Raw genomic sequence first — 57047 nt, 5'->3', positions numbered from 1 at the left:
AAGTCTTACAAAAAACAGATTAAGTCTTACAAAATAACAGATTTAGTAAGTCTTACAAAATAACAGATTAAGTAAGTCTTACAAAAAAAAACAGATTAAGTCTTACAAAATAACAGATTTAGTAAGTCTTACAAAATAACAGATTTAGTAATTCTTACAAAAAAACAGATTAAGTCTTACAAAATAACAGATTAAGTAAGTCTTACAAAATAACAGATTAAGTCTTACAAAATAACATATTTAGTAAGTCTTACAAAATAACAGATTAAGTCTTACAAATTATCAGATAAAGTAAGTCTTAGAAAATAACAGATTAAGTAACTCTTACAAAATAACAGATAAAAGGGAAAGATGTTAAAACTCAATTAAAGGTATAGAGATCATTCTGGCAAGATTCGTGCACACCAACATCTATTTTTGAAAAGAACTCTAGGCTCTCATGAATATTCCACTGAAAGGTCAAATGGTCATATTGTACTTGTTGAACTATACATCGGGCCATGTAAAACAAGGGCCATAACTTTGAAAATCATGGCCCAAAAAATACTGAATATTCAGATGGTGCTAATTACAAATACATGTGTATCACATATAATTTTAATAAATCAATTTATCCTAAACTTGGGGTGGGGTGGGGTGGTCTTTCAAAAATCAAGAACCAAGTAATCTAGGGCAAAAATGATGAAATCCTGACCTGAAAATATATTACAAGCCCAAATTTTATTATAAATCTCTACACTAAATTTTATCTAAGTGTGCAAAGCTTGCCTGAAATGGTAATGAAGAATCAGAAGAAACATGTATACATACAAATATTGGAATAGATTGCTGTTGTTGTTGTTCTAGGGTTTAACACCATTTTCAGCACAAGATAGGCTATACATGGTGGCCAGTATAACTGGTGGAGGAAGAACCCTGTAAAACCCAGGGAAGAACCACCGACCCATGAGAAGCTACTGGCATGCTTTCCCACGTACCCACGCTAGCCGAGCCTTGGACTTGAACCCATGCAGACAGAGGTGAGATGGCAGTGATCCGGAACGGTGAGCGCTTTAGACCACTCGGCCACTCGGTGCCCCGGTGGAATAGATATTTGGAAATGACCAACATATGGATGCAAGGATGAGTGTTGCACAATAGGATCCTCCATGAATGTCACCTGGCATTAAAATCACTTTCTGTCAATTTATTTATTTTCAAGGGTATTGATTTGTTGTGGCTGTACAAAAATCACCTTTTTTTGTTAGTATATAAATACACGGATCAGTGAAGCCGTCTTATTGTTTCCGCAGAACTATCATTGTTCACTAGGTTTTTGAATTCAGTTTGTAGCAAACACAAAATATACAAAAACTGGTGCCCTATGAGAAATAATCAATTCACACTATCTCTTATATTTAAAGAATTACAATAAACATACACTGTATAGAAAAATATATTCTTGTATGATACACACTTTATGTAACATTAACTTCAAGCAATAGAATTTACAATTTGTCCATTGTTATTTATTTTATTCTTACGACATGAGCAAGTTATTTTTGTGTGGAAGACATTAAAAAATAAAATAAATACATTCAGAGATGGAAATAATGTTGATTGTATTGGATATTATGTTTAGTCTGCAAACATGTGCAGTATCATACGCGAGTTACTAAAACAATAAGAGGCAGTTTTAAGATAATTGACAATCTCCTCTCCAAGAGAAAAGGAATTCTGTGTTCCCTCATAAAAATACTATTCAGGAAAGACAGACAAGAGGATTGGTTTAAACCTTACATAATTATAACCTTGCTTCTCCCCATCACACTCCTATCCCATAATGGACATGAATCTATAATAACTCTTCTCAAAACAGTACAATGATTTTTCAACATGCATATATTGTGTGTGTGTGTATATGATTTGGATTTTTAATGTAGCTTTAACAATTTTTCAGCCATATCGCTACGATGTCTGCAGTGTGACAGTTTATAATGATGTCTAGCACTAGGGCATCATGCCACAGACATGTAGCATAATGCCCCACCCAGTCACATTATCCTGACACAAGGCCAACCAATCCTAACACTAACCTCTTAATGCTGAGCACCAAGCGAGGCAGCTGTTAGTAACATTTTTGTATGTCTTTGATATGACTCGGCTGGGGATCGAACCCATGAACTCCCGCATCTGAGGCGGACGATCTAACCACTAGGCCACCAAAACGGTCTGCATATATTGTGATGATGACAATAACATGTATTAAGTTCTAATGCAATCCATTAAAAACAGCAAAAGTAGTTGCATTACAAATTTCTGTCACACACTGCATCAAAGTATAAGTAAAAAAGGGCAATAACTCTTACACAATCATGGGAGTACAAAGATGTGTCAACATGTGCAGTTTAAATCTGTACCATTTATAACATCAATGCATTAAACTTTAAGGATAGTTGTACTAACAAAATTCTGTCACAGACTGGATTTAGTTGCAAGTAAAAAATCATGGAAGCACAAAGATGTGTTGATATGTGCACCTTTAAATGGTGACAGCAGTTCATTAAAAAAACATTGCAGAACTAGTAGTGCTAACAAGACTGTCGTATGCTACAGCTAGAAAAACAAAGGATAATAACAAAAATGTGGGAACAAACTGATTAGTTAATAGGCACATCATCTGGTGATGACCATAATATTTACCATGCTGAATAACAATCCATCAAAAATTGGGACTAGATGCAAAAATTATATTGTTTTTGCATTAGGCTAGAAGACAAAAATATTGCAGTAACACATAAACAAAAGCAAAGTAAAAATATTTGTTGATACGCTCATCTTTGGGTGATGACGATAATATTTATTAACTTTCATGGCAATCCATCAAAACTGTAGGTCTGAGTAGTTGCATTAATGAGCTTGTCATAAACTATATTAAACTACAAAACAAACAGAGCAGCATTGTATTAAACTACAAGACATACAGAATGGTAGCCCTAATAATTCCAAAGAGATTTGTCCAAGTGCCCATCTTCAGGTCATGACTATAACCAAGTTTCATGCCTATGCATTCAAAACCATGACTAGCTGCACCAACAAGATTGTATCATACACTGTTACAAGATAAAAAGGGCAATAACAAAAACCGTGAGAGCAAAGTGGTGTGCATGTGTGTGTGTGTGTGTGTGTGAAACCTTGATCATGACCATAATTAGGTTCTTTGTTTTGAAATCAAATGTTTATTATAAGCTGACTTGTTTTGGAGTAAGCAATAAAAGTAATACTTTCAGTGAATCAGTCTGAAGTAATTTTCAAGCTTTTTCTGGCAATGTCACATTATTTTAATGCATTTATTCAAATATTTAAAACAATAAAGACCTCTCTGTGGTTAGAAGGTCCACCTCGGATGTGGGATGTTGTGGGTTCGAACCCCCCCCGAGTCATACCAAAGACATATAAACTGGTACTAACAGCTGCCTCACTTGGCGCTCAGCATTAAGAGGAGGTTAGTTTTAGGACTGGTCAGCCTGGTGTCAAGATAATTTGATTGGGTGGGACATCACTATAAACTGTCATACTGCAGACATCATAGTAATGTGACCAAAAAATTGTTAAAGCTATGTTAAAAATCCAACACACACCCATATACAACACTACATTTTTCCATCATACTGATATTTTACTGATTTTGTTCAAAGGAATGAAGACAAAGATTTGTAAGCTTTATATCAATGTTTATTGCATAATATAACTTGTAGACACAGAAAATGCTGTACATCAGTTTGTCTGGAACAGGCATAATACCAAAGTGTAGGGTTGCAGCTAGGATGTACAATCCTTGCAAATTTTGAATATATGCCATGAAACTGAATTATTCAAAATTGCACATAAAAAATGCATTGCTTGCAAACGATATAAAAATCCTAGGCATAAATTTCTGGTAGCACACGAGTCTTTGCTGGCTGTTTTAAACAACCAATACACCAGTCTATGACATAATTGTCTGATGCTGAATTCTGACTGGCTGACTTAACTATTCGTGCCCCTAAGACTGAAACATTTACCAAAATTTCTAAACGAGTACATGTTTAACAATAACTGCAATGATGCCATTCAATCAAAACAATAAAAAACACATTAACCCCCACTCCCAATCTACAAATTCGGCTTACTAGAAACCTGACAACTATTATAATGTTCATGCTATACTTGCTCAATTTTCAAATGTTTCATTTACTATACATCTTTTACCTCTTATTATGAAAGAATTCAGTTTGTAAGACATGCCTTTGTTGAATATAGTAACAATATCAGTAAAACATCAATAGTATCATTTTTTAATGCTAAATACAGGTACATGAAGAAAAATTGATAATGCAACTTTGTTCTGCCTTGGCATGCAGATCATGTTTTTGTAGGATCTATGGTGAATAAGAAATTATGCAGTGGCCTACAAACTTGAAAAACCATTTCTCACAATAAAATGTTCCCTTTACATTCAAAGGTTGTTGTTGTTGTTGTTGTGGGGTTTAATGCCATTTTTCAGCACACAATAGGCTATACATGGCGGCCAGTATTAGTGGTGGAGGAAGAACCCAGGAAAACCCTGGAAAGAACCACCGACCCATGAGAAGCTACTGGCAAACTTTCTCACATACCCACATTGGCTGAATGCGAGACTCGAACCCACACAGACAGAGGTGAGATGGCAGTGATCCGTAACGGAGAGCGCTTTAGACCACTCGGCCACTCGGGGCCCCTATTCAAAGGTAAATACTGAAGTTTAAAGACATTTGATCAACTTTTTCCAAAAATCAACCTGATACATAATGTTGTGTGATGTGCACTGCAACCTATTCTCATCAACATCTTCATCCTAGCGATGCCACATTCGATGTGATAGTCATACAGATGTTAAGATAAAAATGAACAGAAAAATCTAAATAATCTTCTTAAGCAGACGTGTGGAAATATATAATTTAATTGGAAGGGCTAGTGCCTGCATCACTGACACAACAATACATGTTCATTTACATGTTGACTGATTTTGTAATGTTTACTGGTAAAACACCAAAATAAGCCTTTACATGTGCAAGTGTAGCAGTCTTACATGCCTCATGCATCTGACATACTGAATAACAGAATGGAGAAACAGTCTAAACATGCCTCATGTAACAGACTTCCATGCAACAAAATGGAGAAACAGTCTAAACATCATACACTTTTGAAAGAGTAATTCCAGAGAAAAGATTGAAAGCACTGAGAATGAACAAGAGGAAATATCAACAAAGTGAAGAAGTTACTTTCACAGTGACAACAAAAAAACATCCCAGCAACAGTGAACTGTATGAAGAGAAAACTCTCAAAAAATTCATGAAGATTATCATAAAGGGCACCTAGCAGGCAGCCTTAGTTTAGTAAAGCTGAGTGCAGAGGAAGAAGAGCAGGAGAATCCCCAATAATTTTTTTTACTGTATCTGACGCACTACTCATGATAATCCCATAAATACAAATGTGTTCATATGATGTGGACATTCACTGCACTGTGCTTCAAAAATACTGTTGATACCGATATGAAAATACTATAAAAGAATTCTTTATTTAAATATTTTTGAGCACATGACAGATTTATCCCAGTAACTTGACATTAGGAGTATGACAAAAAGAAAAGTCACTTTGGAGTGTTGAGTTTTTATTCTATTTAACATCCAACATGTACTCAGTTATATGTTGACTCCAAATGCAAAAAGCATAGACGCTGATCTACCACTGCATAATATGCAGTTCAGGGCCTAGGCTGTTTGTTCTTCTGATTGTTTGAAACAAACTGCATAGACCAGATTCTGCAGATCCTGGTCTTTGCAGTTTACAGTTGGACCTGACGTGTAAGCATACATGTGTGTGGGTGTGTGATTTGGATTTTTAATGTAGCTTTAACAATTTTTCAGTCATATCGCTACAATATCTGCAGTGTGACTGGGGCATTATGCCGCAGACATGTAACATTATGTCCCACCCAGTCACATTATCCTGACACCAGGCCGACCAGTCCTAACACTAACCTCTTAATGCTGAGAGCCAAGTGAGGCAGCTGTGATCACCATTTTTAGAAGTCTTTGGTTTGACTCGGCCGGGGAACATGTAAGTCAGTATATGGTTAGGCTTAAAAGTTGTTATGATGATAGCCATACATAATATTAAAATATACAAGTATTGTCTACATCTAACAACCTAATGACTTATTTTTCTAAATAAAATATTCTTTTCTAGTTAAGTATTTCATAATTCATGAAGTGAGGGGGCACATGGTGTAGATTTTTCAAACATTAGATACAACTTTGAAAGAGTAATGTAAAATCTCACTACACAAGCCTGTGGTTTCCTCTATGTGTAACACACACACGACTATCAATATATTCATGACCACAAGATGAGTAACTACCGAGCACTTAGCTATAATACTATTATTACGATTTCCATTTTATAAGTTCAAATAAGTACATAAATTTCCAGTTAAATTTCCACAATAACATTTTTATCCATGCAAGAAACTAAGTCATTCAGGTTTTGTCATCTGCACATTCTCACTTGTAACATGCTCCAAAATGGCAAGTGGCTGATATGCCATAAGGATAACTGCAGGTGAAAAATCAATATTTCAATTTTTGAAAAACAGATGCATATTAAGGAATCAAAACTAAACAACACAAATAAATTAAAAGTCTACTGTTAGAAAGGGTCAGTAAATGTCACGTGTCACACTTTCAGCTGATATATTTTCACACGTTGCCGTTATTCAACACACCATGTTGTATGGAGTTGCACCCCCTCTTAAACATTCTCAGATATACCATTGTCCTAACTACTATAAGCCAAATTGATAATTTAAACCGGTCTCTTATCCTAGAACAGAGCAATGTTGAACACATTTACCAAACAGTGCAAAGTTTTGTGCCAGTTTTCTTAGAGTCATTATTGTTATGCAAAGGAAAATTGGTCCATTTTTTAAAACTAATAAACACAATATAAAATCTGGTCTTTCTGGATTCAGTCTATAATCCAAGTAATGAAACACCTTATGGTTTGAAATAAGTATCCTTTTGACTATCGTGAACATACATTTATAAGTAATCCAAATATTTTTCAACGATTTCTTTCTTTATGCAGATCTAGTGAATTTACAACAACATTTCAAACATTGTAATGTGATTTCCTTCTAAAAGCAGTTTCTACTATTAAGTAATAAACCTCAGTGGAACAATATCCAGGGGAGATTACTTTTCTCACAACTTATTATTTACCAAAATCTGAGTTGCCTGCTTTGAAATACAGAACTGATATGAAAGACCAATATACTTTGTTACTAATTTTCGCAACACCACAAGATTTGTCACTGTCACTATTTTAGCAACACAAACTATATTTGGTAAAAAGGAATGGGCACTATGTCATGAGCATAGAGGAAATTTAATCCCTCCAAGCCAATAAATCATTGGATAGAGAACCTATTATGTCTCATAGGTCAAAGGTGGAGCACACTTAACCTTTTCTGTCACTGGAAGCATCAAAAATCTCATACACTATGAAAACTGTGTATTGTTTACAAAATGCCAATATCCTCATTAAACACATCGACTAAGCATTCAATCCAGCAACTCAATCATCATGGTGACTTCTTTTTGACCCGAATATATCCTAGTGCCAATGTTTATTGCTTCTGTATTAATTGTCTGATCACAACCTGAAGCTGTTGTGCTATGATATCTTGCTAAGATTAAAATGTGACCGAGTTCTCCTTTGAAATATAGCATTTTCTTCTATTCTAAAGCACCTTACTGTATCATATCCAACATAATATTTCCCAGAAGCAAAAGGTGTTCAAATAAGACAGTAGAATGTATTTTTGTAGACTGGTTCACCTGCCTTAGATTACACATCTATATCTTGTCCATACAAAGAACACCAACCCTCAATGAACAACATTCACAAATTAATTTTCTTTATTTACAAATATGTTGGTTTAAGACAATGGTTTGGTTCCTTAAGTGTCCTTTATACACAGGATTTGTCAACTGGTCAGTATGCTTTAAGACAACTGTCTTTTATAAATAGGATTTATCAACTGGTCAGCATGCTTTAAGACAAGTGTCCTTTATACATAGGATTTATCAAATGGCCAGCATGCTTTAAGACAACTGTCCTTTATACATAGGATTTATCAAATGGTCAGCATGCTTTAAGACAACTGTCCTTTATACACAGGATTTATCAACTGGTCAGCATGCTTTAAGATAAGTGTCCTATGAACACAGGACTTGTCAACTGTTCAGCACATTTTCAAATAGATATTTAGATCCCTTTTCATTCTGTGGCAGTGGTGAGCTCAGTGTTCACTAGATTCATCAAAAAACTTCCTAGCACTTCATCCTGAAAAGAAAAAAACATGGTGGCTGTTGATGTTCCTACTAAAATAAATCGTAAAAACAGGGCTTTATACTACGAATGCAGAACTGGGAACTTTAAAAGAATTCCTGTGATTAAAATTTTTAAATATATCATGCAGGACAGCTATATTTACTCCATACAAATCAAAATAATTGTAAATTAATGGAAGAATTTGTGTACATGATGACATCAAAAGTTTTTAAAGTTGTGATATAACTTATCGCATCTGTTAAGTCTACATGAGATGAACAAAATGTAATTTTCCTTTCAGATTTTTAAGAAAAGTACCCGACAAAGATCATGATATATAATTTATGATTAAATGTTTAAAGATTGTAATATATGATATAATGGAATGTTTTAAAGTCATGATATGTGACATAATGGAATGTGTTAAGGCCATGACATATGATATAATGGAATGTGTTAAGGCCATGATATATATGTTTCAAGACCATGAAATATAATATATTGGAATTTTTAAGGCCATGATATATCATATAATGGAATGTTTTAAGGCCATGTTATATGATATAATGGAATGTCTCAAGGCCTTGATATGTGATATTTAAGGTCATGATATATGGTATAAATGGTTTGTTTTAAGGCAATGATATAAAGGACTGTTTCAAGGCCATGATATATGATATCAAGAAATGTTTTAAGGCCATGATATATGATATCAAGGAACATTTTAAGGCCATGTACAAATGTTTGTACAAAAACACCCTAAAACAATCTATCTTGTCAAGAGGTAATCTGTGTATGATTTTAAAAGGATATATGTAGCCATTTTACATTTTTTTAAATTTAAAATCTTAGAATACTATTATACGGTCAAGGTTATATACCAAGACAATACCAACTTAAAAAGCAGGCAACCTGGTTCAGACATCTGACAACTAAGTGAGACAATACTGCCTGGTCATTTTCTTTTTTTAAATCCAACAATTACCTTGAATTTTGACCTTAAAAATAGTGTCTGATGTGACCATGAAACCTGTGAGCTAGAGACAACAGACTTTACTTCTGAAAAGTCTCTTCTCACTGAATGAGAGGAAAACTTCACCCCAATCAGCCCAATCTAACCTAATCTCCAGCCGAAAACAGGATGGAAATGGTTTTTGTTACTTCCCTATCTTTTCCCTGGTACAGGGAGTAAAACACCTGGTACTTAAGTAGAACTTAAGGTTAGAAATTCTTCTATTTGATTCAAATATGCCCTTGACAGCTGACCACAAAACAATACCAGATGGAATGAAGTCCGAAGGTTTCAAAACATTTTCATGCTCAAAACCAAGGCCAACTCTAAATAATACTAAAGTATCTAATCAAACAGTGGATCTTTGAGTTCAACATGCATTTGAGTTTGAGAACGTTTCATAACTTCACAGCCATGACACATATTTTGTCATGTCATCTTTCTCCATAGGGACATTAATTGGAAAATCTGACACATAAATAAAATAATACAACCAGTACCACATAGAAACTATCAACATGACCTTTGCCCCCACCCCAAAACAGTACCTGATGAGACCAAGATACCAGTACAGACTTGGTCTTATCATCTTCCTCCCCAGATACACTGATTAGGACATCGGATACTGATATTGAACCATCTGATGAATACTGTGTGGGCTGGTCCTTGCACTTACTGGAAAAGAATATCAGCCAGTTTAAGATTTTAATCTGAAATCCTTAGTACAAAAAAATAATGATTTCATTACACTGGACCTGATCAAAAACACTGAATGTCACTCTGTCATAGATATATTTATATCATGAAAGATCTGGACATTTTTATTTAAATTTTTAAAAAAGCCAGAAAAATTGGGTAAAAACTTTGACCGATCACGTATTTTGACTTCTATCTTCAGGCTTAAAGGAAATAATAGGAGAAATACTGCAAACATTACTGGAATTATTAGCTATTTGTCACCAGATATGAGACAGAAACTGTTTGAGAAATAAAAAACACAACAGACTGGTTGTTTTATAGTCACACTTTCAATACATTACTTATTCTATCACGCCAAAGAAATGGGAGCTAAATGCAAAACACATATTGAGGCAGCTGATTCAGGCTGCCCTGGACAGGGATCAAACCTGTGTCTCTCTGGTTATGGGTCAAATTCTCTACCAAATGATCTACCACAACTCTTCAAAGTAGAACATTTTTTTCCTTGCATATAATTTGGATTCATACAGATTTTGAGAAACAAAATTCATCAACTTTTCATGAAATTCAAGTGAAAATTTGTACAAACTTCATGACCTGTTATGTAAATTACAAGTCAACAGATAATATAGTAATTAGCATAGGTAAACACTCCTCTGTGTATACCAAGTGAAAGTCACTTTGGGGTACCTTAGCACAGTCATTATCAAAATATATTTAAATGTCATAACTACTGTTTGAGTATCTCGCACTGTTCTGTATGACTTTGTTGATAATTTGTAATTTAAAGTGCGATATAATGCCAAAGTCAGCAAAGTATGCAGTTTTTACTATCAAGGAACATCAAGTGAAAAATATTGTTTTCCTCGCAAGATTTGAAACTGTAATGATTATTCACAATGTTTAAAGTCCACAGGATTTCAGCTTTAATAACATCACTTTAGTGTTGCATATGAACTTCAATGTTGGTTGATATTGGTTGCTTGACTGTCTTTCTGATGAAATTGCTGCAAACAATGAAGTAATATGCTCCATATACAAACAGGGTGTAGTTTTACTAAAGAAAGTTCAAAGTGACACTGCTAGCTGTGACTGTTGTAGTAAATCCTTGTAGGATATTCTGGCCTTTTCCATGACGGAAATGGCTTGCTCTCCAACTGCAGCTAATTCAAAGCTTATCTTATTGACAGAGCAAAATGCTTTCCATTGGGATCTTCTTTTAATCACAATCTGAAGTCTGACTTCTCAAGCCATTTGGTTTGAAAAGAGTACTTTCCAAGCATTGCTTGAGTGGAAGAAGTCCAAATGATTTAACAAAGTGTTGAACTGCATATCTGTGGATCAATTCTGCTCCAATAAACTCTGAAGACAGTGATATAATCTTTGCAGAAAAAGATGGAAGATGAATTGAACATGCATGTGCAATCCTAAAAATGTATGGTTCGTGAGTTACAGAGAAGACAAATGTAGGTGCAGACAAACTCTGCCATTTAAATAAAAAAAATATAATGGAATGAAAATAAACATGACAAAGCAAACAACAAAACTCCAATTTTCAACAAATTCACAAACTTTCACAAACCTTTTAACAAAAAGTCATTTTTCATGAACAGGAAATGGGCACCTAAAATTTCATGGTCTCTGCAAAATCTGATATTAGACTGAAGCTTAAATATATACTAATAAATCTGCCAGGCCCATTTTCCTCCTGATTAATCACTTTGTTTTAACATACAATTTTTACTTGTTTCCCAGATAATGGTTTTGAGTGAGCTCCAGTGTATATAAAGAAAATGCAAGAGCTTAGCCAATATCAGCATTTTTGTGCAATAATTTTGTTTCTATGTTGATAAAATAAATAAGTGATCAATAAGATATACCTTAATGACAATAGTTTCCATTTTCTATTATTCAAGTAATAACTTTCTGATGCTTGATTTTGTTCAATAAAACAGTCTTTGACAGTCTCAACAAGATTTACATTACAAATGGTCACCAATTATGCTTTGTGATGGACTGGTTGTTAATTCCCATTCACTTCACAACAAGATTCAAAGATTCCAATCTATCAGTATGTATGGAACCAGTCAAAAGGAATGACAATGCAAAATTTTTGAGCAACTGCCACTGTAAAACCTCTAATTTAAATAGCTCTAAAAATTGCATCTACAAGGTTTTACTTCATGAAAAGAAAAGGGTAACCTATCTGTTTCATGAATGTCTTTCTTTATTAATTGATTAAATAGGTTTGGAAAAATGCCTGTATTAATTAATCTTAAGCATAATGTAGACCTCATTTTAACCTTTTGACAAGCTGATAGATGTTCTCTGCCACTTTGCTTGGAGGTCCCTCCTCTTCAACGTACAAGGTTGAGGTAAATCTCAGGTGATGTTCTGCCAGTCCCAGGTCCATCAGTGCTTGCCTGGGTTCAATCAACTGCAACTTCTGTAAAATAATCAGAATAAAATGTTTAAAAATAATATCAAAGCAGAGTGTAAATTAGGAATATCATTAAGCTGACAAATTTAAAATGTATGAGGCAAGAATCATACAAGCGTTGTTACATGCAATTGTTTGCTAGAACACTAGTGTTGGAGCATGGGTATTCAAAATCCTTCCCAAGTGTTCTGGTAAATATTTCAACACAGTACATGAACAATTACTTATTAATTACATATAATTAACTACAAACTGCAGCATTTCTGAACATGAGACAATCTGTACTCAAGCAGTACAATGCAATTCTACTGTCCAAGTACAGCTGATGTGATACAATCATACCACTAAAACTAGGTAAAACCAGTTTGATCAAGTAAAAATAAACGAGTCTTAAAGACAAACTCAGAGGAGATAATCATGTTAACAAAAATGTGCAACATACATTTTATATACAATAAATTACAGAATTGCAATAAGGAAGATTTAATATATACTTTGTAAGAAAAGGAACACGGCAAGTTCAAGAGTATTTTGTACAGTCCTCTCTATTTCTCCATTCACACAACTATCCTTATTCAGTCATTTTTTTTGTTGTTGTTGTTTTAGGGTTTAATGCTATTTTTCAGCACATGATAGGCTATACATGGCGGCTAGTAATAATGGTGGAGGAAGAACCCGGGAAAACCCTGGAAAGAACCACTGACCCATGAGAAGCTACTGGCAAGCTTTCTCACATACCCTCATTAGCCGAATCCGAGACTCGAACCCACGCAGAGAGAGGTGATATGGCAGTGATCCATAACGGAAAGCACTTTAGACCACTCGGCCAACCTATTCAGTCATTACATATATTCCAAGTCAGCAAGTGACAATAATAACATTTTCACTAATTTACAAATTTGGATCTTTCTGTGGAGGTTACTCATGAAATAGAGTCTGCCTCAAATGCATTGTACATGATAATGATGATTTCCAATATATATGATGATTTCCAATATATATCAGGCTGACTCCAGCATTAACACATATTGTGGGACTGATTCTAGATTAAGTTCAATCTGTGATAGGCTGATCACAGCATATCTGGGTTGATCGCAGATAGAGTAGAATTGTCCTAGACTGACCCCAGAATGAAGAAAGTATTCTGTTTTCAAATGTATAAAACTAAACTAATCTGGAAATGAAAATACTATGGTACAAGGCTACAGTGTGACTTGAGTTGATACCTGTCTAAAGACTTGTATTGTCTGCGTTGATCCTAGTCTACAAGACTTGTATAGTCTAGGTTGATCCCAGTTTATAAGATTTGTATAGTCTAGGTTGATCCCAGTCTACAAGACTTGTATAGTCTAGGTTGATCCCAGTATAAAAGACTTGTATTGTCTAGGTTGATTCCAGTCCACAAGTCTTGTATAGTCTAGTTGATCCCAGTCTACAAGACTTATATGGTCTAGGTTGATCCTAGTCTACAAGACTTGTATAGTCAAGGCCAGTCACAGTTTACAAGACTTGCAAAGTCTAGGCCAATCCTAGTCTACAAGACTTGTATAGTCTAGGTTGATCCCAGTCTACAAGACTTGTAAAGTCTAGGCCAATCCCAGTCTACAATACTTGTATAGTGTAGGTTGATCCCAGTCTACAACAACTGTATAGTCTAGGCTGATCCCAGTCTACAAGACTTGTATTGTCTAGGTTGATCCCAGTATAAAAGACTTGTACTGTCTAGGTTGATCCCAGTCCACAAGACTTGGATAGTCTAGCTGATCCCTGTCTACAAGACTTGTATGGTCCAGGTTGATCCCAGTCTACAAGACTTGTATAGTCTAGGCCAATCCCAGTCTACAAGACTTGTAAAGTCTAGTTTGATCCCAGTCTACAAGACTTGTACAATCTTAGCTGATCCCAAAATTCATTCTCATAATGAAAAGATGGGGGAATGATCTCACAGGTCGTTAAAGCACTACAAAAGAGTTTCTTAACTCATTAACCCTTGGCGCAAAGTTTATGTGGCAGGAGGTAGTAGCCTACTGCCGAGCTCTGAAGCTTTAAGGTCATGTATGATACACTAAAGTGAGTGGTATTATAGTAAGGTAGATAGACGTAACTCTACCATAATACCAAATAATCTGGGAGTTCTAGTTGTACTACAAGTTACAGAGAGGAAAACCTCATTTTTTGGACCCCAATTTTTTCCACCCAAAATTTGTTACAGGTGAGTGCCAATTAGCAGTACAAATATGACAAATGAAAAAACATAATTATACAAATGTCAAGTAGAAACTATTACATATCAGACTACCATTCAATCCATAATAATTTCAGCAAGAGTGTTAATTACATCATACTATAAATTACAAGCCAGCGTACAATATGTAATGCGATGTAAAGGATGGGTGTAAAATACACGGCATTACTGATAAATAAGAAAATAATTGACAAGCACAGAATATGTAAAATGCATGATAGTAATGGCAATTGACAAGTACAAAATATATACATGATAATACTGGTAACATAGTGCAAAATACATGATAGTACTGACAACTGGCAAGTAGAAATGTGTAAATACATGACAGTACTGGTAACTGGCAAGATGAAATGTGTACAACACATGATAGTAATGGTAACTGGAAAGTAGAGATGTGTAAATACATGATAGTACTGACAATTGGCAAGATGAAATGTGTACAACACATGATAGTAATGGAAACTGGCAAGTTGAAATGTGTAAAATACATGATAGTACTGGTAACTGGCAAGTAGAAATGTGTAAAATACATGACAGTACTGGTAATTGGCAAGTTGAAATTATAAAATACATGATAGTACTAGTAATTGGCAAGTTGGAACGTGTAAGATACATGACAGTACTGCCAACTGGCAAGATGAAATGTGTAAAACACAGTAGTGGTAACCAGCAGGTTGAAATGTGTAAAATACATGATAGTACTAGTAATTGGCAAGTAGAAATGTGTCAAATACATGATAGTACTGGTAATTGGCAAGTGGAAATGTGTAAAATACATGACATTACTGGTAACTGGCAAGTAGAAATGTGTCAAACATATTACAGTACTGGTAATTTGGCAAGCTGAAATGTGTAGAACACATGATAGTACAGGTAATTGGCAAGTAGAAATGTGTAAAACATCTTAAAGTACTGGTAATTGGCAAGTTCAACTGTGTAAAACACATGATAGTACTTGTAATTGGAAGTTGAAATGTGTAAAACACATGATAGTAATGGTAATTGGCAAGGTGAAATGTGTAAAATACAGGATAATACCGGTAACTGACAAGTTGAAAGGTGTAAAACACATGACAGTACTGGTAATTGGCAAGTTGTTGTGGTTGTTGTTGTAGGGTTTAATGCTATTTTTTAGCACATGATAGGCTATACATGGCAGCCAGTATTAATGGTGGAGGAAGAACCCAGGAAATCCCAGGAAAGAACAACCAACCCTCGAGAAGCTACTGGCAAGCTTTCTCAAATACCCACATTGGCCGAATCCAAGACTCGAACCCACGCAGACAAAGGTGAGATGGCAGCGATCCATAACAGAGAGCACTTTAGACCACTTGGGGCCCCTTCCTTAATTGACAAGTAGAAATGTGTAAAACATGATAGTACTTGTAATTGGCAAGTAGAAATGTGTAAAATACATAACAGTACTGGTAACTGGCAAGTAGAAATATGTAAAACACATGACAGTACTGGTAACTGGCAAGATGAAATGTGTAAAATACATAATAGTACTGGTAACTGGCAGGTTGAAATGTGTAAAATACATGACATTACTGGTAATTGGCAAGTAGGAATGTGTTAAACACATGATAGTACTGGTAATTTGCAAGTGGAAATGGGTAAAACACATGATAGTACTGGTAACTAGCAAGTTGAAATGTGTAAAACACATTATAGTACTGGTAATTGGCAAGTTGTAATGTGTAAAGATATGATAGTACTGGTAACTAACTGGCAAGTTGAAATGTGTAAAGATATGATAGTACTGTTAACTGGCAAGTTGAAATGTGTAAAGATATAAAAGTACTGATAACTGGCAAGATGAAATGTGTAAAACATATGACAGTACTGGTAAATGACAACTGTTTAGTACATAATAACATAATGTATTTGTATAAAATGTATCATGATGAAATTGACAAGCAGAAAATGCATCTGCATGGTATGTAATGAATACACTGTATGGAAATACATGTTAATGCAGAATTTATATATGCATATGAAAATCCTACAAACTTAATTAGCATAGGTGGTGGTGTGGTGGTGAATCTTCTGCAAACAATTTTAAGTTTTTTCTCCAATAAAAGTAAATATCCAAACAGTGCCAAAAAACCCCAGACTCTAAGTCCAAAAATAGAAAGATAAAACCAGAAAAGGTTAGATTTTTTTAAAAGGAAAAACAGATGCCCCCCCTCCTACATTCTGTTACAGACTAATGAAATTTTTAGTCTTCATCAAAACGGCTACGTCATTAATTTAAATAGCACGTAAAAGAATTAAGTTTTGCACAAGTCATGGTAAGTCTGAAGATTTGGGCTAGCAGGCTGAAATAGTAGAAAAATTGGAAAAATGTGAAGAACTGTTATAATGGCCTGTAAATCTAACCAAGTCAGCTTCATAGGCCTATCAACATGATGCCAAGTTTTAGTTGTCTATAAGTTGTTTTGGATACAATGTGTTAAGATGGTTTTCATCAGAAAGTCCACAAAATTAAAAATTTTGTACAAAATGGAAAAATTGCCTAACTGGCCTAAATATCTAATCTGGATAAATATATATATATATATATATATATATATATATATACCAAATTTCATTAGTTTATCTCAAGTGAGTTTTGCTTAATCATGCTAACAAAAGTTTTAGCATAAAGATCCAAGTCCAAAAAGTTAAAAAGGGTGTAAGAAACTGCAAAACTGGCCTGAAGCACTAACAAAATATACCAAACAGTAATACAAATATGCTCACTAAATTTCACCCATTGGCATAAAGTAGCTTTCACTTAATATGCTTATATGGTAAATATTAATTCTGAGCCCAAAAATTTTAAAACTGTAAATTTTTTAAAATAAGATCAGTCACCAAAACCTACATGGCATTGGGACCCATTCAAAGTACATAAGAACTTTGATTATCTGTCGGGGTGCGGGACCAAGACCATGATGGATATGAGAATAGACAGATAACAGAATATGTACATTAAAAGTATTATACAACAGACCAGGTCATCAAAAATCATACAATGTACATATACCTGATTTTAATATTTTGACGTACCGTACAGTGCCATGATGGTTAATACTGACTGATGGTTAATTGGGTGCCAGATAATCGAAGTTCTACTGGATATACATATACATATATATATATATATATATATATATATATATATATATATATATATATATAATTGGCCTATTAGCTCAATAGTTTCTGAGATGTTATTGCTTGAAAAAAGGGGGGAAAAAATTGATACTTTAATAGACAGGACAAAAATCAATATATATCCCTTTGGAAGGTAGTCTCCAATAATTAATCAAATGGCATTAAACTGAAATAAAGTTAATTACTTCAGATAGAAAGCATGTCTATCAAATATAATCTATCAAACATAATTTGTCTATGTCAAGTGGCTTTCTATAATTATGCCATGGATTGACATATTCAGATTGCATTAGCTGTGCAAGAATAACAAGGATAAAGAAATAAAGCAGCAAAGAAAAAAATGACATTTAATGAAGCATAGAAAGAAAAAGTAATGGAACTTACATTGCCCCTCATGACAAGAGCTCCATGTAACATTCTGGGTGTCTTTGGATCTGGCAAACCTGGATCAAATAAATATATAATTGTGTGCAATTTCAATAAACAAAATGGAGATAATTTTGACAAACCTGTATGATATAGTCATTTATTGTGACAAATTTCTTTATACGAGTTATTAGGGAAGCTGCCTAACGCAGACAGCTAATCAAAATCTATGTTCCGATGTGACTGAGAAATGACCTTGAACTAAATCAGTACAATAACTTTTGCAATAATTAAAATCGCAAAGATATTTTGATAGAAAAGACAATATTAACTTCTGAAAGTGCCATAAATGGTCTATTATATATAAAAAAGCAAGTAAAAAGCTTTTGCCAATTTTGACCTCCTTCAAAAAAAGTCTAGTAACTGAAAAAGAATAAGTGGAGCTAGCAGTCTTCTGAGAGGTGCACATCTGAAGTAAGGCCAAGATGTAGACACTGTAACCCATATTTCACCCATCAATCATAATCCAAAAGAAAGGAATTTGAAAATTCAAGGTTCACCTTACATACTATTTTAATGTTCATCTTACATATGACTTCAATGTTCATCTTACATGACTTCAATGTTCAACTTACACAACTTCAATGTTCATCTTACATGACTTCAATGTTCGTCTTACATGACTTCAATGTTTGTCTTACATAACTTCAATGTTAGTCTTACATGACTTTAATGTTCAACTTACATGACTTTAATGTTCATCTTACATGACTTCAATGTTCATCTTTCATGACTTCAATGTTCATCTTACATGACTTCAATGTTCATCATTTGACAGTGATGAAATTATGGTACATCTCAATACCTATCTGTACACAGCTTGGTGTGAGATATTTGCAAATTGGTACTAATTTCTCAAAAGTAAAGATAAATTTAAAATAGTAAAATTGCCAATAATGGTTCTAAATTTTCCGAATAAAGTCATTTAACCTTGATTTAAACTCACCTGCTGCAGAAGCCTCTCTTTTCAAAAGTTTGAGGGAGACATCAACAGGAATGTTGTGTTGTGTCTGTATGCATACTGTCTCTCCATTGGCCGGCATGTAACATTCAATCCCTGATATTAGAAAAATGGAGTTCAAAAACTAAAATAGCATCAAGAAAAATCCATTAACTTGATCTAAATTTTAACTTCTCTTTATTTAGACAAATGCTCCTATAAACCAAATCATATACAAAAATTGGCTAGAATACAGAGTTGTTTCAGTGCTCACAAAGGCTGCCTGCTGGGTGGCTTAAGAAAAGCAGAAATCAGAAGACCAGTGGCCTGAAACCAGCAATTTTCAAAGGAGATGAGAAATGTTTTAAATTTCTTTCACTCTATACTGACCCAAAGTCAACAGGTTCTGTTGTTGTTGTTGTGGGGTTTAACGCCATTTTTCAACACACAATAGGCTATACATGGCGACCAGTATTAATGGTGGCCGAAGAACCCGGGAAAACTCCGGAAAGAACCACCAACCCACGAGAAGCTACTGACAAGCTTTCTCACACACCCACATTGGCTGAATTCGAGACTCGAACCAACGTAGACAGAGGTGAGATGGCAGTGATCCGTAATGGAGAGTGCTTTAGACCACTCGGCCACTCGGGGCCCCCAACAGGTTCTTAAAGTTAACTGCAATACTGATTGTTTCAAAAATTTTGCCATATTTTTTATTAGCCATCAGAACTATATTCCACGACCAACCTCAATTAAGTTGGATCTTTAAAATTCTAGTACCACTCAACACATGTAAAAACAACCTCTAATGGTTGCATAATCTTTTGTTTTTTCTGTAACAAAAAACCTGGACACCACAAGCCAGTTATCCTTGTGGTAATTTTTGACACTACCTGTACCAGCATCTAAGATTTATGTTGCTATATAATTTCATACTGCTGGGAGATTAATGAAAAAAGAATATTTTTCAAGCACTAAAATTACAGGAATTACAAGTTATAATTTTTTATTATGATAAAGGATGGGGACAATACAGAACCTTAATTTAATATGAAGGGCCTAAGAAATTTTTTTATTTAAAAACTTACCAAACTCCTGCTGTATTTTCTTTTTGAGGAATTCCATCTTTGCAGCCTCTCCATGTACAAGAAGGACACTGCGTGGTTCGCACCACGAAATAAGCTGCATGATTCCTTTTGCATCAGCATGTGCACTGAATGACATGTACTCTACCTTCAGCTTTACTTCAAGCTAATCAATGAGAAAACAAAACTAGAAGAATGGTTAGCAAATTATTCACATAAATATAAGCCCATCTCACCTGATCTCACTCCTACCTCAATGATGAATTAAACCGATTGTAAAAAAAATTACATTACTGTTCTGAAAACTGTGAATACTATAGTACAAGTCACATGAGTCATATATGTGCATTTATTCATTTTAAATTAAATATAAATTATTCTTTTAAAATTTAACACTGATTTTCTTTAACCAAAGTCTATTCAATCCTGATCATTGAATTCTGTACACCTTAACTGTCACCAAGAAACTTCTAGACAAGTATTATCTATTGCTATGGACTTTTACAATGGTGGCCAAGTACTACACTTGGATCCAAATAAAAGTGTGTAGAGTGGAACTGTCACAATTGAAAGTAGTAGAAATTTGTTTTTCATTGTGACATCACCAAGCACGACATTCAATCCGGATTGTACTGGATCACACCTTTGGGTTCATTTCATCCAACAATCTCTACGTACTGTAACATTGATTTTGTTGTATGTACCTATCAGGGCATCTAAATAATGACTTTCTATAGGAATGTGGATGTATACGAATCCAAATGAAGTGAATATTTGCCACTTAAAGGTATGTAGAATCAAATTCTAAAAAATGACACCCATCTCTGAAAGAGTGCTGAATGCCTACATGACCCATGTGACTTGTAGTATAGGATTGATCAATGTGCAAATCTTTAAATATTATTTATATCTTCAAAGATTCAAGTAATCTCATGAAAAGTTGAAAAGGTCCGTCATATATCGCTTTCAGATACATGACTGCAAGGGCAATAACTCTTCTACAAAATCACAAAGCATGAAGGCTTGATAGTAAATGCATCTTTAAATGATGACTATAATATTTATCAAGTTTTACACAGATCCATAATCTTTATATTGTTTTCAGCTGGAGGATGAAAAAGGCAATAAATTATTTAAAAATTGTAACAGCAGTCATTAATACGCACATCTTCACATTCTTTCTGATCATGTCATACACAAATCTTCAGATTATCACCACGACATGTACAAATCATAATGTCGATCCATTTAAAACTGAGACTTATTCAAATGATTCTACCATACATCAGGCTTCAAATCAAAAGGGGCAATAGCTCTATTAAAAATCAAAGGAATGCAATATGCATATCTTTAGATAATGATCACATCATTTCCCCAGTGTCCAGGTGATCAACTATAATGTGAAACTAGTTGCATTTACAAGATTCTGTCAAACACTACATCCAGCTGCAAGTCACTTAGATTACAAATGCATACACATATGGACTGGCACATAATACCCTCCATGACTCAAAAAGCGCAAGGATAATTACATACCAAATACTGGCATATAATACCCTCCATGACTCACAGAGAACAGGGATAATTACATACCAAATACTGGCATATAATACCCTCCATGACTCACAGAGAACAGGGATAATTACATACCAAATACTGGCACATAATACCCTCCATGACTCAAAGAGCACAGGGATAATTACATACCAAATACTGGCACATAATACCCTCCTTTACTCACAGAGAACAGCGATAATTACATACCAAATAATGGCATATAATACCCTCCTTTACTCACAGAGAACAGGGATAATTATATACCAAATACTGGCATATAGTACCCTCCTTTACTCACAGAGGACAGGGATAATTACATACCAAATACTGGCATATAATACCCTCCCTGACTCAAAGAGCACAGGAATAATTACATACCAAATACTGGTACATAATACCCTCCTTTATTCAAAGAGCACAGGAATAATTACATAATAAATACTGGAGCCAAAGTTTAATAATATAACCAAATCAAATATGCAATCAGTCTACAAGTTTTAATTACTGTTCATTATTTTATGGCATTTAAAGAACTGTTTTCCTAAAATACTAACTTAAAAGAGTTATGTGATCACGTTAAACATTTGGTCTACATACGGTGTAAATAATTATATCTGCATATGATGTTCCCCAGAAATAGATTAAAAATGACATTTCCAAGGCCTATACATAAGATTATTGCTACCAAATGTTTCTTAAACATAGTTAAAGCTTGAGCCTGCATTGTTCTTCTGCTTCAACCAAGGCAACTCAAAATATTATCATCTGACAATTAGGTTAAATTAGCCAACTGGATATCAGAATTTAAAGCCAAGTTTGAATCTAAACAAAGAATTTTTGGAAAGGTTCATAGTTTTGGAAGTATACACTTGAAAGAATCATTTTTAACTTTCCAGGATGCATGGAATGCTTTTCAAGAACCTAACTGATGATAGATCAAGAGACAAAATTGAGTTGTTTCTTTGTTTTTAATAGAATTTCCTTATGTTTAATCTATATGATAACAAATTATGGATCAATTTACAACCCGTTTACATTGACAACACTCTAGGGAAAACATATTTAGTTTAGAATATGGGCTGTTTGTTTCAATCAATGTATATAATCAACATGAGTGCTACTTTTAAGAATATTATGCAATCTACAGTTGACTTTCCAATAAATATTCAAGGAATTTCAAGCACATGTTAGATAACATATTAGTTTTCAAGCATTATCAAAGCCTTGAATATTGCCATCTTAAAATTCAAGCATTTTCAAGCTTTTCAAGGCCCTCTAAGAACTTTAGATTTTATAATCTTCAAACAATTTAATTCAATTTCACATGTGCTAGTGACTGAGTTGTACCATATGACAAGATTATGGCATCGATGAAGGATCATGTGTTACACAAGATGATGGATTTACATTCATTTCTCAAATCAGTGGTTAGAGCATCTGCCTTGGATGTGGGAGGTCACGGGTGCAAACCCCGGCCAAGCCATACATAAGACTTATAAAATGGTATTAACTGCTGCCTCGCTAGAAGCTCAGCATTAAGAGGTTAGTGTTAGGACTGGTCTGCCTGGTGTCAGGATAATGTGACTGGGTGGGACATGATGCTACATGTCTGTGGATTGATGCCCCAGTGCTAGGCATCACTATAGGCTGCCACACTGCAGACATCGTAGCGATATGACTGAAACATTGTTAAAGCTACGTCAAAAATCCAAAACACACACACACATTTCTCAGATCAATTAATCTTATGTGAATCTTATTCATCTATTTATTTAATGAGAATCTAAAAGCAATGCAAATGTACGTATTACTTTCAATGTTACATCAATCATTCAATTGATTAATGAGAAGCAAACATTCTAGATATATAAATAATTAAATCTACATCATTTATAGTAAATGTACATTTCATTGTGTGCTATTTATTTTTACAGAATTCCAAGCGATGTATGCATGAAAAAATTAAACGGCCTCAAATTTACAACTTTCTAAGACATGAATAGTAGGAGAGCCTTGAAATTTAAATTGGAAAGAGTGATATAAGTCGCTGTCATTTCCAGTCTCTTATGGTCAGTGTGGTGAAATATCGATGAATGCAAAATTTAAATCAGTCACAGCTGACTTAATGTCTCTCACAGTCAATGTGCTCAAGTATATACAAATAAAATTTATATTATTCACAGTGATTAACAGTCTATTAAAGTAAGTATGTTTAAGTACAAAAAGTAACTTCCAAGAAACTAAGATATAAATTTAGTCATGTGCAAAACATGTTAATGTATACACTGTAACAAAATTTACTTACAACTTGTTTATTTTCCATCTCCAATCTTCTGGCACCATTGAGTATCTTGTGACCTATCGTTCCTGCCACACAGTATCCTGGCATTATCACCTGAAATATGAGTTGTATTAGTAAAACTATATTAAATTACTATGCTGTAATAATGTTTTATGTTTATAATCAAGCAAGTACACTTTGATAAAAGCTTTATGAAACAAAATTAAAGGTCATTTAATACAAAATTTATGATATTAATTGAATAAGTCAGTATTTAATAATGAAAGTAAATAATTATTCAACCTGTTTCATGGACTTTAGATGATGAAAAAGGCATACAAGCATCGGCTTTGATATCTTAGGCTAAAGATTTGGAAACATTTGGAACACTCTTAAGCACATTCTTGTTTCTTCAATTGACCACAATGTTTTTTAAGTGCTGAAGCCAGTAATTGACAGCAAATAAACACACAGTCCTCACTGAAATTGTATGTAACTCCATCTCACAAATGTAAATAAAGAAGCAAACTATATTATTTTTGCTGAAAATCTGCTCTTTTAAAATCATTATCTTGAGTCAGATGTATTTTGTTTTCATCAATAATTTCATCATAGTACCCCTAATTACCAACACATGGATTTCATAAAAATACTGTAGTAAAAATAGTCGTCCATAATTAACTTAAGGATTGACTGTTAATTTTTTTCAAATTCAATAAACTATGAGTCAAAAAAATGCTGCAAACTGTATGATCCATGAATCCGATCATACAAAAACTTGCACAGCATTTTCTTTTTAGTTCATACTTCGTTGAATATATAAAAAGTCAATCTTTATAATTAAATTCAACAGCATAAATAATAAAATAAACTCGTAGTTTAATAACGTTCTTTTCTTTAATCATATTTTGAATTTCATTCACTAAGGCAAAATAACACAGAACAGTGAATCTCATGAAACACAGGAAACAGCCAGCCAGATAAAGGCTTGCCAGCTGACATCAATACACAATTCTGATTAGCTGGAAGAATTTAGGTCTAATTTGTTTCATAATGACAATCCTTGAATGAAAGTGCATACATAAACTCTGTCAACAGACTATAGTTGTTTTTATACATTATCCAATACCATGTCTATAAAGTGATCACACAGCTCAGTTGCTTAAAGCATTGCGCTAATGATACAAAGGTCATGGGTTCGAACCCCTCTATAACCACATTATTTTGTTTTCTCTTTTCTTCTCCTTTTACTTTATTCTACAGAACACATTTCAAATTTCCATATTGTAATTGTGTACAAATTTCATAACATACATTAATACATACATACACTGATGCATTTTGCATGTTACTGTCATGTCTTCACATCAAGATATGTAAGTCGAAAATATTTATTCATTTAAAGTGTATTTACTTGTAGCATTAGCAAAGATATCTCATTTATTTGACAAAAAGGGGTCCAGCATTTGGTTCATAATTAAAATCTTAAGTAAGAACTCTGACCTTGAGTGATCTTATATTTTAAATATAGTCCTCATTCACTAAGTACATGTACAAATAAAGTGTATATGTACAGATAAAGTGTATATGTACAGATAAAGTGTACATGTACAGATAGTGTACATGTACAGATAAAGTGTACATGTACAGATAAAGTGTATATGTCCAGAAAAGTAATGCAGGTGGGCATGGCTTAAAAAATAATTTGGTTCCAATGGGTATGAACCTGACAAATTCAATAGGTCCTGCCAATCTAATTGCTGTAAATTGTTAAAAAATTAATTATATTTTATTATTTTGTTCTCTACCATAGAAAATAATAAAACTTGGCAAACTCAAGTTTTGTGGACCAAATTTTTGTTCAAGTGTTAGGTTGCTTTGAGGTTAATTAGTACCAGGCAATAAAACAGTCCATGACTCAGTGAGTTATTCCTGACCTGTCATGCCCACCATCTGAGTGTTTCATGTCTGAATTATTTACACATTTCAAAATATGTGCATTACTGGCAAGGTAGGCCAGAAAACAGTTAGTGGGAATAGGCACAGAATGTACAGAATGACTGTTTCCAAGTGGAAAAAATGACTTCTTAGAGGAACGTGGTCATATACATGAACATGCATGCACACTCAAAAAACATACATAAATAATTTCTAATTTGCTAAGTGTAATTATTATTACCATATTGTTTTCATTCGGGGCCCATTTCTTAAAGATCTGGAGTGAAAGACCAGCATGCAGCATTCCTGGCGTGGCAAATACAACCATTGGGCCTGGATTATCTATGAAAGATCTATCAAATGGCTGAAGAAAAAAGAAGAAGAAAAAATGATGGAAATTTGAATACTATTTCCTTTTTTTAAACATTAACCATCGTACATTTATTGCAACAATAACATATTATTAGTTTTAATTTCCAATTTTCAATCATACTGTTACTGTGAGTGACAATAAAAATAAAATGTTATGTATCTTACATATAAAATCAATTAATTACATGTACATATACTACACTAAACTTCTGAAGAAGGGAAAAGTAATATAATTGTAATATAAAATCATATAAAGGTGATATTAAGGTGATATAATGTTCATATATTGGGTAATTAATATATGTGATTATTAGGTAAATTTGACACCCCCATTTACAAATGGGAGGCACAGGGTTATCAACATCATCATCAAAATCAGCATCAGCATCATCTTTAAATTGCAAGAACTCTTGTGGACCAGTAAAATTAAGCTCAAGAAGCAGAGATTATTTTTTTGTTTTGTTTTTGTTGGTTTTATTGGCACTTTTAACAAATTATTGGTTGAAACAAAGTGAGCTATAACCCACTGATTTAAAATTTCAACAGTTAACAAATGACAAGTTTATACTTTTGTGTGTTTTCTAACCTGATTGTTCAAGGAGCTTTGGGGGTAAGGCTGATACTTCAAAGTGAAACCAAGCAAGGACAATTGTGGAAGCTTGAGAGAAACTTACCTTGATATGTTTAAACTCAAACATGTTCCTTTGCACAAATGTATTTTTGATTTTTTGACTTGTCCATGTGATAAACAACTTGTAATAATGGTTGGCCTGCAAGAAACGAATAAGCAAGGTGAATACATAGAAACTGAGTGCAATTAGAACTGCAATTCAAACTATATATAGTGTAATGAAATTAGATACCTGGGGAGTGTGTGGCTAAAATGATAGGGCAGTTATGTTTTCCCTATATCACTGGTTGAAACAATTAGAGCTGTTCATTATAACGGAACTTTCTGGCTGAGGGTAGTGATCCTAGGGAGTGAGAGAACTCTTATCTGCTTTCGTGTGTCAAGTATCAGGTCTCAACTTGACTGAATTATGAACTGGGAAAGTGGTTTTAATAAGATTCATGGACTTGAGAGAGGGGAGAGGTTTTGTAGCCTTCAGTGTGAAAGGAATAATTGGATTTCCTCTCTCTGTTCTAGGGGATAGTTAGATTGTAATCCTACAAGGAAGTACAGGATTTCTTGTGTAATGCAACACAAGGGAAGCAGAGTGTATATAGTTTAAATTGTAAATAAACATATAAATAGCAAAATTATTTTATGGATTTATTTCTGAACCCATCACATTAAAATATATATATAGAGACAGAGAGTGAGAGAGAGAGAGAGTGAGAGGAAATACCACCAATCGCAGTATGGCTGCATTGTAAACTATGATCTACAGATCTACAGATTACAGTGACATAATTTTCAGTGATTGCTGCAGACCTCACACAACATTTACAAAGTTAAGTATGTGGATTAAATTATTACCTGATAAAATCATCTAAACACAAACCACAGTGTTAATACCAGACACAAGGAAGGACAAGGACTTCTGGAAAGACACCATCAATCCATGGCCAATAAATAATCTGTCATTAACTTACAAAATAAAAAGAAACTGTTCTGGAAAGCTATAATGACATTAGTTCATAGTCTGGCAAGACATAGTTTGGGGTTTAATTCTGCTAGACTCAGCACATACATCTGAGTTGTATACTATATAAAAAAGTTAAATATTCGTTTATAGGAGTGTATGGAAAGTTATACCAGAAGCCTACCTGCGTCAGCACCCTGACCTGAAGGCACAGCAATGAAGTAATAACTTTCCACACACCTGTGTAAATGAACATTATATGAACTTCAAACCATGCAAGGTTATTTAGTTAAGTGGTCAATATGCATTTTTATAGGAATGAGCATAATTACAACTGTTAACAATGCAAAATGAAGACATACAGGCATATTTTTTTTAAAAACTATTTGAGAAATTATTTAAATTATAAATACCTGCTTCTTATTCTTTAATCTTCCATATAATCAAACTTTAATTTAAAATTGGAAATATGGAGATTAAATGTAATATTTGCCCTCAGATTTCAGATTCTGATGTTTTGGGCCATTTTGTTTCTCCCATTGGGTGTATTGTGTGATTTTGTGATTATACAAACCACCTGATTGGCATATAACAATTATGGCAAACTGGAGATTCCTCTTCTCTGGCAATAAATAAGGAATCTTACAAAGTAGAAAACCAATAGGACTTCTAATCACACTGCCATTGTTATCAATGTCAACAAATACTGCATAATTTTAGACTGTATTTTACCTATGATTATCTGAGGATGTCAAACAAGGGGTGCCAGTCGTTGGGGCTAAATGACATTGTTTCAATTATATAAATGTTAAAAGTAAACAAAATCCAAAATCCTGGCCAATCTAAGTGCTATAAATTATAACAAAAAATGAAAATTTAATTATTCATCTATGACTCAATATTGAGGTGTATTCATGGCAACATTATATTATCACGTTGTGAAATGTGAGGCAAGCCAAAATTAAAAGTTTTTTTCTATCTTAAAATTGTACTCTCCTTAATGCCAAGGTGTAATGCAAACAGTCGATGCAAGTAGACAAATTTCTTTTATATTCATATGGTGGAACATGTAATAATGGCATACCTTTTCAGTGAGTCCCAGGGAGAAATAGATGGGGACCTTAAGGTTCATTCTGTCCCAGTATGTCTCCAGCAATATACACAACTCTTGAGCTCTTCCCAGAGCAAATACTGGAATCAACACCTGTAGTTAAAATAAGCAAACATCAAGGGTATAATATTTCATGAGTTTGCAAAGGAATACTATAGCTTAGAGCAAACTGTCACTTCTGATTTCCCACTATATGTTTATGTGTATGTGTGATTAGGATTTTTAACATAGCTTTAAAAGAAAAATCAGCCATATTGCTACAATGTCTGCAGTGTGGCAGTTTATAGTGATGTCTAGCACTGGGGCATCATGTAGCATGATATCCCACCCAGTCACATTATCCTGACACTAGGTTGACCAGTCCTAACACTAACCTCTTAATGCTGAGTGCCTAGCAAGGTAGCTGTAAGTACCATTTTTATAAGTCTTTGATATGACTTAGCCAGGGTTCAAAACTGCGACCTCCCACATCCAAGGTGGATGCTCTAACCACTAGGCCACTGGAGCGGTCTGATTTTCAACTATAACAATGTTTATAAGTTATTTTACAATAAAAACAACATACCTGAATGAAACCATCCATACAATCATAAAGTAATTAATAAAAAAGCTATGCTTGGTAGGATGACACAATGTTCCAATGGTGTACACAAATTAAGTCAACTTTTGTCCCCTGCCTGCTATGATGATGTCACAAAAGGATGACACAATGTTCCAATGGTGTACACAAATTCAGTCAACTTTTGTCCCCTGCATGCTATGATGATGTCACAAATGGATGGCACAATGTTCCAATGGTGTACACAAATTCAGTCAACTTTTGTCCCCTGCCTGCTATGATGATGTCACAAAAGTGATGATAATAAAATCTGGCAATGACCTTTAGACAGAGCTGTACATTTAGGACATGGAAAGTAAATAAATTTCATCGGCCCATCTCAAAGGGGATTAGAGGAAAAGTGCAGAAGAAGGTTAAAAAAAATCAATCAGTGACCTTGAATATGAAATCTTAACAAGAAGATTCTATTAAACTGAAAAGCATAAGTGTCCCTTCTTTTTATTTGTACATTCTTGAACCTCAAACAGCTTTTGATATGAAGCAGAAAAAAAGAAACTTTCAAATACTGACAAGTGATCTTGACCTTAAGAATAAGACCTCAAATGTGTAATGCAGTACATCTACTAGTGACAATATATACATCTCTCCCTCGATAACTCGTGCACAACGGGGGCTAAAAGTATAGACTGCACTATAAGCAATGGCGCGAGATAATGAGGGACCTCCATAACAATATGAATTGATACCATCCTCGCTGTACATCAAGAAAATCGTGGGGGGGGGGGTGTCTGTTAAAGACTGAATGCTCGTTTTTTAATCACATTGGAAATAATTGTCAATAAAGCGCTTCTTTAAATGATATTATTCATTTTTTAATGTATAAATGATCTTTATTTTAAAAATGCCCAATAGTAATTCACTGAAATGGATTAGCTCATGACAAAGACACATAAAGTGCAAATTGTTTTTCATAAACTTACAAACCCATAAAAATATGCCTCTCAAGTAAGATTCATTCTTTAAAAAAAGAAGTTGATCGAACACACTACCATCTGGAACAAAGTAAATATTAGATTGAGATGATTTAGTATGCTTACAGTAATGTTGCCTCTGTGTGCATGTATGTTTCTGTGTGTGTGGTTAGTCATGGACGCATCCTGAGCTTGTTTTTATTATTAAAAAATCTGCAATAACATTCATTTTCAGTAAAGGCAACTAAGTCTACAGTATAACCTGTCTTGAATGACTAGCCCTCTTGCCAAAAAATAATGGCCTCTCAAGACATGTGGTCTCTCATAACAGGTCATAACATGATATAATCAACAAATTTGTGCACTAAGAATCTGGCCTCTCAAGACAGGTGGTCTCTCATAGCAATAGTCTTTCAACACAGGTTTTATAATAAAAACTTGAATTTGTTAGGTATAGTAATCCCTCATTATATGTCTGTCCACAGAAGCCATATAGTGTAGTTTTATGATGAGGAGTGCTGTAATAATTGCCTTATATCTTGTTTTTAGCCTTTAACCAAAGTTGTTATCACACTATCACTATTTCTGTCATATTTTGATATATACTGATTACCTATCTGGGCCACAGTTGTTTCAACTAATAACTGTACTAAAATAGTTCACTCATATTCAACATTCTTACATCAATTTTAGCATTAATTTCCCAGGCGATTTCATATCCTGTCTGAGGCAGTTGTTATTTAATGAATATCTATTATATTTAGGGAAAAAAAATATTTTTCATTGAATAACATCATTTTCTTTATTGAATTCCAGTGAAAATGATTTTCTCAAGTGATCTGCATGGTATAAGATTGATTCTCTGCAGCCATTTTCTGCTGTATTCTGCAATTTTAAAGGTATATAAACCATCAGCTCTGCTTATTTCACATAAACCCTAATTAAAGGAACCGTTCTTCTAGGGCAAAGAATCTAAATTTAGACACAGGTTACAAATTCTACAGTATTTTAGCTCATAGTAAAGTGGCTATAGTTTATGAAAATGGGTTAATTCACCATACACTATTATAATGTATTTCAGTATCGAATGACAGGATAGGAAGTCTACTTTGCTGAAATGAACATTTTGTTCACCATGATGACGTAACTGAGGGTTCATGTCAAACAATGGTGTTTTTACTTAGTGAGATTATTTGATCAAAGCCTTGTATTAAATGTGAATGTTAATTATTTATGTCTGATACACAGTCATGCCAACTCTAGCAAGACCTTCTCAGTAAGGCAGTCAATTTTTGTCCTTAAGTGAGGCCAGTTTTCAGTAACCTGTAACAAAATATAATGCACTGCTGATGTCAAGCAGGAAAACATGCTTTTAAAAGTCCAGAAGTCTGATTTAAAGGTCCAGAAGTCTGATTTAAAAGTCCAGAAGTCTGATTTAAGACAGATGTGCCAAAGGTAAACATCATGTTCAACTCAAAAGTTTGTAAAGTTTGCTTTAGCCTTAATTACATCCAGTACAGTTTCACAAATTGTAGTTCCAGCCCCTACGGAGCTTAATGACTTCTTGATGTCTCTCAGCTTAATGAAAGCCTTTAAAAAAAGCTGTGGCAATGGCAATCAACTTTCCCACTATATGACATACTCAATTCAACACATGATGTCCACAAAATGTAACTGTTACCCTTTTCCCTCCAAAAATCTGAATATTCTATTTTATTCTTCTGTACTATTAAAACCTTTTAAGATGTTTCTTGTCCCTTTCATTATGACTGCTTACTTGTTGGATGCCATTTAATTAAAAAAAATCCAATAGTTTGGTCATGCAGATATTTTGCTTTACAAAATATGTTCAGTTTGAAGTGTATGAGGTACTCCAGTAAAGTTAGTCTGGTTCCCTGACCAATTCCACTGAATCTAATATGAAACCCAGATCCAAATCAAATCACGGACAAGCCAGTATCTGGGTTTTACTGCAAACAATCATATTTCTGTAATTTGTGCTTTTATTCCCTAAGTCTGTATTTTATGGGTAATTTCCAAAAGACTTACAGCAAAATTGTAAGGGTTGACAAGTCTGGATAAATTTTAAAATGTATCAATGGACAAAAAGCAAATGAGACTTTGAACAGTATTAAAAGTCGAAGCTGGATTAGATGAACCATATGAACAGTGCAATTTTCAACAGGTAAATCAACTTCATTCACCTTTCCACCTCTTTCAACACAATCATGGACTTTTTTAAGAAAATCTCTTTCACGACATCTCTTGGAGTCACGAATGGTTGTGGCATAAGTTGATTCTGATATGAGTAAGTCAGGTCTGCACTTGTCAATCCAAGCTGAACCCAAATGTCTGTCTGGGGTCATATTGTAGTCTCCCTGTAAGGAAACAAAGAGGAAAAGTGCTAGAAAGTATTAAAATATGCTTAAAACAGCAGAAAAACTGCAGTGAATCACAATTATCACAATAACTATAGCAATCGCCCCCATTACCACAATAACTAGAACAATCACCCGATTACCACAATAACTACAGCAATCACCCCCATTACCACAATAACTATAGCAATCACCCCCATTACTACAATAACTATAGCAATCACCCCCATTACCACAATAACTATAGCAATCACCCCCATTACCACAATAACTGTAGCAATCACCCCCATTACCACAATAACCATAGCAATCACCCCCATTACCACAGTAACTATAGCAATCACCCCCATTACCACAATAACTATAGCAATCACCATCATCACAGCATCATCCTATTCACCATTATCATAACCATCATTCACTTCTACACTCTTCTATGCCAGAATGAAAAATTTGAATATTTCATTCAGAAAGGGTCAAACAGCACTCCAATGACCTTTGCTATGTCTTATGAACAACAAATGAATCAAATGCCATGACACAAGTCAAACAATTCTGGCTAAAGGTTAATGTTTTCACTGGATGACACAGTACCTATTTACTATGCCATTGTTGCAGGCAATGCTATTTCATTCTCTGATGTCAGCTGCTATTTGGACAGTTACATCAAAGCATGTGCTAGACTAATGGATGTAATGGCATTAATGACAATGTTTTAATTTTCCCTAGGGCGATGCATTATTCAGAGTTTAATGATTTATTCAATATGTACTGTAGAATATTTAAAATTTGATCTGGAAATATTCACTTCGATAAATCACTGTGAAACTGACATCTGAATGCTTGACCACAAAATCGACCTGATGTCAGGATAATGTGACTGGGTGGGACACCATGCTACATGTCTGCAGCACGATGTCTCAGTGCTAGACATCACTATAAGCTGCCACACTGTAGACCCTGTAGCGATACAACTGAAAATGTTTTAAAGCTATGTTAAAAATCCTAATCACACACACAAAATCAACAGGTTTCTTCCTTGCCTTTAAAGCTAGCCAGTCAAAATAATTGCCAAACAATGCAAGCTACAATGATTTCTGAAACAGGTATATGACATACAAGTGACTCTCTTTCAGCCAGCATGAGTTTGACCATTGTCCTTTTGAATCCAAATTATACATTTGCTTTCTCTAGTTTCAATCAAGTCATGCACAAAATCTGGACACAGTAAAAGAAACAGAACTAAAGCTATTTTGCTTATGCCATTTTGTTTTGGTCTCGTGATTTTGACCTTTGACCTATTTACCCCCAAATAACAGTTGCCTTTCTTATCTCACATGAATGCCATCCACACCTTCTGGAATCAGTGTGGCCTTGCTATTGACCTATTGACTGGTTTTGAGGTTATGTGGGGTTTAATGCTGCAACCAGTCTATTTGGTCAAGGATGAACATGGGAAGACCCTGGAAAAAACATCAACCCATGGGAAACCACTGGCAAGCTTTCTCACGTACCCACCTGAGTAGAGTCAAGATTCAAACTCACCTGGAGAGATCTGCAATGTTAGTGATCTGTATAGGTAAGTGCCTTAGACCACTCTGTCAGCCAGTGACCTCTGAGCTTTTGATTTCAAAATCAGTAAATTCCTTCTCTTTTGCAAATGCAAGTCACTCACACAATTATGACATGGCAAAAATATGGAATTCAGTTAATACTTTACAGAAACCACTTTCCTCCTTAAAGTCTATCTGACCTTGAACTTTGAACTTTTATTCCTAATATCATTAGGTGTCCTCCTTATTTCAAATAAAGGCCATTTACAAAGTTAAGCATAAAGTCATGTGAAACAGAGCTTACATAATAGATGGTTTTATGGAAATTTGGTAACCTTCTTTCAGTCCCAGTGAATTTGACTTCTGACAACAAAACAAATATGCATCTCTCTTGTCTCAAATGCAAGCCATTCACAAAGTTCAATAAGATCTGGCAATACTCAGGATATCATGTGGAAACCATTTTTCTATTTAGGTCATTGTTACCTTACCTTTTTGGACCCCAAAATCAATAGGTGTTCTTCTTATCTCAAATGCAAGCCATTTACAAAGTTTTGTCAAAATAGTTGCATTACAAGATGAACTGCTGCACTTTCTTCCCTACAATCCTATGAACTTGACCTCTTATATTTTGAGTTCAAAATTAGTAAATTTTGTCCTTGTCCCAAATGCGAGTTACTTATAAGTTTTGGAAAAGAATGGATGGATGACATTATAACATGACATGCTCCACTTTATAATGGGTATATAAATAAATATTTACAATGCCAAACCTTATGATGGACATATACAAAATACTTAGACTACCAAATCGGCATAAAATACATTACTGTTATAGGAATTAATATTATGGTAAATAAAAAAAGAAATGGTATCAACATCTATTATTCTCTGAGAAAATCTCTCTCTCTATCTCCCAACAAACTGAAAGAATCAACATCTAAGTGAATTACTTACTGTGTATACTAAAGACTGTTGTCCAACTTGTATGTGGAACATGGCTGCCCCAAGAACATGACCTGCATAGTAAGGTTTTATCTCCAATTCATCATCTACCTGGTTATCAAAAAATATGTATGACTACAAAAAATGAAAATTAAAAAAATTTAAAACTTTGTGAGCCTACCAATATTTGAAGTAAAATCAAAAATGACTGTTTGATTTTGCTTGATTCTAATGCCTGGAGTAGAATCACTACTTTGCAAATCCAGCCACCTCAAGGTAAGAATTATGATCACCACATCAATAGCTTGTTTTAGCAACAAAAGCACTAAAAAAAAAAGTCATCTACTTATTGAGATGTAAGCTGACAAGAGTGCTCTTCCCATGCACAGAGGTTTGGCACTAATCACATAAATCATCAGTTACAATGTGAGCAGATTTGGGCAGTCTCTCAAACATGTAACTACAGGAAGGTTTTTTTGTAAGGGTGTGTCCATATCATAATACAATTAAGTATTATCAAAGAAATAATATTTGTCTCCAAAATTTTTGTCTCCTCTACACATAAGTTACCCCATTAAAGTATACCATGAGAATATGTATGAGGAGGGAGTTATGGTCCCTTAATCAAGGTTACTGCCTCTATAGTACAATAGCTATCTCCACTTTGTAGAGTCTGGCAAAAATACACACAAATCTAACACATTCAAGATTTTTTTAAAATCAATTTGTAACTTCTGACAAACTTCATCTGATGCTAAACTTTGAAATACTGAAAACAAGCATGCTACTTACAATTCTCATATATTGTAATTTTATATTAGTTTTACAGCCAGTTATTTAAATCTGAAAAAGCGAAATGAAAAATGCCTTCATTCATACAACAAATTCCTCACAATCTACTTGTTAATGTTTTTTTATATCTCAAATTTCAATTCTAAGATTTATGTCTATGACTGGAGAATTTAAACAAAATTAAATTACAGCTGAACCTGTCTAATGATTCTCAAGGAACAACAAAGTTTTGTTCATTTTGGACAGGTACATTTACATAAAGGTGAAATCCATAAGTAAACTTAGAAACAGTTGGTGATACATCGTTTCTTAATGAGCCTGAGTATGAGCTAGGTATTTTTATTTTACTGATCACAAATGGTGTAACATATGAAAGGCCATTTCTAATTGGCTGATAGTGGAAACTCAGTCTCAAACTCAAGCTCCAAGTTGCATGATTTACAGGCTTAATGACCTTATACATAACTGTCTGTTTTTTTCTTCAATTTCTCTTCTATCTCATCATTTAGGAAAAGCCAGGTTGACACATATTTCATTATGATGACACATTTTCATTATGAACAGGTGTCCTTTATATCCAAGTATCTGATAAGGCTCTCTCCATAGGATTACAAGAAAAATATAATTTTTCCAATTAAAATCATTACATAGTCATTTACCAGATTAAACCAAATGTCAGACAGAAAAGTATAAACCAAAGACTGAAAAATGTGTCTGAGTACATGAGGTATACAAGCATCTCAATTCGAAAGTTTTAGAGAACTGCATGGAATACATGTCCAAAGTATTCTGGGCCGTGATTAGTAGTCGTAAAGAAACAAAAATCACGCAACATCACTTTTGTCAGAAAAGCATGCAAACTGTAATGTGAATCAATAACATTATTTCCAGCACTTGTATGATACACTGTCAGAACTGGAACATCTGATCATCAAATAGACTTCTAGCTTTAGGTAAAAAAAGATTCATTCTATTATGTTTAAAGCTGATAAAGGCCACATATAGTTTAATAGAGGACGGATAAAGTTGATTAGACTGTAACTAAACAATCTCTGATTTTGATATATGGTCAACATACCTGTATAACTTCATGCAGATTCACAGCTTTAACTTTCTTCATACAAGCTTTGATCATTTCTGATGTGAAGAAATTCTGTTCTCCCTTTCTCTCTACTGTGATTTTCCTATAGTCCTCCTACAAAGCACAAAAATGCAGCCATTTTAAGACCATTTCCTTTACTTTACATCAATGTAAGTTTTACCACAAGAAAATGCAGCCATTTTAAGACCATTTCCTTTACTTTACATCAGTGTAGGTTTTACCATAAGAAAATGCAGCCATTTTAAGACCATTTCCTTTACTTTACATCAATGTAAGTTTTACCACAAGCATGACTGTAGGTGCAGACTGGTTTTAGAAGGACTTTCCAAACAATTATGAAGGTAATATCTATGCAATAACCAGTCTATATTGCCACCATTTTAATCCTGAATCAACATTTCTGTTGAAAAATCAAGTCAGCGCTTTAAAATAAATTTCAGTAACCTCATTCTGAAATAGTCTTAAGGAAAGGTACTACAGTCCATAAAGATTAATGACATTTTGTTTCTAATTATCCAGAGTTATTTTCATTAAAATGCTGACAAAGTACAAATTTAGAAATGGACAAAACCAGTTTGAGTCCTGCATTGCCCTTTCTGTGCATGTATTCAAAGCATTTAACCTTCCAGATCTGATCAGTTGCTTGCTGTTGCTGTTGGGTTTAACGCCATTTTTCAGCACTCGATAGGCTATACATGGCGGCCAGTATTAATGGTGGAGGAAGAATCCGGGAAAACCCTGGAAAGAACCACCAACCCTCGAGAAGCTACTGGCAAGCTATCTCACATACCCACATTGGCCAAATCTGAGACTCGAACCTACGCAGACAGAGGTGAGATGGCAGTGATCCGTAGCGGAGAGCGCTTTAGACCACTTGGCCACTCGGGGCCCCCCAGATCTGATCAACCATATGCCTAAGTTACATGGAATGGTGACTCTTCATACACTTCCATTCTCTTTAAAGGTTAAAAAGAGTGAGCTATAACCTCCTAGACTTTGGAAGTCTTTAACCCTGAATGCATATATATCTTTATCACACTCCTGAAATTGCTGCATTTGCCGAACATGACCAATAAAGCCAAGGAATTTGCCACACAAACTTTGGACTGGTACATAATGAGCAACCTGACTTTGATCAATGGATATTTAAAAATGTGATTTTGTGTTGGAATATACCTTGGCATAAAGTGTTATAACACAGCCATGCTGGTACATGCCTTGTAATAAAGTGTTATAACACAGCCCTGTTGGTACATGCCTTGGTATAAGGTGTTATAACACAGCCGTTGGAATATGCTTTGGTTTAAAGTGATCTCACTTATAACACATCATTTTCATGGCTCCCATAACATGTGGATTTCTTACCAGGAGAATTGGGCAAATGGCCTTTGTGGGATGGGTCATGTAAATTGGACCATCATAACCAACCATCTCTGACATATATGGCAGGGCTCCGCAGTGGTCAAGATGAAAATGACTGAAAACAAGGAGAAAGGTTTATTCCATTCATCTGACTGCTATAACAACAAAATCATTCAAAGGAATAATTTACTGGAAGTCATTTAAAGCTGAAGTCAGGGTTCTTAAACTACTAGTTTGACCTGTGACTATAAGTATGCCCAATACAATCAATTTTTTTTTTTACCAATCAGAAGTTTAATTAGGGGTCTGCTGAACTCACAGCCTGTGTGTCAATGACAGGACTTAATCCTAATTTTACAGCCTGTGGGTCAATGACATGACTTAATCCTAATTTTACAGCCTGTGGGTCAATGACATGACTTAATACTAATTTTACAGCCTGTGGGTCAATGACATGACTTAATCCTAATTTTACAGCCTGTGGGTCGATGACATGACTTGATCCTAATTTTACAGCCTGTGTGTCAATGACATGACTTAATCCTAATTTTACAGCCTGTGGGTTGATGACATGATTTGATCCTAATTTTACAGCCTGTGGGTCAATGATATGACTTAATCCTAGTTTTACAGCCCAACCTGGATTTTACAATGATTTCTTGAGACTTAACTTCATCGGACATTTAAATGGTATAGATTAATGTGTTTGAGCACAAATAAATTTAATGACTTGTAATATCCATTCTGTTTCATGTAAATTTATTTTAAATTTTAAGAAAGATGAATTGATTAAATAAATGACTTACAGCAAAGATGTTCCTGCCAATAAGGTATCATTGATGGACAAATGTCAAAATTCAAAGTGCATAAATGAACAACAGCTATAAATGTCAAATTTTGTCAATACAAATCCTGAAAACCAAACTAACATTATGTACTTGGTTATAATTTAATCTGCAAGCAATATAAACCCTGATCAGTTGTCATGTAAGGCACTGGCATGTCAGGGTCTAGATTGTTTGTTTTACTACTTACAAACTGAATCTACTTGAGTATTATCTTAACATGAAGCCTGATATCAAATTTAGTTACAATCCATGATGTCACTCAACAGTTATTGTACAGAAACTAAATTTGTGATGGACACATGTATGGGGACTTTATCTGATTTTATGCCCATCCTCCCACCTTTAAAACAATTACAAGGCTTGCCCTCATTGAAGAAATACAAAAGCCTTGTTATAACTCGATGTATCATCGTCACTGAACTAAGAAACTAGAGCTACTTCGAGTCCATAACTTGCCATGGCAGATCCCAATGCTTCTTATTTCCCTATCCCCAGACAAAATTCCAACTTCCCCAGCCTTCATTCCCTTGCAGACCATGACTCAATGACTCATAGACCATGACTCACGGATCGTAACCTAAAATCTCCAACATACATTATATGTCCTCCACCAATGATCGCATATACATGTTTGGTACAAAAATATTTCAAAATGTCATTGTAATTGCTATTTTTGTATATTTTACCTATGATCCCTTCACAAGGACTTCAGGGAAAGGGCCCATAAACTGTATCCATTTGTGGATGATTACTATATGGGCAAGTCTTGTGCAAAGTTTGGTAAATTTCTACCTTCAGGATTAGGAGGAGATGAATGTATAAACATGGATGGATGTCACAACATACCCACACTAACATGGGATAATAAAGTCTAAATGAAATGGAATATTTTTGGATATCACAATATATACCCACTAATGCGGGATAATAACGTCTAAATGAAATGGAATATTTTTGGATATCACAATATATACCCATTAATGTGGGATAATAGCATCTAAATGAAATGGAATATTTTTGGATATCACAATATATACCCACTAATGTGGGATGATAGCATCTAAATGAAATGGAATATTTTTGGATATCACAATATATACCCACTAATGTGGGATGATAGCATCTAAATGAAATGGAATATTTTTGGACATCACAATATATACCCACTAATGTGGGATGATAGCATCTAAATGAAATGGAATATTTTTGGACATAACAATATATACACTAATGTGGGATAATAGCATCTAAATGAAATGGAATATTTTTGTTTCTGTGAGACCTGATAATAACACAGTCCAGATGCTCAGTGAGGCGACCTTCTTTGGTTATGTAAGAAAAGTCAGGGAATCTCCTCTGAAATAGAAAAATTAAAAAAAATAAACTACAAGAACGTTTTCTCCTTGTTCATGGGTAAAGAAATAAAGACATTTTCCTTAATTTCCCTCCCTTTTTCCTTGAAAACCAATTATTTCCATTTCTCATTTTTCTACAAAGAATCATCTTTTCATACTTTTTTTAAATTAACAATTTTTATCTCACATTATCATTTAATAACTGCAGATATAACATATCTAACGAAAGTGTCACAGTACTTCTCTATTGTAGGTTTCTAACATCAGATTACTTTCTATACTCCACATCACGATGTAGTTCTATATGTTACAACAGTTTTTCGCTCCACTTTGTCTCAGATAAGTCACTTACGTACACCATACCTTTAGCCAGTGTTGATTTATACAGATGTATATACAACCTTTTGAAATTTACCAAAAACTGAGAAAATTTAAGTGCTGCTGTTTATAATGATAAGAAAATCCTTACTATTTAAAGACTTGGTAAGTGGACTCACTAGCATATCAGAGTAAAAATGCTATGTCACATAATATTTAAATAGTACTTGTCCTAGGACTGGTGAACCTACTTGTCCTTGTCTTTATTTTATTCAATACTGGAGTTAAATCAATGATCCAAAAACAAAGTATCAATAACTATAAGAAACATTCTTTACAATCTAATGTGGAAACATAACACTGAAATCGCAGAAAATCGACATTAAAAAAGGTGCTAGTAAATGTAAAATATTTGGCATGACAATTTTTATTGTATTTTTTCTCCTTTTTTTCTGAGGCCTATTTACTACAACAACTTCTACTCTTAATATCAGTTATCAAGCTTCATTCTCTTCACGCCTTTTCTACCTTGTTATTTTTAATTTCTTTCATTAGCAAAAGCTCCCACCTTTTTTTTTTTACTTGTATCTTATTTATCAAATCATTTGGGTTATTTTGCTTCGACCTAATTATCACCCTACTTACCCCAAATAAATACCAGTCTATCTTGTTCCTCCTACATTTAACATCTGCTATGTCAAACAAGGATATGATGAGAATATGCAATTTAGCTATAACTGTTAACATTTTTGAGATAATTCATGATCTGGATGGTTATAAAAAGGCAAAGGCAATCAACAACTAATGCAGCACTACCAATGACAACCAAGAGATGCTGGGACAACTCTATCATGTCAAGCATACAATAACTGCAGACAGTGAAACCGCTCAAGACAAAAGTAATGCAATCAAGAAAAATATTTTGCTTTTAAGGAATCTTCAGCTGACTGAAATTCAACTAAATGAAATACAATGAGTTATGTCCCTTAATATGTAAATGTAAGATACACATTGATTAGTGCCATCATTATGTTTTATTAATACATCATTATTCTACTGATATGTATAATGTATGTATTTATACTAATTTCATTTCAATATCAATGCATTTATAACTATATGTTAATTTACAAGATTTGCTAAAATGTTAGTAGCCTGTAAATACGAAAGAATATTGTTGGAAAATGTGTTTTTCTTTCTACTGGTTTTGCCAGCACTAATGTCATAGGTGCAAGTGTGAGGCTTCTTTAAGTTTTAAGTCAGTTGACTGAGGATCAGTTAGGTGTACATCATCAGACAATGGTGGTGAACATGTAAATATAATTTCCTTTGATTTGCACAACCACTGGCCCTATATTACAAACAATTCATTTTTTAAAACTGTCACTTTAACCAGGTATAAAGGCTATTGATTAAATTATTGTTGACATCTATGCCAACCCAGTGGGAGGTATAAGCGTAATTATTGCTATTATAAATGGGCGTAAAAAGCATAATGTATATATTACATGACAGAATTACAGCCCATGTGAAAAAGATACATTAATTTTGCAACTAACCTGGTTCTGCAGCTGGTCAAAATTCTTGTCACAAATGGCAAAATCCATATGGATTTTAACCAGGATACAAATACAAAATATAGTCGAATGCTATTTATGTTTAGCATGCACTTTAATTAGTCGACTTTCGCTTAATGATCTTGAATGGAAATTCTGCAAATGAGCATAATCATGTGCTCAAAGTAATGTATCAAATTACTCTCATATTCATCTTTCAAAGTTTATAAAGCGATGTTGATTTGTCCTTTCTTCTGATCTGCTGAGGTTTGAAAAGATCAGTCTGCTCCAACACTTTCCATCACATATTATCCACAACTCACCCTATAAAACATTTCGCTAAACATCTGGTACCATTTTCTTTAAAAGTATAGACTGCTCTGCTAACTAACTAGCTTATCAATGACTCTGTGATGCAAAGTTGACATCTGAAGAAACTCATTGGTTTTTTTGGAAATGGGTCATTTACAGTTGCCATAAATAGCAAAAGAGGAAAGTAATCTTATGCCAATCTTATGCATCAATCATCTTTTTAAGAATATTCAAATTTATGAGTGGATTTAAAGAGATGATACTAAAAAAAAATTTTCATTAGTTTTTTATTTTTATTTTAAGTGAACCAAAAAAGTAATCCATACACAAGGCATAAAATGTGATTTGGTGAAAAAAGACTTAATGAATATGTCATAAGCATAATGGCTGACACATATGTGTTGATAGGGCCATAATCTGTGTCTGTGCACATGCTGGACTGTGTTTTACTTTAGGCATGGTCCTATGCTATTTACAGACCATTAAACTAACCTCACAACTGGGAATGCATAGTCATGTTTTCTGTAAGTTTCTATTTTATGGGACTCATTTTAGTGAAAAAATGAAATATGGGTCCAAAGTTTGCTGCAGTTTTGAAAGTAGTGAGGTTTTAGTTTACTATTTTGTTTTCACCTATATAGTAGGATAATTTAGGATCAGAAGTATGTATTGGCTTCAAAGGAGATGGGTTTAGTGAGGTTTCAGTGTACCTAAAAAAAAATCTACACCTACTCAGCCTATGGACAAGATTAAAGTGAATTTTAACAACGAAGAAAAGCTGTGTAATGTGACTGAACCCTGGAATCCTATTTGCATTATTAGCCTCATCTTATTATTTTTGTCTCATCTCCATCAATAAATGATATCTCACCTCATCACTGAAAACCATGAACATTATAAATCTCATGCCATCATTTTGGTCTTATCTATTTAAATAGTTGATATCTCACATCATCACTGAATTCCATACACAGTATTAGCACCTACCAATTAGTTTTGTCTCATCTTTATCAATAAATGTCATCTCATCTTATCAATTGAATTCCATGTGCATTATTGTCCTCATTCCATTATTTTTTTGTCTCAATAGTTATCAATAAATGACATCTCACATCATCATGGAATTATATGTGCATTATTAGCCTCATTCCACCATTTCTGCCTGATCTTTATCAAAACATGACATCTCACCTCAACACTCAATTCCATGTGCATTGTTAGCCTTGTCTCATCATTCTAAATAATTTATATATCTCACATCATTGAATTTCATAAGCAGCATAAATCTCATCAAATCATTTTTGTCTCATCATTATAAATAATAGATATCTCACCTCATCATTGAATTACATGTATATTATTAGCCTCGTCTCATTAGTTTTATTTCTTCATTATAAATAACTCATATATCTCACATCATCATCAGATTTCATAATCTTATCCCATTATTTGTGCCTTGTCATTATAAACAACTGATATCTCACCTCATCATTGAATCCCATATGCATGCCACAGTCAAACATAATATTTTTTCCTCCAATACTGACAAGTATACAACTTCGGCCCACATCTGAAAATAATAAAATATTATAACATAAATCCTGTATCTCAACATGTTTGACTGACAATGTCACAAAGGCAATGAAATTTGGCATAACAGTTATCTCTATATAAACTACACCTGTTCATTCAATACATAAATTTTGGGGTCCTTGTCTCAACTGTATGATCACATTTAACATTATCATAAAGGACATGTGTCAATATAAGACACATTTTATGGGTCTTCACATGTCCTTTACAGAAAAGTATGCAAAAATAAAAAATAAAGGTTTGCAGCAAAGAAGCAATATGCCCACAATTATCTCAGTTATCATTACTTACCCCAAACCCCATGTGTGCATAGTGTCCCATTCCCCTATCGCTTCATTCGCAAGGAAATAATCCAACTTTTTCAAAATATGTTGTCCACAACTACAGCCTATCCCCAACCATATCCACTGGTTTCGAGACTGCATTTCAAAAGGTTTAAGAAAAGTTGTGCAACATTAAACAAAAACTGAATTTACTGTACATTTTACAATGACTATATATACTTACACACTAGTCATTCACTGTACATTTTACAATGACTGTACATACACACAAGTCAGATCCAAAAGGCCAACCACACTGACCTTGATCTGCCATCACATAATGCACAGGCAGATCTGGGTCAATTAAGGACTTACCTATGGCAATGGTAAGATTCAAACAGAAACAGTACCTAGGGCAGTGATAAGATTCAAACAGAGACAGTACCTAGGGCAGTGATAAGATTCAAACAGAGGCCTTACCTAAGGCAGTGATAAGATTCAAACAGAAACAGTACCTAGGGCAGTGATAAGATTCAAACAGAAACAGTACCTAAGGCAGTGATAAGATTCAAACAGAGACAGTACCTAGGGCAGTGATAAGATTCAAACAGAAACAGTACCTAGGGCAGTGATAAGATTCAAACAGAGACAGTACCTAGGGCAGTGATAAGATTCAAACAGAAACAGTACCTAGGGCAGTGATAAGATTCAAACAGAGACAGTACCTAGGGCAGTGATAAGATTCAAACAGAAACAGTACCTAGGGCAGTGATAAGATTCAAACAGAGACAGTACCTAGGGCAGTGATAAGATTCAAACAGAGGCCTTACCTAAGGCAGTGATAAGATTCAAACAGAAACAGTACCTAGGGCAGTGATAAGATTCAAACAGAAACAGTACCTAGGGCAGTGATAAGATTCAAACAGAGGCCTTACCTAAGGCAGTGATAAGATTCAAACAAAGGCCTCACCTAAGGCAGTGATAAGATTCAAACAAAGGCCTCACCTAAGGCAGTGATAAGATTCAAACAAAGGCCTCACCTAAGGCAGTGATAAGATTCAAAAATGGTGGCCTTACTTAGGGCAATGATAAGATTAAAACATAGAGGACTTACCTAGGGCAGTGATAATAGATTCAAACAGAGGCCTTACCCAAATTAGTGACAAGATTCAATAATGTAGACCTTACATAGGGCATGCTTGAGAACACTGTACTTTATATTGCCTTGTATAGACAAAAAGGCATGTAAATCTAAGATAGTTATATACATCAATGTTCAATATGATTTTCTTTCCCTGCAAATGTCAACTAGTGTCTTTAGATTGAATTAAATGTGTAACTGAATAGTTCATGAATATAATTAATGTAGACAGAGTAAAATTATTACAACTAGTGATGGAAGCAATCACAAATATCCTATTATTTTTTCTTTCCTTTTCAAACTCCCATCTGAATAATAGATCAAAACATTCTGACTGTCATATACTCACCCTCATTTAAGACAATATGATCACCCTCTTTCTCTTAGAGTATTTGGAATTCAAGTTTCAAATATAAATGACTCAAGAAGAGAGAATACCCAATATGATCACCCCATCTCTTATAATGTATAGGTAGAATGAATTCAGGTTTCAAAGATTAACTGACTGAAAGAGATATGATATCCAAAATGACCAAACTCTCTCTATTGGAATCCATGGAGTTCAGGTTACACAGGTAAGAGACAAATGGACTGATGAACAATACCAACTGCAATGTATCTGCAAGAATGTGACATAATTTATCTGCAAGAATGTGGTATAATTTATCTGCAAGAATGTGATATAATTTATCTGCAAGAATGTGATATAAATATGAAAAATTCATACCTTGGCCAGCACCTGAAAAAAATGAGAGAGGAAAATGTAAATAAGTGAAACATGGTAAATATAAACTTCAAGGTGACAGCATGCCATATATAAGATAAACAGACATAAATAGTGGTATTCATACACATGGTATGCTAATGAATATGAACAGATAAGTCAATAATCCTATAATATGAAGGCAAATATCTATACATAACAAAAATCTCATTCACTATATCAACTAGATCTGTCATTAGTAAGTGTTTATGGAATACCTCATAAGACTTGAAATATAAATATACCTTTCAAACAAGAAGGTCAGGGCCTACATCTTGAGTCATGAAGTGTGAAATGTGTGACCTTGACCCAATATCATATATGCATATAACAAATGAACTGTCTTTCATAATTACTCGTCTTATGCATGAACAAATTCAATGAAGGAAGTTTTTGCATGTAAAACAATTTTATACCAAAACCTTACTCCAAATTTCTAGTGACTCTGAACTTGACTCCAAGATCAAAAGGGTAAATGAGCATGTTGCAAAAGGAACTTAGTTTCATCATGATCAATTCAAACGTTATGAACAAAAGTAATCAAGGAATTAAGGAAATAAAAACAAATGAATTTCTTTATAACCTAAAACGATAATGAAAATTTTCTATGACAGTGATCTGAAACCCCAAGGTGAAGGTGGCAAGTAGGCATGTTACAATGTACAAAGATGAGCTAATGACATGTCCATTTTAAACAATCTATTTGTATAAACTATTTCATAAATGATTTTAACTCAAAACTCAGAAACATTGTATTATCTTTAACAGTAAAAGGTAATAAATTAATCAGTTTCTAGTCCTCATGCTGATATTTCTGATTTAGTGTACCATTCCATTTCTTCTGGAGTTTAAACTATAATTCTCTAAGAATAGTTTGGTGACTTTTGGAAACAATCATCCGGTTCATTTACAAATATCTATATTTTCTCGAACCATTTTCATGGATTTATCCCCTTTTGTACTAGGCACTGAGTTTTTGGCTACTTAGCCAATTAAACGATTCCTACCAAATTATTGATCACATTATTGATTAATAAATTCATTTTTCTATTTGTTAAACTACACCTACACCTATTTCTATTGGTTTAGTCTTAATTTTGTTAATATTGAAGAAAAAGCATTATCATGAGGCATACTGTACTAGACAAAATTATGCCATTTCCATATTTATCATGTATTTGATAGCTGATTGCAAAACCCTTCAAGTCAAAGCGTCAACCAAATCATAATGAAACTCAAGCCTTCTGAAACTAAGAATAAAATTTATTGATGCCAAACAAATACATAGCAACACTGATTTCCAGAATTTAAAGTGTCAACATTAAAATACTTTGCTACCACATGCAATAGCATCTATTTTACAACCTCAAGATGTATTGGATTGTCACTTCACTAAATCATGAATTTCCTGCAGAATAACATATATGTTCACATGCAAGTCTGGTCAAACTTAAAACAACACAGACTACGATCCATTGGCACATTATCAGTGTCTATTTTGTTCGTTCAACTGATACTCCTAGCAAGCTGCATAGACTCAGATCTGCTGGCACATTACATGAATGGTTCCCATGCTTTTCTAAAGATAAATATCCAGGGTTTTTCCAGGATGAAATTACTTTTTTGAAGGTTCACATATGACCATTACTGAATGGAATTAAAGAACATTTTAGATTAGAAAACATGCATTTTCTAAATCTAAAGATGTTTCTCTTTCAAGGCTCTCCAAAAAACGTCGAAGTCAAAAAAGATAATAATGTACAAAACCACAAACTGTATCATATGAAATAAGTTTCATTTCATAGTACAGAATAAAAATTCTAACTTTATTTTGCTGCATTATGTTGCTAAGTGGAACAACATAATGAACATAAATTATGTTGTTTCCTTTCAAACCTTGAATTCTAAAGAATTCTATAGCAATATATATATATATATATATATATATATATATATATATATATATATATATATATGTGTGTGTGTGTGTGTGTGTGTGTGTATGTGTGTCTCTGTGTGTGTGTGTGTGTCTCTGTGTGTGTGTGTGTGTGCATCTCATAGAAAGTAGCATTTCCTATTACAGTATTTTAAAAAAACAATAAAAGCAAATAATCACAATCTTGTCTTGTAAAGAAAAGAGTTTAACCCTGAATTTATCTGTGCCAATAAAATCCCTAACAAGGTTTTTCAAACAACCTAATCGTTTTAAGAAGATTTAGCTAAAAATCCATCATTTAAAAAACATTTTCAAAAGGGTTGATTTAAATTTTGACAAAAGACCTCAAAATTATATACTGTTGTATAAACAAGGCCTGAATTTTCTGTAAAATCAACCTGTCTTTTTGTAATTCGTTAAAACAGTCCCAAAACCTGTATTGATACAGTCTCATCGTTTTTTAATATATAACACAAGGGACGAATTTCTCATTTCAGCTCCAAGATTCAACAATCTGGACTACAAATTTCGCTTAAAACGAATAGCAGTCCATTTTCTAATCCAAGTTTCCTCCGAATATTCCCACCCCATTTTTCATATTTGGATATTTATGTTTGAGAGTGTGGCCACTGCAACTGCATATTACAAATTTGGAATTTGCTGCCACCGTGCGGTAGCAACATATGGTAGTCGCTTACCAGCGGGCCTAAAATATTTAAACTTATGCTATATTGACTCATACCTGCATAATATCGATAGGAAAATGATTTATTTTCTCAGAAATCGCATGTATTATAATCATTATATCGTTAATCCACTGACAGAAAAGACAAAACTATGGCACAGATGAAACTTGCCATTTGCATTACTAATCACATGACTTCACAAATCTCAAATGACGATATCTTAAGTCCAATAGTTCCATGATATCAACAACAAACTTTTTCATAATGTTGTTGTACAGAAATTAAATTATATTAAACGAAAAATATGATACTTTTTGCAAAAATCAGCAATCTGGCCAGTCTGACTTATCAAGCAGAGAGCACCTGTCAACATTGGTAGTCACACGATACAACAAAACTCCAGAAGTTGTTCTCAGAATATATAAATATGGATAATTTTGTGTTCTTTTGTTACTGTATTTTTATTACAACCAGAATACAACTTTCATTTAATATTTTTTTTTTCTCTACAACATTTGAAAATCAGGGATGTTAGATTTGTGTACTCATGTGACTAGCAGCAATGCAAATCGCGAGTACCAGGTCACATTTCATCAACGACGTAGTTTTATCTTGTCTTTCAGCTGATTAAAGACAACGATTTTACTACTCACGACTTCTGAGAAAATAAGTAATTTTTCATATTGATTTCATGCATGTATCACTCAATCTAACAACATTTAAAGTTTGCTAGGCCATCCGGTAAGCAGCTACGCTTTGCCATCACCATGTCAGCCTCGTGTGATGCTAGACTGGTTTTTATACCTTCCATGTAAGGAAAGCTCATCAAACTGACTTTGAAAATAAAAGTCTACTAGATGAATCTAATCCACTTAGCATTTGGATTGACTCAGCATATATGTTTACTGCAAGCAACCAAATGATCCATACTGCAACTTCCGAATTTTCTGGTTAAATCTCGATAAATTTAACTCACAATCAGTTTAGTTACTACTCAATTATGTGATTGTTTCGAGCGTCAAGTGGTGGCAGAAAATTCCTGGGTTTTTCCAGACTTTCATCAATATTTGTGAAATTCAAGGACTTTTCATGATCGGGAAAAAAATCATCATTTCTCCCGACTTTTTCCTGATAGAGTGGGAACCCTGTACATGACAGCAGATCAAGGTCTATTCAGTTTGTGATCAGATATGACACATAAGCAAGCACATATGGTACTTATGTGAAACTCATCATTATTTAGCAGATACACAACCAATAATAGACACCTGCTCAAAACTACAAATGGGATCCTCTTTATTTAAAAATGTACTTGTACATTCTGCCATTTAATATAAGACATCTGTCCAATGAGACAAATTGTTTTCCTCATGTGTCCTTTATCTTCATGTACCAATTTATCATTATGTATGATCTACTCTCTATATGTAGTCGAGTCATACAGACTGATTTTATCGTTCAAGGTACCTCTTCAGGATTGGGGATGTTGAATCAGCTCAATGTGCCCTACTTCCTATTGCAAGAGGTGAATAATACCCCCCCCCCCAATCCAATGTGTTATGATACTCGATCTCATTTTTGTTTCAGTTGTTTCTGATGGCACAATTAACAGTAAAATCTGTCTTGCGATATCAACACTTCTGCAATAATAACAAGTGGTATTTATGACTTCGGCACTAAAATGGCAGTTAGTGAAATGTACTTTAGTCTGGTTTACAGTCTACAAATGACGCTATATATATGACCTGTAAAACTGCGGAAACTGAAGGCCAACCTAACATATTTATTTTATTTCTTTGAGTAGTCTTTATGTTTTCAGCAGTCATGGTTACAAATGATTAAATAAAGGTCAGTGATATTGATCTCTCTTTTTGCGATGCCATTGTTCAGGGTGTCAGAATGCTTATTTTGCCAAAAAGATGTGGTTGCTGGTCATGTTCTGCAGGTCAGGACATTTTTCTATAAATAAAATCAATTCATGCATTATGATTATGGCCAAAAATAACTGGTGGTTGCTCTCATCAGAGGTTACTCAAGATGGGTTTTATTTTATTGGCTATATCTTGTCCAGAAAATGGAAGTTAGGTGCATTTCTCAAGAATATATTACACTCAACCCTGGCTGTCATGGGTGGGTATTGAACCAAAGATTCTTGAATTACAAGGATTACAAGTCCAACACTCAGCACGTGAGCTATCATGTTCAAGCTTAGAAGGTCTTGGACTTTTTATAATAGTTTGTAAAGAATCTGAAATTGTTTTTTTTAAAAACATTTTTACCCTTTTTGCCCTTATCCATGTTTTGTATGTCTTTGCCAGGATGCCCCAATTTACTCTGCACTTCACAGCCTGGTTCATGCTGATGTGTCATTAAACCCTATACATACAGATTATACTTGTTTACAAGTCCAACTACAAACTGCACACAGATCTGCCATTATAATGAACTGGCAGATTTGGGACTGCAGTTTCTTAGAAGTAATAACTATAATAAACAACTCAGACCCTGATCTGCTATTATATTATGTTACAGCAGATCCAGACCAGATTGTTCTTTGCACCTAGAGTAAGCCTATATGCGAGAATACATGGTACATATTATTTTAGTTTACAAATGCTTTTAATACTGCTTTGGCACTTCTGCCTAATCGTTATGACTCGTACATACACCCATGATCAACCACAGTATTCACACTGTCTCGTTTGTTAGACCCCCTTACAGATTTTAAAAACAGAAGGCATCAAGGATATAAACAATGCACAAAACTTAGTCATTTCATTCACTGTTTAAAAATTTATAACCTTTGTGTTGCCAGGCGATCCCAAACAGTGTCAACTTGTTGGCATTTCAAATCAAATGAGGTTTTTTTAGCAACATGATCGCTATAATTGTATCTGTTTACAAGCAACATATGTGATGTAGCTCACTGTCTTTGGTAATAATTCCATAAATTTTTAGAGTTCAATCTCTTTAAACACATGTATACAAGAGTTCCTTTATTTTGTGTGTTGAAATTTGTTTTAGAAACACTATTGCTAGACATAGCAAATATTGGACACAGACAGCACAACTTTTACTAAAATGGACTATTCTTGACACCACAAAAGAAGAGAGAACAGTCTTTCTGCTTGTTTACATCAGAAGCTTCCATCTGCAGTGAAACGCCAATCTGTTGACAGTGTTAGGGACCCCCTGGCGACAACCACCTGGTCAGAAGTAATTAATCAATGAATAAAATTACTAAGTTTTGTGTATTTTTTAAATCCTTGATGCTTTTCGTTTTTTAAATCAGTAAAGTTGTGGGGTAAAAACAAAAGGAATTGTGTGAGAATACTGTAATATACATTCTTGACACTGGTGATGCTTGTGTAGTACCGTGTTTATTCGCTTATATGTTGAGACCAACTGCAAACAAAAAGACTCTGATGTACCATTGCATAATGTGCCTGAATATCATGGTCTATATTGCTTGTTCTATTGATTACTCATAAGAAATTACATATGCACAGAATTACCGTACCTGACTGGTTATATGGTATATTCGAAAATACGGTAGCCAAACGTTACCTTAACATAAATAAATAACGACGGATTGTTTTACTTAACGTGCTCCTATAAACCAGTGTAACAAATATTTCAGTTTTGCCTTGATGTACTATTTTTTAGAGATTAATTTGGCGTCGAGCATGATCCTAGAACTGTGTGTGTACTCGAAATTAGGAATCAGTGCCATTAATGAACAACTCAGCGATAATTTTGAAACATGTACGTTCCAAACTGTAATGAGAATTAAATTAGAGTATAATTAAAAGGTTGACATTTTCATTATACCAAGCGGAGTTACTGTAATTTCTGACATTATCGTTTGAACTGTGTCAAGGTACTTTCACATGGGGGCTGACATCTTTCCATTCCGAATCAACTTTATTTTCCAGTCGGAATGCCTCTCGATCATTCGTTTCCCTTTCTAGTCGTAACGACAAAAGCCAACGACGCTCTGCCCCTTAGTCTCTAAACAAGCGACTCGGTTATCTGGCGATTTACTTTTTTAATTTTGTAGATATTATCCTACGCCGACCACCTCTGAGGTCACGTCTGTGAATCAAGTCTTAAGAGCAACATATTAGTTACTAACATGTGGCCCATTATTTTGCTGATTTTCATGACTTACTGAAGTTAATCTAATAATCTCTTGGAAGTAATTTTACAGTAAGAACAATTCTTTGGAAAAAAGGTGTTAATATGTGTTTTGCAAAGCGTAAATTTGCCGATGTTGTGCACTTTCGTTGTCCTTCAGAGGTGCGCAGTTTTGCATCGTTCTAAAGCTCTTTAATTTCGGAAGTAAGTTAATCTTGCTTGGGGTACGCAATCCCATATTACCTACACGGAAGTGATCAGTTTTAAAAAACAAAATATACAAAAATATTTACAACAAAAAAATTATTAAAAAACCCTTAAGTTCCTAGACATATCCAAGCTAAAAAAAAACATAAAACACTTTAAAATCATACAATAAACAAACCCGACCTCACTTAAAAATAAATTTCCACTAGAAGATGGGTATCTTTGACAGGTCCGGGGGGGGGGGGGGGCTGAGTACTCAGCAAAGGTGTCCCTCTAGCTTAAAAATAACAATCGGTAAAACATACAAAACCCACCCAAATACTCTCTAAAACCAGATAAATATACAATGACAGACGGGCGCATTTTATACATCCCTAGGGACCTCAGTGTACTCAGCAAAGGTTCCCATGTTCTTAAATCCCAATTATATCCTTAAAAAATAAACAAACATATCATTTAAAAAAATAAATCTTCTCTGCTCTCTTCGTAGCCCTAACAGGAAAGAAGCCAAAGTAATAATGCGGCCTAATTCTGTGATATAGACCATACTAACACTAAAGCAGCATAGAGTTTTCCATCCAATGTAATCAAGCTCATCTTTAGATATAAGAACCAAAACTCAAAATTCGTGAATTACATTCATTTAGACCAGTACCCTGGAATGAGCGGACTCCTGACTGCAGATGGTCGCCTGCATTCCTGGTCACTACCTCCTTTGCCTCAGTCGGACACAAGCGTGCAACGCGCGCATGAAACACCTAACATAAATAAAAGCAAAAATAAATGAATAGCGAGTTTATAGCGATAAATGAATATGGTGTCGGAATCCTTACACAATTTTATCAAGAGGCCTCCAAGAACTACCCAGTCCAGCAGCTAGTAGAAGCAGCTAACTACAATTTTACGCCACACAGCTACCATTTCCACGAAATTACCCGAGAGGAAAAATGACTGTGGAGAAATGTAAAGAAGCAGAAGAAAAACGGTGAACTTCTGCTTTAAAAAAAAAAAAGCCCTTCTCAGGGCTACCAATACTGCCTCTTATCCAGGGAACCAGTTTAGCTTGGTATCCCGTTTTGATAAAACTATTATATACACTAACTTGATCCGTCAATCCAGACCAAACTTTTTATATGTCGCTCAGACATATTAGTAAGTAAAAATTTGTAGCGCATCGTACCTAGAATGTTTACGATTGTTAGGACGTAGTTAAAATTTTACAACTGGTTTTGATTTGACCCAATTGCACAGGTGGCTAACACATTATTGGCATTTTGTATTGTTTTGTTGACACTCCATGGCCCCATCCCAGCATATACGGCTGGTTAGAAACCTCGAAGTGACACTCTGATTTTCTAAAAGTGTGTATGCTATATGTTTCCCTGTCTTCCCTGAAGGTCTGTATGTGTCAGTGTTTAAAAACCAATAATGCGATTTAAAATTTTGCAGGGTTGATATTTGTTTTATTCATCAAATCACGAGTTTTAAATTATCCCAAAGAAGCTATGTGGTGTACTCTCTTTCCTTTGTCCGGGCTGACAGTGGGCCTGATTTCTACCAGTTTAGCTTCATTGATTTATAATTTCTAACCTGAATGATGCCAGGTGGCCCTAACAATGGCGTTCTCTGCGCCTTTCATACTTAACGGACATTCTATACTAACACGGCGCCATGTTGGGTATACTATGGGGGAGTTTGATTTTCTCAGACTTCATCCTATTTGGTAACTGCCGGATAATTCCGTAAATTACCATAATGTTGAGAGTTTAGAGTTATATCCTTTGCACACATGTACACAGAAATTACACCTCTTGTTAAACACACGTGAAAGGTAAATTTGTAATGGTCATTCTTTTCCTTTGCTTAATTCGACATTGTAGATTTATGAAGCAGACGACAGTATTTTCCTTCTTCGTACCGACATGTGTAGTCGTACATACACCACTTAGCTGAAAATGGACTTGTTCAGGAATTGGAAATGGCAGGCATACGGGGTCGTCTGTTGCACTGAAAACTTCCGTTTGGAATGAAACGCGCAGAAGATAATTCTGGGCAGAATCAGGTTTGAAATTATAATTAATAAATGAACAAAGTTATGTGGATCTTTTATCTCATTTTGTGCTTTTCGTCTTTTAAATCGGTGGGGGTGGGGTACAAACAAAGGGGGAGGTATATTCAGACTATAACAGCTGCTTTGCTTGCTCAGCATTAGGAGGTTAGTGCTAGGACTGGTCGGTCTGGTATCAGGATAATGTGACTGGGTTGGACATCATGCTACGTGTCTGCGGCATGATGTCCCAGTGCTAGACATCACTATAAACTGCCACACTGCAGACATCTTAGCGATATGGCTGAAATCTTTTTTAAAGCTACATTAAAAATCCAAAACATTCCCCACACACACGCTCAGAAAACATTCCCAACTTTCAAAGTCAGTCCTAAAATCATATTTTGTATTGCTGAAATAGCCGAAGTAAGTTCGAATGTGAATCGAACGAATCACGTTCTCGCGATCAGAAGATATTCGGTCTTTTCCGTCAAATTCGAGAAAGAAATATTGGATGTAATTGGTCGCCATTGAGAATTATATTTGCTACTATTTTCGTTGACAAGGTCTCGGATCGCAGTTAATTTTCCTATCCGGACTCTACATTTGTTTATTAGTACTAAGCTATCTTCAAAGATGAACTAATGATGAAGTTCTTGCCACTGGTTACCCGTCATTTTTTGACGGGCTGGTCTGTCGACAAAGCACAAAGAAATGGCCACAGATCAGCACCAATGCCTCATTACTCACTGTGTACTCTAGCCGAAATTCACACCAACATCCACACCAAAAAAAATTCTAAATAAACAAATTGCGTTTAAATAAATACCAAAAAATGCCAAATTTAATTTTTGTATCACGACCAAAATGATAGAGGAAAAAAGTGCTCTAAAAATATACTGGGACTAAATTCGTACCAAAACTGAAATTGTTGTTATTTTTAGCGTTTAACGCCATTTTTCAGCACAC

General features: G+C 34.2%; 1 protein-coding gene across 1 annotated transcript; it reads right to left on the bottom strand.

Annotated features, from left to right (window-relative positions):
- Window positions 1–7961: 7961 nt before the first annotated feature.
- LOC149782061 (integrator complex subunit 11-like) lies at window positions 7962–44895 on the bottom strand. The gene is made up of 16 exons (XM_089933486.1): window positions 44790–44895; window positions 41047–41120; window positions 38920–39031; window positions 37531–37647; window positions 35673–35771; window positions 32989–33162; window positions 29228–29347; window positions 27232–27327; window positions 26427–26549; window positions 24272–24361; window positions 20413–20575; window positions 19328–19438; window positions 18340–18398; window positions 12409–12551; window positions 9955–10081; window positions 7962–8406 (listed from the first exon to the last, which is right to left on the bottom strand). The coding sequence occupies exons 1-16, from the start codon at window positions 44826–44828 to the stop codon at window positions 8341–8343; spliced, it is 1713 nt and encodes a 570-aa protein (XP_089789612.1). The 5' UTR covers window positions 44829–44895; the 3' UTR covers window positions 7962–8340.
- Between the last annotated feature and the right edge of the window lie 12152 nt (window positions 44896–57047).

The sequence above is a fragment of the Sinohyriopsis cumingii genome, chromosome 15 (assembly GCF_028554795.1).
Source record: "Sinohyriopsis cumingii isolate HCF-2022 chromosome 15, ASM2855479v2, whole genome shotgun sequence".
In the NCBI taxonomy this organism is placed as follows: Eukaryota; Metazoa; Mollusca; class Bivalvia; order Unionida; family Unionidae; genus Sinohyriopsis; species Sinohyriopsis cumingii.
The sequence above is the reverse complement of the archived record's forward strand: the minus strand, read 5'-3'. Positions and strand labels throughout refer to the sequence as shown.

Excerpts from the sequence above, each read along its gene's own strand:
- LOC149782061 (XM_089933486.1), bottom strand. The coding sequence starts at position 44,828 with ATGTTTGACTGTGGCATGCATATGGGATTCAATGATGAG. Across the intron at positions 37,648-38,919 it reads CCATTTGCCCAATTCTCCTG|GAGGACTATAGGAAAATCAC; the intron begins GTAAGAAATCCA and ends TGTGCTTTGTAG. Across the intron at positions 26,550-27,231 it reads TTGAGTTTAAACATATCAAG|CCATTTGATAGATCTTTCAT; the intron begins GTAAGTTTCTCT and ends TTTTTTCTTCAG.